Below are 72,089 nucleotides of genomic sequence, written 5' to 3'. Positions count from 1 at the left end.
CGTCTAGGTTTTTAGGTGACGCTCCACGGCTGCCTTTAGTGTGTATGGATAGGATCAGGATTGCGGTCGGTATAGTTCCCACATCCCCGGAGCTTGTCCTACTATTCAGGTTTACCTATCAGGTCAGTTTGGTGATCCTACCACCGGATCATAACACTATCCCCAAAAAACAATTCAGGAGTAGGAATTCTAGGCTCTAAAGCCGGAGTCTGAACATAATCTTGGATACTCTGTACCCTTGCAGTGAGTTGATCCACACGAGAGAACAAACCCTGAACATCCATGTCAGCACCAGAATCCTGAACCACCCAGAGATTAAGGGGGAAAAAAAAGACAAAACAGGCTGCAGAGAAAAAAAAATGGCTCAGAACTTTTTTTTCCCTCTTTTGAGATGCATTCAACACATTGCGGGCCAGCTGTACTGTTATGACCTGGTGGTTAAGGAGCAACATGGGACGAGCTCTGAGGAGGTGGTATCTGTACTGACCGCAGTTCCTAACCCTAACACCAACACTAGAAGTAGCCTTGGGATGTTCCTGTCACTCCCTAGACACCTCGTCACAGCCTGAGAACTAACTACCCCTAAAGATGGAAACAGAAAGCTATCTTGCCTCAGAGAAAACCCCCAAAGGAAAGATAGCCCCCCACAAATATTGACTGTGAGTGGAGAGGGAAATGACATACACAGAATGAAAACAAGATTCAGCAAAGGAGGCCAATTATAACTAGATAGACAGGACAGGAAAGGATACTGTGCGGTCAGTATTAACCCCTTAGTGACAGAGCCAATTTGGTACTTAATGACCGAGCCAATTTTTACAATTCTGACCAGTGTCACTTTAAGAGGTTATAACTCTGGAACGCTTTATCGGATCCCACTGATTCTGAGATTATTTTTTCGTGACATATTGTACTTCAAGTTAGTGGTAACATTTCTTCGATATTACTTGCGATTATTTATGAAAAAAATGGAAATATGGCGAAAATTTTTAAAATTTTGCAATTTTCAAACTTTGTATTTTTATGCCCTTAAATCCGAGAGATATGTCACAAAAAATAGTTAATAAATAACATTTCCCACATGTCTACTTTACATTAGCACAATTTTGGAAACAATTTTTTTTTTTGTTAGGGAGTTATAAGGGTTAAAAGTTGACCAGCAATTTCTCATTTTTACAACACCATTTTTTTTTAGGGACCACATCTCATTTGAAGTCATTTTGAGGGGTCTATATGATAGAAAATAACCAAGTGTGACACCATTCTAAAAACTGCACCCCTCAAGCTGCTCAAAACCACATTCAAGAAGTTTATTAACCCTTTACGTACTTCACAGGAACTGAAACAATGTGGAAGAAAAAAATGAACATTTAACTTTTTTTTGCAAACATTTTACTTCAGAACCATTTTTTTTAATTTTCACAAGTGTAAAAACAGAAATTTAACCACAAATTTGGTTGTGCAATTTTTCCTGAGTACGCCGATACCCCATATGTGGAGGTAAACCACTGTTTGGGCGCACCGCAGAGCTTGGAAGTGAAGGAGCACCGTTTGACTGTTTCAATGCAGAATTGGCTGGAATTGAGATCAGACGCCATGTCGCGTTTCGGGAGCCCCTAATGTGCCTAAACAGTGGAAACCCCCCACAAGTGATACCATTTTGGAAACTAGACCCCTTAAGGAACTTATCTAGATGTGTGGTGAGCACTTTGAACCCCCAAGTGCTTCACAGAAGTTTATAACGTAGAGCCGTGAAAATAAAAAATCGCATTTGTTTTCACAAAAATGATTTTTTCACCCACAAATTCTTATTTTCACAAGGGTAACAGGAGAAATTAGACCACAAAACTTGTTGTGCAATTTCTCCTGAGTACGTCAATACCCCATATGTGGGGGTAAACCACTGTTTGGGCGCACCGCAGAGCTTGGAAGTGAAGGAGCACCGTTTGACTTTTTCAATGCAGAATTGGCTGGAATTGAGATTGAAAGCCATGTCGCGTTTGGAGAGCCCCTGATGTGCCTAAACAGTGGAAACCCCCCACAAGTGATACCATTTTGGAAACTAGACCCCTTAAGGAACTTATCTAGATATTTGGTGAGCACTTTGAACCCCCAAATGCTTCACAGAAGTTTATAACGTAAAGCCGTGAAAATAAAAAATCGCATTTTTTCTACAAAAATGATCTTTTTGCCCCCAAATTTTTATTTTCACAAGGGTAACAGGAGAAATTAGACCACAAAAGTTGTTGTGCAATTTCTCCTGAGTACGTCAATACCCCATATGTGGAGGTAAACCACTGTTTGGGTGCACCGCACAGCTTGGAAGAGAAGGAGTGTCGTTTTACTTTTTCAATGTAGAATTGGCTGGAATTGAGATCGGACGCCATGTCACGTTTGGAGAGCCGCTGATGTGCCTAAACAGTAGAGACCCCCCACAAATGACACCATTTTGGAAACTAGACCCCTTAAGGAACTTATCTAGATGTGTGGTGAGCACTTTAAACCCCCAGGTGCTTCACAGAAGTTTATAACGTAGAGCCGTGAAAATAAAAAAAATCGCATTTTTTCTACAAAAATGATATTTTTGCCTCCAAATTTTTATTTTACCAAGGGTAACAGGAGAAAACGGACACCAGAAGTTGTTATACAATTTGTCTTGAATACGCCAACACCCCGTATGTGGGGGTAAACCACTGTTTGGGTGCATGGCTGAGCTCGGAAGCAAAGGAGCGCCATTTGACTTTTCAATGCAAAATTGACTGGAATTGAGATCGGACGCCATGTCGCGTTTGGAGAGCCCCTGATGTGCCTAAACAGTAGAAACCCCCCAAAAGTGACCCCATTTTGAAAACTAGACCCCCCATGGAACTTATCTAGATGTGTAGTGAGAACTTTGAATGCCCAAGTGCATCACAGAAGTTTATAATGCAGAGTCGTGAAAATAAAAAATATTTTTTTTTTAACAATAAAGATTTTTTAGCCCCCAAGTTTTTATTTTCACAAGGGTAACAAGAGAAATTGGACCACAAAAGTTGTTGTCCAATTTGTCCTGAGTATGCTGGTACCCCATATGTGGGGGTAAACCACTGCTTGGGCGCACGGCAGAGCTCGGAAGGGAAGGAGCGCCATTTTGGAATGCAGACTTTGATAGAATTGTCTGCGGGCGTTATGTTGCGTTTGCAGACCCCTAATGTATCTAAACAGTAGAAACTCCCAACAAGTGACCCCATTTTGGAAAATAGACCCCCCAAGAAACTTATCTAGATATGTGGTGAGAACTTTGAATGCCCAAGTGCTTCACAGAAGTTTATAATGCATAGTAGTGAAAATAAAAAATATTTTTTTTTCCCACAAAAAAGATTTTTTTAGCCCCCAAATTTTTATTTTCACAAGGGTAACAAGAGAAATTGGACCCCAAAAGTTGTTGTCCAATTTGTCCTGAGTATGCTGGTACCCAATATGTGGGGGTAAACCACTGTTTAAGCGCACGGCAGAGCTCGGAAGAGAAGGAGCGCCATTTTGGAATTCAGACTTTGATAGAATTGTCTGTGGGTGTTATGTTGCGTTTGCAGAGCCCCTGATGTACCTAAACAGTAGAAACCCCCCACAAGTGACCAAATTTTGGAAACTAGACCCCCTAAGGAACTTGTCTAGATATGTGGTGAGAACTTTGAATGCCCAAGTGCTTCACAGAAGTTTATAATGCATAGTAGTGAAAATAAAAAATAATTTTTTTCCCACAAAAAAGATTTTTAGCCCCCAAGTTTTTATTTTCACAAGGGTAACAGGAGAAATTGGACCCCAAAAGTTGTTGTCCAATTTATCCCGAGTACGCTGATGCCCCATATGTGGGGGTAAACCACTGTTTGGGCGCACGGCAGAGCTCAGAAGGGAGGGAGCACCATTTGACTTTTTTAGCGCAAAATTGGCTGTCGTGTTTGGAGACCCCCCTGATGTACCTAAACAGTGGAAACCCCCAAATTATAACTCCAACCCTAACTCCAACACACCCCTAACCCTAATCTTAACCCGATCCATAATCCTAATCACAACCCTAACGATAATCACAACCCTAACCCCAAAACAGCCCTAATCTCAACCCTAACCATAACCCTAATCAAAACCCTAAATCCAACACACCCCTAACCCTAATCCCAAACGTAACCCTAATCCCAACCCTAATCCAAACCCTAATCCCAACTCTAACCCTAACTTTAGCCCCAACCCTAACCCTAACTTTAGCCCCAACCCTAACCATAACTTTAGCCCCGTCGTCACAAAAAAAGTTCAATGTAACCTTTTATTTGTACGTCGCGTCCGCCATTTCTGCGCATGCGTGGCCGTAACTCTGCCCCCTCCTCCCCAGGACATAGACTGGGCAGTGGATGCGTTGAAAAACTGCATCCGCTGCCCACGTTGTGCACAATTTTCACAACGTGCGTCGGTACGTCGGGCCGACGCATTGCGACCGCCCCGTACCGACGCAAGTGTGATAGAAGCCTAAGGCTACTTTCACACTAGCGTCGTACTCGGCCCATCGCAGTGTGCCGGGCCGACGTACCGACGCTAGCGTTGTAAGCGCCGCACAACGGGTGCAGCGGATGCTGTTTTTTCAACGCATCCGCTGCCCCATTGTGAGGGGAGGCGGGGGCAGAGTTCCGGCCGCGCATGCGCGGTCGGAAATGGCGGACACGTCGCACAAAAAAGTTACATGTAGCTTTTTTTGTGCCGACGGTCCGCCAAAGCATGACGCATCCGTCGCACGACGGATGCGACATGTGGCAATCCGTCGCAATGCGTCGCTAATGCAAGCCAATGGAGAAAAAACGCATCCTGCAAGCACTTTTGCAGGATGCGTTTTTTCTCCGACGCATTGCGACGGAAGCCAAAAAACGCTAGTGTGAAAGTAGCCTAACCCTAACCCTAGCCCTAACCCTAAATTTAGCCCCAACCCTAACCCTAGCCCTAACCCTAACCCTAACTTTAGCCCTAACCCTAGCCCTAACCCTAACTCTAACCCTAACCCTAACCCTAACCCTAACTCTAACCCTAACCCTAACCCTAACCCTAGCCCTAACCCTAACCCTAACTCTAACCCTAACCCTAACCCTAACCCTAATTTTAGCCCCAACTCGTCTTCTCCTGCCGGCCAGCAGATGGCAGCAGATGGCGGGCGCACTGCGCATGCGCCCGCCATAAGGAAAAAGCCGGCTGGCAGGAGAAGACAGAAGAGGACCCAGGGACACCGGGTGAGTATGTTAGGGTCCCCGAATCCCCCTATTTCTCTGTCCTCTGATGTGTGATCACATCAGAGGACAGAGAAATACAGATCGCTTTTTTTTTTTTTTTTTTGCGGTCGCCGGTAAACTGTTAATTACCGGCGATCGCAAAACAGGGGTCGGTGCAAACCGACCCCGATCATGTTCTTTGGGGTCTCGGCTACCCCCGGCAGCCGAGACCCCAAAGATCTTCCGGGTGCCGGGCGGCGGGCGTACTGCGCGTGCGCCCGCCATTTTTTCCCGGAAAAAAGATGGCGGCGCCCATGGGGACCCACGAGGAGCACCGGGGGAGGTAGGTAAGTATCGGGGGGCTATTGGGGGCCATCGGAGACCCTATTTCTCTGTCCTCCGATGTGCGATCACATCGGAGGACAGAGAAATTAAACGGCACATTGCGTTTTTTTTTTTGTTGCGACCGCCGGTAAACGGTTAATTACCGGCGATCGCAACTCGGGGGTCGGTAAAAAACCCCCGAATCATGTTCTCTGGGGTCTCGGCTACCCTCGGCAACCGAGACCCCAGAGAAAATCCGACTCTGGGGGGCGCTATTCACTTTTTCCACAGCGCCGTTAATTAACGGCGCTGTGGTTTAAGTACCCTTAGCGGCCGCCGTTAAAAGGCGTATCGGCGGTCATTAAGGGGTTAAAAGCTAAAAATCCACACAGAGTTTACAAAAAATCTCCACACCGACTCACGGTGTGGAGGGGCAAATCTGCTTCCCCAGAGCTACCAGCTAAGCTGAATATATCATACTGACAAGCTGGACAAGAAAAAACATAACATGAGCGGAACGATTAAGTCTACAGCAAGTGGACAACCAAAAGAACAAGCAATGACTTATCTTTGCTGAAATGGACAGGCTATCAGAGAAATCCAAGGAGAGATCTGAATCCAACCAAGAAACATTGACAGCTGGCACTGGCTGAAGACTAGAGCCAGGCTAAATAGCAGTACCAGGAGAGACGATCAGTGGAAGCAGCTGCTAATGCTAAACCCAAGGAGCAGCAGTTCCACTCAAAACCACCGGAGGGAGCCCAAGGGCAGAATTCACAAACGTGCTATTTACAACCACCGGAGGGAGCCCAAGAACGGAATTCACAACAGGCCCCCCTGCTTGCTCAGGATCATAGCACTTGCAAACTTGAAATACTTACCTCTCACTGCTCCACCGCCATGACGTAGTCCACGTTTCCTGGGCCCACTAAAAACTTGAACCAGCCCTACCCCCCACAACTTTAGCCAAATGACCCCCAATTTCCAATGCCTAACTATTATTATAAAGTTAATTAAGATTGACAAGCTTCAGAAAGAAGAATGGATGTTTTTGCCATTAAAATTTCCTGGCCCCCACTCACTGCCAACTATGCTTCCCCATTGACTTGCATTGGGTTTCGTGTTTCGGTCGATCCCCGACTTTTCGCGATAATCGGCCGATTGCACTCGACTCGACTTTTGAGATAGTCGGGTTTCGCAAAACCCGACTCGACCCCAAAAAAGTAAAAGTCGCTCAACCCTACCTGATATGCCTAAACAGTGGAAACCCCCAATTCTAACTGAAACCCTAATCCAAACACACCCCTAACCCTGTTCTCAACTGTAACCCTAACCACACCCCTAACCCTGACACACCCCTAACTCTAATCCCAACCCTAATCCCAACCGTAAATGTAATCCAAACCCTAACCCTAACTTTAGCCCCAACCCTAACCCTAACTTTAGCTCCAACCCTAGCCCCAACCCTAACCCTAGCCCTAACCCTAGCCCTAACCCTAGCCCTAGCCCTAACCCTAGCCCTAACCCTATCCCTAACCCTAGCCCTAGCCCTAACCCTAGCCCTAACCCTAGCCCTAACCCTAACCCTTTCCCTAACCGAAACCCTAGCCCTAACCCTAGCCCTAACCCTAACCCTAATGGGAAAATGGAAATAAATACATTTTTTTAATTTTATTATTTTTCCCTAACTAAGGGGGTGATGAAGGGGGATTTGATTTACTTTTGTAGCATTTTTTATTGCGGATTTTTATGATTGGCAGCCGTCACACACTAAAAGACGCTTTTTATAGCAAAAAGTTTTTGCGTCTCCACATTTTGAGACCTATAATTTTTCCATATTTTGGTCCACAGAGTCATGTGAAGTCGTGTTTTTTGCAGGACGACTTGACGTTTTTATTGGTAACATTTTTGGACACGTGACAGTTTTTGATCGCTTTTTATTCCGATTTTTGTGAGGCAGAATGACAAAAAAACAGCTATTCATGAATTTCTTTTGGGGGAGGCGTTTATACCGTTCCACGTTTGGTAAAATTGATAAAGCAGTTTTATTCTTCGGGTCAGTACGATTACAGCGATACCTCATTTATATTTTTTTATGCTTTGGCGCTTTTATATGATAAAAACTATTTTATCGAATAAATAATTATTTTGGCATCGCTTTATTCTGAGGACTATAACTTTTTTCTTTTTTCTTTGATGATGCTGTATGGTGGCTCGTTTTTTGCGGGACAAGATGAGGTTTTCAGCGGTACCATGCTTATTTATATCTGTCTTTTTGATCGCGTGTTATTCCACTTTTTGTTCGGTGGTATGATAATAAAGTGTTGTTTTTTGCCTCGGTTTTTTTTTTTTCCCTACGGTGTTCACTGAAGGGGTTAACTCGTGATATAGTTTTATAGGTGGGGTCGTTACGGACGCGGTGATACTAAATATGTGTACTTTTATTGTTGTTTTTTTTTTTATTTAGATAAAGAAATGTATTTATGGGAATAATATTTTTTTTTTCTTTATTTAGGAATTTTTTTTTTTTTTTCTTTTACACATGTGGAAAATTTTTTTTTTACTTTTTTACTTTGTCCCAGGGGGGGACATCACAGATCGCTGATCTGACAGTTTGCAGAGCACTCTGTCAGATCACCGATCTGACTTACAGCACTGCAGGCTTACCAAGCGCCTGCTCTGAGCAGGCACTTGGTAAGCCACCTCCCTCCCTGCAGGACCCGGATGCCGCGGCCATCTTGGATCCGGGCACCTGCAGCGAGGAGGAGGTAAGAGACCCTTGCAGCAACGCGATTACATCGCGTTGCTCCGGGGGTCTCAGTGAAGCACGCAGGGAGCCCCCTCCCTGCGCGATGCTTCCCTGTACCGCTGGCACACCGCGATCATGTTTGATCACGGTGTGCCGGGGGTTAATGTGCCGGGGGGTGGTCCGTGACCGCTCCTGGCACATAGTGCTGGATGTCAGCTGCGATAGTCAGCTGAGACCCGGCCGCGATCGGCCGCGCTCCCCCCGTGAGCGCCGCTGATCGCGCTGGAGTACTATCCCGTCGGTGGTCATACGGGCCCACCCCACCTCGACGGGATAGTACGTCCAATGTCAGAAAGGGGTTAAACATATATACTACTTTTTGATCTTATATGTGATTATCTGCATAAAGTTTGTTCATCTTTTTAACTCTGGTTTCTAAGGTTTTTTGTTAGTGTTTATTTTCCCTTCAAATTAATTATATAGGTGTATCACTATCATGAAGTACAATATGTCACGAGAAATCATTCTCTGAATCAGTGGGATCCATTGAAGCTTCCAGATTTATAACCAAATAAAGTGACAGTGGTCAGAATTGTAAAACTTGGCCTGATCTGAAAAGTGAAAACTGGCTTCGGGTGAAGTGGTTCAAATGAACGAATGGTTGAAAATTGCAGTTGAAAATTTAGTGCTTAGTGCTTTTTTGACTCAACGTAACTGGTAACATATGTAAAACTCAATTTAACAGAAAACATTCATTTTAAGGCACATTCTTTACATGTAAAATGCCAATTTGCTTTCCTTTAATCAAGGAACAATAGCGATGGTGTCTCTGATTCCATTCATCATCCAGTGCTGATCAAGGGGCCTCTGCTGCTGGGGGCAATATTTACCAGCATAACTATGTAAGGTCAGGATATCAGAGCTGACATTTGCAAAAAAAAAAAACACCCCTTTCTGCCCAGCTCTTTAATTTAAGCTATATTTTCATTCAGTGAACTGCTTCCAAACTCTTCAATTCTTTTCCATGTGATACATTATTTTTTCAGAAATGGCCTATATATCAGGCACTTCTGTAGATGATATATATGGCATGTCTACCTTACGTAGAGTTTAACATAAGCAAAATAGTTTTAAAATCAATCTGTTGCAAATCACCAGGCAGACAGACAGCCATTAGTCGGTACACAGCATTTGACAGTTCACAGGATATGCATTCTCCCTCTGGGGTTTAACATGTATGGGCGGCTATTATGGGAGCCTCTTATTTCAATTATCATATGCAGGAAGGTGAAATTTTGCTGCTCATAGACAGCGCTGAGCTATGTTTATAGCTGAGGATTATTGGCATGCAGAGAATAGAATTTCTTACATTTTGGAACAAAGATTATTACATCTTGGTCACCTTATTGTACTTATTATCTCAGCATTGCAATGATATTGCAATTCTAAAAAAAAAAAAAAAAGTCAAGAGGCTTCCAGATGTTCATAGAAAATGTTTATAGAAAATGGAATTCCAAAAACTAGATTATTCTTTGGGATTAATGCCAGAAAGAATACTGCTTAAAATATATTGCTTAGCGCATACCCTGGAAAGAGGAAGATTGTGAGTGCATCTGTAAGCAGGTCACTAAATGCAACAGCAGACAAGGACAATGCAGAAGTCACCAACTTAACTATTTATTCTCTGAGTACAATAATAGCAAAGTTGTCATCAATGCACTGTTCAAAATACTGTTCACAGTAAGAAGGATAGCAAGGGTCTCCAGGTTCTTCCAGCTAGGCAGCAATTCCTTTTTGACAAAGTAAATCAATGCTCTCTGGGCCTCGCGCACTCTGACCAGTCCCCACCCCATCTATTGTACCTCCTCAGACTGATCCTTGAACTGTAAGTCAATGTTGGAAGTAATGGCCCGTCTCAAAAACGCGCAGAGAATTGACATGCTGTAGATTATTTACTTCATCAAATCTGCCAGTCACAAATAAGCAACGTGTGCATGACACTTCAGGTTTCTCATTCACTTTGCTGGCATATTGCTAGCAAATCTGCATTGCAAAAATGCACAAAAAATGCAGCAAATCTGCAACATATGCACAAATCCGTTAACGAAATATGTAATCAAACAATGACATAGTTCTTAAATCAGGTTTTGGGGTTAAATAATTTTTTTTACATTTCCATATCACAATCTGTATTAAAGGGTACCTATCACCAGGTTTTCCCATATAAAGTAGGACCAGCACTTGTATGCCCTCATATTCAGCATACTAGAATGCTGTATATTTGTCCCCAATGTGCTCTGCCTAACACAAAAATTAGCTGTTATTATACTCATGGTCCAGTCCAATGAAAGTCGCTGGTACTCATACAACACCTCCTTGATTGCAGCCCTCTACTTGCTTCGTGTGATTGATGCATTCTACTTCCCCCACATAGTGTTTTTCATCATGCTCCTTCACAGGCGTACATTTCTCTACCTTGCTGAGGGCAGAGCAAAGTACTGCAACACACATGCACAGGGAAAGGGCAAAGAGCACAGGCCCATGCGTACTACCATATTTTGCTCTGCCTTTAGATCAGACCTGGTCCATCAGACCAGACCATGCCATAGTAATATTTTGCTCTGTGATGTGAATGTCACTTTCGCAGGCGTAGTTTGTGGCCGCAAGGCCAATACCTTATACACTCGAGTATAAGCCAACCAAGTATAAGCCAAAGCACCTTGTTTTGCCATGGAAAACTGGGTAAGCTTATTGACTCGAGTATAAGCCAGGTATGCATTGTACCCATCATCCCTGTCGTGGTATGCGTGGCTCCCCCTGTTCTGTCCTGGTATGTGGCTCCCCCTGTCCTGGTATGTGGCTTCCCCGTCCTGTCCTGGTATGTGGCTCCCCCTGTCCTGGTATGTGGCTTCCCCGTCCTGTCCTGGTATGTGGCTCCACCGTCCTGTCCTGGTATGTGGATCCCCCTCTCCTGGTATGTGGCTACCCCTGTCCTGTCATGGTATGTGGCTCCCCCTGTCCTGGTATGTGGCCCCCCCTGTCCTGGTATGTGGCTCCCTCTGTCCTGTCCTGATATGTGGCTCCCCCTGTCCTGGTATGTGGCTCCCCCTGTCCTGTCCTGATATGTGGCTCCCCCTGTCCTGTCCTGGTATGTGGCTCTCCCTGTCCTGTCCTGGTATGTGGCCCCCCCGTCCTGTCCTGATATGTGGCTCTCCCTGTTGTATGCGCATGGTTCCCCCGGTCCGCATTTCTCAGCTCCCCCGGTCCACATTGCTCAGCTCCCGAAGTCCCGCATTGCTCAGCTTCTTAGGTCCAGCATTGCTCAGCTCCCCCAGTTCGCATGGCTTGGCTCCCCATCCCGCATGGATCAGTTCCCCCATCCCCATGGACCCTGTGGCATGGTTGTATGCATTGCTCACATTGCCCCCCGTCATACTCCACTTCCATGCACCTGCATCTCCGTTGTCCTGGCATCGGCGGCTCTCCTCTCCTCTGCTCAGCGGTCACGTGGTACCGCTCATTAAGGTAATGAATATACACTCCATGCCTATGGGAGTGGAGATGCGTCCATATTCATTTCCTTAATGAGCGGTACCACATGACCGCTCTGCACAGGAGAGGAGAGCTGCCAGCACCGGGACAATGGAGATGGAGCGACGAGGGTGAGTATGATCTCTTCTGCTAGCCGGCAACTGCAGCTGTCACTGTGCTGTGAGAAGTGTATGTCACTTGCGCAGGTGCAAGTGACACTGCCACGGTGCCTTATGGGATTTGGGGACAGCAGCCGGAAGTCCCAACTGGTGATTATGTATATATATAGAAAAATATTTAGAATTGAGAGTCCTCAGTGGTTGATACCTTTTAATGGCTAACTGAAAAGATGGTAAAAAATTGCAAGCTTTCGAGACTACATACGTCTCTTCATCAGGCAAAGACTAAAACAAATTCTGAAGAATCACATATTTATGCACAACATAGTATAGGAAAAAAAAAAAAAAAAAAAAAAGGGTGAGGGGAAAAAAAAACATGGATAAGCCAGGTGACATGAAGCAGAATTACCATGGGTGATAAACAGTTACGTCCATAAATATTGGGCCAATTCTTAGATAAGGAATGTTTTATTGTCCTGTGATTAGGGTCTGTTGTGATGACCCCCACATGGTCTGATGGGCAAGCTTGCAATTTTCAGTTAGCCATTAAAAGGTATCAACCACTGAGGACTCTCAATTCTAAATATTTTTCTATCTACTGGCTAACACGGTACCAAGATATATTTCTTTCCTGTATCAAAATGGAGGATACCAGAATGTACCGCATCTTTATGGAACTAAAACCACTTCTGAAGAAACGTGCACAAATGGACAGCAACATTTTTTTCCTATGTACATGCAAAAAGGAGAATCTAATTCCCAAAGGACTCTGGATTACAAGCCCAATTCTTCATACCTACAACACCCATTATGCACAGAACCTGTGTCACAGGACTTCTGAGAGATTAAGGAATCATCTTTTGCATGTCTGCTACAGCATAAAGAGTAAAGTCCAAGGGCAATTTGAAACCCTGAGGAAAACACTTACAGCGGACACAGAGCAAAAATTACAACAATACTACAACAAACTACGGACCCATCTAATTCATAACAAGGAAAAGAAACTGCACAGATTGCGCCTCAATTCAGGCCTCTATGCAGATACAAAACAAAGCCTAAACCTGACAACTTGGACAACCACTCCATTCCAGGCACAAATAACTGTGTCATTAATCTCTCAGATTATAAACCCAACAAAGTGGAGCTGGCCATGCTTTCCAGAGGACTCTCATTTTGTCCTACTAAGGCCCTGGATAAAACTGAACTCTGCAGTGATATGGAACATTTTTTCAGGAGACTGCGCCTGAGGGAATATTTCAATGATACAGAAGATTCAGAACCCACCTGGACTGAAGGAAAAGGGATCCTAACAACAAAGAAGAGGTCAGACTGGTCACCTCCACTGGGACGCAACCCTCATTTGGATAACTATATAGACTCCTTCAGACATTTGATAAAATCCACCATCATAGATACTAACAGGACACTAGCTTCCAACATCAGTGCCCAGGAGAGAAAGGCCATACAGTCTCTGAAAACCAACAAAGAAATCATCATCAAACCTGCTGACAAGGGAGGTGCAATAGTCATGATGAACACATCAGACTATATGAGGGAAGCAAACAGACAACTTATGGACACACGCTACTACAAAAAATTGGAGTCGGATCCTACACAGGATTATTACAAGGAACTAAACAAGTTGGTATCTTGTCTGCCCGACGTATCCATAAGAGCCAATGACCTGATACCAGAAAGTCCAAGAACAGGGATATTCTACATGCTTCCCAAAATCCACAAATCTGGAAACCCAGGAAGACCAATTATCTCCTGTGTGGGCACCCTTACTGAGCAGGTATCTGGATGGGTAGAGGGTATTCTTAAACCCCTGGTAAAAGATACACCCAGCTTCATTCAGGACACAACTGACCTATTGAATAAACTATCAGCAATAGGTCCTCTACCAGAAGGAACCATCCTGGCCACCATGGATGTGGAATCTTTGTACTCCAATATCCCACACCAGGATGGATTAAATGCCTGCAAATTCTTCCTGGAAAACACAGGGACTGATGCAAATTCTGTGGTGAAACTTATAAAATTCATCCTCACCCACAATTACTTTGAGTTTGACAAGAAGATCTATCTACAGGAGACTGGCACAGCAATGGGAAGTAAAATGGCCCCACAGTATGCAAATCTTTTCATGGCCAAGCTTGAAAGCGACTTTTTGTCCTCATGTCCCACCAGGCCTCTGGCGTACTACCGCTACATTGATGACATTTTAATCATCTGGACGGAGTCTGAGCCACAGCTAAAGACGTTCCATGAACAGTTTAATCAATTTCATCCCACCATCAACTTGACACTCAACTACTCCTGCACTGAAATTAACTTTCTGGACACCATCATTAAGCTGCAGAACAATAAAATAGAGACATCACTGTATCAGAAGTCAATCGACCGTCCAACATACCTTAAATGGGACAGTTTCCATCCAAAACACATAAAAAACTCCATTGTCTACAGCCAAGCCATCAGATACAATCGTATTTGTTCCAACCCAATGGATAGAGATGAACACCTTTGTCGCCTCAGAAAGACCTTTTTGAATCAGGGCTACCATCCAAGAACAATTGAAAATCAGATCACAAGAGCCACCAGAATATCAAGGAATCACCTGCTACATTACAAAACTAAAGAAGAAAATAACCGGGTACCTCTAGTAGTTACCTACAATCCAAATCTGGAGGCGCTAAGGGGAGCTGCACGGAAATTACAACCTTTACTGCAAAAAGATGCCAGACTACAATCCATTTTTCCAGACCCCCCACTACTGTGTTTTAGGCAGCCCCCCAAATCTAAGAAGCATCATTGTCAGAAGCTCCCTGTCCTCTCCAACAGCTGCAGGTACCTTTCCTTGCAAACAGAAAAAATGCAAAACCTGTCCACTTATAATGACCACGGACAAGATAAAGATCCCCAATTCACATCAGGACTACAAGATCCCAGGTACCTTCAGCTGCGTCACTTCTAATGTGGTGTACCTAATTATTTGTACTAAATGTCCAACTGGGGGTCTGTATGTGGGGGAGACAGGGCAGAAACTGAGAACAAGGATGAACTCTCATCGCCATACAATAAAAGAAAAAAGAATGGATATACCTGTGGCAATACATTTCTGTCTCCCAAATCATAGCATTATGGACATGAAATTACTTGTACTAAAAAGTAACTTCAATTCGCAGAAAGACAGGAGAGTCTGGGAATATAAACTGATGACGACCTTTGACACTCTAAATGCAGGAATGAATGTGTCACACGGATTTATGTCTTTTTACATCAACTAACTACAACTAAGGAACTTGCCCATCAGACCATGTGGGGGTCATCACAACAGACCCTAATCACAGGACAATAAAACATTCCTTATCTAAGAATTGGCCCAATATTTATGGACGTAACTGTTTATCACCCATGGTAATTCTGCTTCATGTCACCTGGCTTATCCATGGTTTTTTTTTCCCCTTACCCTTTTTTTTTATTTTTTATTTTTTTTTATTCCTATATAGGGTTGAGCGAAACGGATCATTCATTTTCATAAGTCGCCGACTTTTGGCAAAGTCGGCGTCTCATGAAACCGAGCCGATCCCTGTGTGGGGTCTGCCATGCGGTACGCGACTTTCACGCCAAAGTCGCGTTTCAATGACGCTAAAAGCGCCATTTCTCAGCCAATGAAGGTGGACGCAGAGTGTGGGCAGCGTGATGACATAGATCTCAGTCCCCACCATCTTAGAGAAGGGCATTGCAGTGATTGGCTTGCTTCCTGCAGCGTCACAGGGGCTATAAAGGGGCGTTCCCGCCGACCGCCATCTTACTGCTGCTGATCTGAGCATAGGGAGAGGTTGCTGCAGCTTCTTCGGAAGCAGGGATAGTGATAGGCAGGGTACATAAAGCCACAAACCGCTTGTGCTGTAGCGATTTCCACTGTCCAATACCACCTTTTGTTTGCAGGACAGTGGAAGCTACATTTTTTTTTCCTCAGCGCTATAGCTCATTGGGCTGCATTAGAAGGCTCCCTGATAGCTGCGTTGCTTTGTGTGTACGCCGCCCGTGTAAACCAACTGCTTTTTTCAAAGCACAAATCCTGTTTTTCCTTCCTTTCTGCACAGCTATCTTGTGTGTTTGTCCACACTTTTGTGTGCAGCAGTCCTTTTTACAGCTGCCTGCCATACTTTTCTGAGATATGAAGGAACAGATGAATGACCTCGGGGAGACCAAAACATCCAACACTGCGGAGACACCATCACGTGTTTCTCAACGCAGTGATCCAGAACACTGCCCCCATCCCTTATGGGAAATATGCAAACGCATGTAAAGTAAGCTGCGGAGACACCATCACATGTTTCTCAACGCAAGCAATGAATAGCCAGGCCTTTCTCCGGGAAGGAACAACCACGGGAAGGGCAGCATCCAATAAAGGAGAATATCCAATAAAGGAAGACCACCTATGCCAAGCATGGTATCCATCCACAAACAGCTGTTTCGGGGTTTTTGCCCCTCATCAGTGTGGAGTAGGAAACTGGCTATTAGGAGCAGTGCCTGGTGAAAGGCTATGAAGGAACAGATGAATGACCTCGGGGAGACCAAAACATCCAACACTGCGGAGACACCATCACGTGTTTCTCAACGCAGTGATCCAGAACACTGCCCCCATCCCTTATGGGAAATATGCAAACGCATGTAAAGTAAGCTGCGGAGACACCATCACATGTTTCTCAACGCAAGCAATGAATAGCCAGGCCTTTCTCCGGGAAGGAACAACCACGGGAAGGGCAGCATCCAATAAAGGAGAATATCCAATAAAGGAAGACCACCTATGCCAAGCATGGTATCCATCCACAAACAGCTGTTTCGGGGTTTTTGCCCCTCATCAGTGTGGAGTAGGAAACTGGCTATTAGGAGCAGTGCCTGGTGAAAGGCTATGAAGGAACAGATGAATGACCTCGGGGAGACCAAAACATCCAACACTGCGGAGACACCATCACGTGTTTCTCAACGCAGTGATCCAGAACACTGCCCCCATCCCTTATGGGAAATATGCAAACGCATGTAAAGTAAGCTGCGGAGACACCATCACATGTTTCTCAACGCAAGCAATGAATAGCCAGGCCTTTCTCCGGGAAGGAACAACCACGGGAAGGGCAGCATCCAAAAAGGAGAATATCCAATAAAGGAAGACCACCTATGCCAAGCATGGTATCCATCCACAAACAGCTGTTTCGGGGTTTTTGCCCCTCATCAGTGTGGAGTAGGAAACTGGCTATTAGGAGCAGTGCCTGGTGAAAGGCTATGAAGGAACAGATGAATGACCTCGGGGAGACCAAAACATCCAACACTGCGGAGACACCATCACGTGTTTCTCAACGCAGTGATCCAGAACACTGCCCCCATCCCTTATGGGAAATATGCAAACGCATGTAAAGTAAGCTGCGGAGACACCATCACATGTTTCTCAACGCAAGCAATGAATAGCCAGGCCTTTCTCCGGGAAGGAACAACCACGGGAAGGGCAGCATCCAATAAAGGAGAATATCCAATAAAGGAAGACCACCTATGCCAAGCATGGTATCCATCCACAAACAGCTGTTTCGGGGTTTTTGCCCCTCATCAGTGTGGAGTAGGAAACTGGCTATTAGGAGCAGTGCCTGGTGAAAGGCTATGAAGGAACAGATGAATGACCTCGGGGAGACCAAAACATCCAACACTGCGGAGACACCATCACGTGTTTCTCAACGCAGTGATCCAGAACACTGCCCCCATCCCTTATGGGAAATATGCAAACGCATGTAAAGTAAGCTGCGGAGACACCATCACATGTTTCTCAACGCAAGCAATGAATAGCCAGGCCTTTCTCCGGGAAGGAACAACCACGGGAAGGGCAGCATCCAAAAAGGAGAATATCCAATAAAGGAAGACCACCTATGCCAAGCATGGTATCCATCCACAAACAGCTGTTTCGGGGTTTTTGCCCCTCATCAGTGTGGAGTAGGAAACTGGCTATTAGGAGCAGTGCCTGGTGAAAGGCTATGAAGGAACAGATGAATGACCTCGGGGAGACCAAAACATCCAACACTGCGGAGACACCATCACGTGTTTCTCAACGCAGTGATCCAGAACACTGCCCCCATCCCTTATGGGAAATATGCAAACGCATGTAAAGTAAGCTGCGGAGACACCATCACATGTTTCTCAACGCAAGCAATGAATAGCCAGGCCTTTCTCCGGGAAGGAACAACCACGGGAAGGGCAGCATCCAATAAAGGAGAATATCCAATAAAGGAAGACCACCTATGCCAAGCATGGTATCCATCCACAAACAGCTGTTTCGGGGTTTTTGCCCCTCATCAGTGTGGAGTAGGAAACTGGCTATTAGGAGCAGTGCCTGGTGAAAGGCTATGAAGGAACAGATGAATGACCTCGGGGAGACCAAAACATCCAACACTGCGGAGACACCATCATGTGTTTCTCAACGCAGTGATCCAGAACACTGCCCCCATCCCTTATGGGAAATATGCAAACGCATGTAAAGTAAGCTGCGGAGACACCATCACATGTTTCTCAACGCAAGCAATGAATAGCCAGGCCTTTCTCCGGGAAGGAACAACCACGGGAAGGGCAGCATCCAATAAAGGAGAATATCCAATAAAGGAAGACCACCTATGCCAAGCATGGTATCCATCCACAAACAGCTGTTTCGGGGTTTTTGCCCCTCATCAGTGTGGAGTAGGAAACTGGCTATTAGGAGCAGTGCCTGGTGAAAGGCTATGAAGGAACAAATGAATGACCTCGGGGAGACCAAAACATCCAACACTGCGGAGACACCATCACGTGTTTCTCAACGCAGTGATCCAGAACACTGCCCCCATCCCTTATGGGAAATATGCAAACGCATGTAAAGTAAGCTGCGGAGACACCATCACATGTTTCTCAACGCAAGCAATGAATAGCCAGGCCTTTCTCCGGGAAGGAACAACCACGGGAAGGGCAGCATCCAAAAAGGAGAATATCCAATAAAGGAAGACCACCTATGTCAAGCATGGTATCCATCCACAAACAGCTGTTTCGGGGTTTTTGCCCCTCATCAGTGTGGAGTAGGAAACTGGCTATTAGGAGCAGTGCCTGGTGAAAGGCTATGAAGGAACAGATGAATGACCTCGGGGAGACCAAAACATCCAACACTGCGGAGACACCATCACGTGTTTCTCAACGCAGTGATCCACAACACTGCCCCCATCCCTTATGGGAAATATGCAAACGCATGTAAAGTAAGCTGCGGAGACACCATCACATGTTTCTCAACGCAAGCAATGAATAGCCAGGCCTTTCTCCGGGAAGGAACTTTTCTGAGATAACTGCAGGGAGATAAATATTGGCAAGTCTGCCTCCGTGCCATTGCTGTGTGTGGCATCTCTCTCTCATTGTGTGGCACCGAAAACACTGTGTAATACTTGGCCTTTTTTTTTTTTTTCTAAATTCTCCCTTTTCCCCCCCAAAAAATAGTGGGAGATAAATATTGTCAAGTCTGCCTCCGTGCCATTGCTGTGTGTGGCATCTCTCTCTCATTGTGTGGCACCGAAAACACTGTGTAATACTTGGCCTTTTTTTTTTTTTTTTCTAAATTCTCCCTTTTCCAAAAAAAAAAATTAGTGGGAGATAAATATTGTCAATTCTGCCTCCGTGCCATTGCTGTGTGTGGCATCTCTCTCTCATTGTGTGGCACTGAAAACACTGTGTAATAGTTGGCCATTTTTTTTGGGGGGGTACATTCTCCCTTTTAAAAAAAAAAAAAATTATTGGGAGATAAATATTGTCAAGTCTGCCTCTGTGCCATTGCTGTGTGTGGCATCTCTCTCTCATTGTGTGGCACCGAAAACACTGTGTAATACTTGGCCTTTTTTTTTTTTTCTAAATTCTCCCTTTAAAAAAAAAAAAAATTAGTGGGAGATAAATATTGTCAAGTCTGCCTCCGTGCCATTGCTGTGTGTGGCATCTCTCTCTCATTGTGTGGCACTGAAAACACTGTGTAATAGTTGGCCATTTTTTTGGGGGGGGTACATTCTCCCTTTTAAAAAAAAAAATTATTGGGAGATAAATATTGGCAAGTCTGCCTCCGTGCCATTGCTGTGTGTGGCATCTCTCTCTCATTGTGTGGCACCGAAAACACTGTGTAATACTTGGCCTTTTTTTTTTTTTTCTAAATTCTCCCTTTTAAAAAAAAAAATTATTGGGAGATAAATATTGTCAAGTCTGCCTCCGTGCCATTGCTGTGTGTGGCATCTCTCTCTCATTGTGTGGCACTGAAAACACTGTGTAATAGTTGGCCATTTTTTTTTGGGGGGGGGTACATTCTCCCTTTTAAAAAAAAAAAAAATTATTGGGAGATAAATATTGGCAAGTCTGCCTGCGTGCCATTGCTGTGTGTGGCATCTCTCTCTCATTGTGTGCCACTGAAAACACTGTGTAATACTGGGCCTTTTTTTTTTTCTTTTTAGGGTAAATTCTCCCAGAAAAAAAAAAAAATAGTGGGAGATTAAGATTGGCATTTCTGCTTGAGTGCTGGGCCTGTGTGTGCCATCTGTCTCAAATTATTGGGCCACAGAAAACCTAGTGTGTAACATTGGGCCTGATTTTCCTTTCAGTGTCAGGCACCTATAAAGGTATATATAAATCCTACAGAAGTTTGAGTTCACCTTATAAGTTGTTTTACAGTAACAAATAGTGTTACTTTGGTTACGTTTTGCAAGCAATGAGGAAGTCTAGTGGAAGAGGTCGTGGCCGTGGGCGGTCATTGTCAGCTGGTAATGATGGTAGTGGTGGTGGAGCATCAGGTGGTCGTGGTAAAAGCAGTACAGCACCTAAGTCTCGAGTTGTTGAGCCAAGTTCGTTGTCTGGCTACACAAGGCCTCGAACGCTCTCTTTTCTGGGAGTAGGAAAACCACTTTTGAAGCCGGAGCAGCAGGAACAAGTATTGGCTTTCATTGCTGACTCTGCCTCAAGCTCTTTCGCCTCCTCCTCGCAAAGTGCCAAATGTCAGAGCAGTGCATCGTCAGTGGATGCTCCCGGTCAGGGACAAGTCGCTTCCTTGTCTTCTTCACCCAGAACAAGAGAGAAGGATGCGTCAGGAGACACAACGGGTTACTCCATGGAGCTCTTTACACATACCGTTCCTGGGTTAGACAGTGAAACAGTTAACAGGCCATGTCCATTAGAAGTTGAATCGGAAATGGAGTTCACAGATGCACAGCCACAGCCAGATTACTATGCTGTTCCTTTGACTCAGACCAGAACATTGCTCTCGCAGTGTACTGAGGCAGAACCAAACCCAGCGGAGACTATGGTGCCCCGTCACGGACGCTATACCACCGGCTTACACGGTGACACAGACGGAATCGCACACGACATAGAAGAGGAGGTCATAGATGACCCAGTTGTGGACCCCGATTGGCAGCCATTTGGGGAACAGGGTGCAGGCGGCAGTAGTTCTGAAGCGGAGGAGGAGGAGCCGCAGCAGGCATCAACATCACAACAGGTTCCATCTACCGGGCCCATATCTGGCCAAAAACGCGTGGCAAAACCAAAACCAGTTGGAGGACAGCGTGGCCATCCGGTTAAAGAAGCTCAGTCTGCAATGCCTGAAAAGGTATCCGTTAGTAGAAACAGTGCAGTCTGGCATTTTTTTAAACAACATCCAAATGATCAGCGCAAAGTCATCTGTCAAAAATGTTCAACAACCTTAAGCAGAGGTCAGAATCTTAACCCTGCTGTTCTGTTCGCATTTACTATACACTAGTTCTGTTCGGGTCACTATGACCCGGCTTATTAAACCTTGATTTTAGACACTCTAACTCATTTTTTTTTATAACTTTTTGCTTACTAGACTGTTTGTGAACATGTTTGGTAGTAAAAAAAAGAAAAATGAAACAGAAATCTTTTTTTTTTGTTTTTATTCTGAAAAAAACAGATCAATGAGCAAAACGAAAATAGAAAAATACACATTTTTGTAAAAAAAAAAAAAATCAAAACAATCAAATCAAACATTTTGAAAACTTCTGAAAACAAGCAGATAAGCCAGGAAGACAGACTTACTTAGCCAAAAAAATTATTTGCAAGACTTTACAGCTCAGATTTACAAACAAAAACCGTCTTAGACAGCGCGTTCTGAGCAGTCCGTTCTGCGCAAAATATACACATGTAGTGCACACCTAGTGATCTCTCCGGATGCACTCTACATTTTAGAATAGACTGCGCACCAAAAATAATCAATATAAAGCCATTTTTATGGTGCGCAGATCTCAATGCAGACCCCCGGTAGAGCGCGCGTACGACCCCATTGAAATAATTTAGGAAAAAAATCAATTGATATACAATAGTAGATGCAATAAATAGACCCAACTGAGGTTATAAGTCCTTTATTTCACTGAAAATATGGCCTCACAGCTGTAAAAAACGATGCCGGGTCACTATGACCCGAACAGAACTAGTATAACTTTTTTCGTGTAGCAAAAAGTAAACGAAAAAAAAAATATATATATATACTCATATGTAGGTCCCCCCAAATGAGGAAAAGTCAAGGAGTCTCAAGTTTTAGAGACTTACAGAAAAAAATCTACAGGGCCGCAAAAAGTCTGTTCGGGTCACTATGACCCGAACAGAACAGCAGGGTTAAAAGTCTAAATACAAGTTGCATGCATAGACATTTATCCACCATGCATTTGCAAGCCTGGACTAACTACCAAACGTCCCTAAAGGTTGCAGCACCCTCGGCCAATGAAGCTAGTCAGCAACGCTACATCCCTTCCCTCCCTGTAAGCCGACCATTTCCCACACCACCTGTAGTATCTGTGCAGCTTTCGTCGCCAGGCCAAAGCAGTCAGGGAATCACCAGGTTAGTAGTAGGAAACACTGCATGTAGGGCACCGGCAAGAATACCATCTCCAACCCTCTCTCAGTCACCCATGTCCACCGGCACCACCGGTAGTTCCACGATCTCCAGCTCTCCAGTCCAGCTCACCCTACATGAGACTCTTGTTAGGAAAAGGAAGTACTCATCCTCGCATCCGCGTACACAGGGTTTGAACGCCCACATTGCTAGACTAATCTCATTAGAGATGATGCCCTACCGGTTAGTTGAAAGCGAAGCTTTCAAAGCGCTGATGGACTACGCTGTACCACGCTATGAACTACCCAGTCGGCACTTCTTTTCTAGAAAAGCCATCCCAGCCCTCCAACAGCATGTTAAAGACCGCATCGTCCATGCACTCAGGCAGTCTGTGACTACAAAGGTGCACCTGACAACAGATGCCTGGACCAGTAGGCATGGCCAGGGACGTTACGTGTCCATTACAGCACACTGGGTGAATGTGGTGGATGCAGGGTCCACAGGGGACAGCAATATTGGGACAGTTTTGCCTAGTCCACGGTCAAGGAAAGAGTTGGCTGTAGGCGTTCGCCCCCCCTCCTCCTCTTCCTCCTCCTCATGCAAAAGCGAGAGCTCGTCCACACACCGCAGTCGCACATCCACTCCATCCGCAGCTGCCACTGTTGCACACCAGGTGTGCCATTATGGGACAGCTAGTGGCAAGCGTCAGCAGGCTGTATTGGCAATGAAGTGTTTGGGCGACAACAGACACACCGCGGAAGTTCTGTCAGAGTTCTTGCAGAATGAAACTCAGTCATGGCTAGGCACTGTACATCTTGAGGCAGGCAAGGTTGTGAGTGATAACGGAAGGAATTTCATGGCTGCCATAGCCCTTTCCCAACTGAAACACATTCCTTGCCTGGCTCACACCTTAAACCTGGTGGTGCAGTGCTTCCTGAAAAGTTACCCGGGGTTACCCGACCTGCTCCTCAAAGTGCGCAGACTTTGCTCGCATATCCGTACACTCCAGCCGTATGCAGAACTATCAGCGGTCTTTGAACCTTCCCCAGCATCGCCTAATCATCGACATTTCAACAAGGTGGAACTCCACACTGCACATGCTTCAGAGACTGTGTGAACAGAGGCGTGCTGTTATGTTTTTGTGGGAGGATACACATACACGGGCAGGCAGTTGGATGGCAGACATGGAGTTGTCAGGTGTGCAGTGGTCGAAGCTACAAGACCTGTGTCAAGTCCTTCAGTGTTTTGAGGAATGCACACGGCTGGTTAGTGCAGACAAAGCCATAATAAGCATGAACATCCCCCTAGTGCATCTGCTGATGCAAAGTTTGACGCACATAAAGGAGCAGGCGTCTGCAGCAGAGGAAAGCCTTGATGACAGTCAGCCATTGTCTGGTCAGGGCCGTGTAGAGGACGCGGTAGCGGGCGAAGAGGAGGACGAGGAGGATGATGGGGTTGAGTACCTTTTTAATGAGGAAGCTTCTCCTGGGCCAACAGAAATTAGTGGCGTTGCAAGGCCGGGTTCTGTTTTTTTAAGGGAGACAAGTGACGTAGATTTGCCTGTAACTGCCCCTCAAACCAGCACAACCGCAGATTTGCCAACAGGAACTTTGGCCCACATGGCGGATTATGCCTTACGTATCCTCAAAAAGGACCCACGCATTACTAAAATGATGAGCGATGACGATTACTGGTTGGCCTGCATCCTTGACCCTCGCTATAAAGGCAAATTGCAAAATATTATGCCACATGAGAACCTCGAACAAATCTTAGCAACCAAACAAGCTACTCTTGTAGACCGTTTGATTCAGGCATTCCCAGCACACAGCGCCGGTGATGGTTCTCACACAAGCTGCAGGGGGCTACATGGCAGAGGTGTTAGAGGTGCACAGATCAGAAGTGGCGTTGGACAGAGGGGTTTTCTGACCAGGTTGTGGAGTGATTTCGCAATGACCGCAGACAGGACAGGTACTGCAGCATCTATTCAAAGTGACAGGAGACAACATTTGTCCAGTATGGTTACTAACTATTTTTCTTCCCTTATTGATGTTCTCCCTCAACCGTCATTCCCATTTGATTACTGGGCATCAAAATTAGACACCTGGCCTGAATTGGCAGAATATGCATTGCAGGAGCTTGCTTGCCCAGCAGCTAGTGTGCTATCAGAAAGAGTATTCAGTGCTGCTGGTTCAATATTAACCGAAAAAAGGACTCGTCTGGCTACCCAAAATGTGGATGATCTCACCTTCATTAAAATGAACCACTCCTGGATTTCAAATTATTTTGCCCCACCTTTCCCGGCTGACACCTAGCTTTCCTATAAAAAGGTCTTGCTTGTGGACTGGTCTTACTGAGTGTTCAAATCTGTTAATTTGCAACAGCTGTTTGTCCAGCATACGACATGTTTACACCTCCCCCAATGGGAAAAATCCCCCCACGGGGCCGTTGTCTCGCCACTTGGCGCAAGCACCCTTTACAGTGCTGATTGTCTGAGGAGGCGGGTGTGCCCGCTTTTGGTTGACGGCATTGCCACTGGGTCCCTCATAGTACAATGTAGTGTCTCTGGCGGTGGTGGTGCGCACCCAACGTCAGACACACCGTTGTAACATGAGGGGCCCTGGGGCGGTACCGCCGGCCACAAGAGAGTTCCCCCCCCAGCTCAAACTGGGCTCTACCACGTGCAAAATTATCTCGCACAGCTCCACCAATGTTTAGTCTATGCACTGACATCATTCAATGCCTGGCACTGACAAACAATACCAATTTGTTTGCATCTATGATGCTAGTTAAAGTAGTCTGGGTCAGTGTCCTATATTGACACCAGTAAATACTAATTTACTGCCAAATTACTTTGTCATAAACTCTGCAGATGAGCCCACCCCTGTACCTAAGCATGCCACCCTTTTTTTACTTATAGTTGTTTTGCGAGACATTAACATCTATTTATTTTTTTGGAGTACTAACTGTGTCAGACACTTCTTGCAATACTCCTCCACTGACCACAATGCTGCCTGCCTGTGTATCCATGTAACCGATGAAAAACTGCCAAGACTGCCTACTGTTTGTTATTTTAGGCCTTTGTGAGCCTGTCTGCGGCCCCTACTTGCAATACTCCTCCACTGACCACAATGCTGCCTGCCTGTGTATCCATGTAACCGATGTAAAACTGCCATGACTGCCTACTGTTTGTTATTTTAGGCCTTTGTGAGCCTGTCTGCGGCCCCTACTTGCAATACTCCTCCACTGACCACAATGCTGCCTGCCTGTGTGTCCATGTAACCGATGTAAAACTGCCATGACTGCCTACTGTTTGTTATTTTAGGCCTTTGTGAGCCTGTCTGCGGCCCCTACTTGCAATACTCCTCCACTGACCACAATGCTGCCTGGAGTGCCTGCCTGTGTATCCATGTAACCGATGTAAAACTGCCATGACTGCCTACTGTTTGTTATTTTAGGCCTTTGTGAGCCTGTCTGCGGCCCCTACTTGCAATACTCCTAAACTGACCACAATGCTGCCTGCCTGTGTATCCATGTAACCGATGTAAAACTGCCATGACTGCCTACTGTTTGTTATTTTAGGCCTTTGTGAGCCTGTCTGCGGCCCCTACTTGCAATACTCCTCCACTGACCACAATGCTGCCTGTCTGTGTATCCATGTAACCGATGTAAAACTGCCATGACTGCCTACTGTTTGTTATTTTAGGCCTTTGTGAGCCTGTCTGCGGCCCCTACTTGCAATACTCCTCCACTGACCACAATGCTGCCTGCCTGTGTATCCATGTAACCGATGTAAAACTGCTATGACTGCCTACTGTTTGTTATTTTAGGCCTTTGTGATCCTGTCTGCGGCCCCTACTTGCAATACTCCTCCACTGACCACAATGCTGCCTGGAGTGCCTACCTGTGTATCCATGTAACCGATGTAAAACTGCCATGACTGCCTACTGTTTGTTATTTTAGGCCTTTGTGAGCCTGTCTCCGGCCCCTACTTGCAATACTCCTCCACTGACCACAATGCTGCCTGCCTGGGTATCCATGTAACCGATGTAAAACTGCCATGACTGCCTACTGTTTGTTATTTTAGGCCTTTGTGAGCCTGTCTGCGGCCCCTACTTGCAATACTCCTCCACTGACCACAATGCTGCCTGCCTGTGTATCCATGTAACCGATGTAAAACTGCCATGACTGCCTACTGTTTGTTATTTTAGGCCTTTGTGAGCCTGTCTGCGGCCCCTACTTGCAATACTCCTCCACTGACCACAATGCTGCCTGCCTGTGTATCCATGTAACCGATGTAAAACTGCCATGACTGCCTACTGTTTGTTATTTTAGGCCTTTGTGAGCCTGTCTGCGGCCCCTACTTGCAATACTCCTCCACTGACCACAATGCTGCCTGGAGTGCCTGCCTGTGTATCCATGTAACCGATGTAAAACTGCCATGACTGCCTACTGTTTGTTATTTTAGGCCTTTGTGATCCTGTCTGCGGCCCCTACTTGCAATACTCCTCCACTGACCACACCAATGCTGCCCGTGTACCCCTGGAACCTATTTAAAAGTTCATAGAGCCTAGTTATATATTTTATTTACTATTAATAAGGCCATGATGGACTACGCTGTACCACGCTACAAGCTAACCAGTCGACACTTCTTTTGCGAGAAAAGCCATCCCAATCCTCCACCAGCATGTAAAAGACTGCATTGTCCATACACTCTGGCAATCTGTGAGTACAAAGGTGCACCTGACAACAGACGCATGGACCTGTAGGCATGGCCACGGAAGATTACGTGTCCATTACGGCGCAATGGGTTAATGTGTTGGATGCATGGTCCACAGGGGAAAGCCTACTAAGTCTGTCTGCAGTCCCTAATTCAAATTGTCCTCCACTGTCTAAATCGGAGCTTCCACCTTCTGGCTTTCGGCCTATAGTATCAGAAATTAAACTGCATTTGGCCTTCAACTTTGGTTACGGCCTACTAACGGTGTCTGCCCCTGCCTGGTGTTTTTCCTCAACTGAATAAAGCTGAGCTTCAACCTTCTGGCTCTCATTAAGTGCTGTTATTTTAAAAATTGGTGGTTAGGGCCTACTAACGGTGTCTGCCCCTCCCTGGTGTTTGCCCTCAACTGAATAAAGCTGAGCTTCATCCTTCTGGCTCTCATTAAGTGCTGTGTTTTCAAAAACTGGTGGTTAGGGCCTACTAACGGTGTCTGCCCCTCCCTGGTGTTTTTCCTCAACTGAATAAAGCTGAGCTTCAACCTTCTGGCTCTCATTAAGTGCTGTTATTTTAAAAATTGGTGGTTAGGGCCTACTAACGGTGTCTGCCCCTCCCTGGTGTTTTTCCTCAACTGAATAAAGCTGAGCTTCAACCTTCTGGCTCTCATTAAGTGCTGTTATTTTAAAAATTGGTGGTTAGGGCCTACTAACGGTGTCTGCCCCTCCCTGGTGTTTTTCCTCAACTGAATAAAGCTGAGCTTCAACCTTCTGGCTCTCATTAAGTGCTGTTATTTTAAAAATTGGTGGTTAGGGCCTACTAACGGTGTCTGCCCCTCCCTGGTGTTTGCCCTCAACTGAATAAAGCTGAGCTTCATCCTTCTGGCTCTCATTAAGTGCTGTGTTTTCAAAAATTGGTGGTTAGGGCCTACTAACGGTTTCTGCCCCTCCCTGGTGTTTTTCCTCAACTGAATAAAGCTGAGCTTCAACCTTCTGGCTCTCATTAAGTGCTGTTATTTTAAAAATTGGTGGTTAGGGCCTACTAACGGTGTCTGCCCCTCCCTGGTGTTTTTCCTCAACTGAATAAAGCTGAGCTTCAACCTTCTGGCTCTCATTAAGTGCTGTTATTTTAAAAATTGGTGGTTAGGGCCTACTAACGGTGTCTGCCCCTCCCTGGTGTTTTTCCTCAACTGAATAAAGCTGAGCTTCAACCTTCTGGCTCTCATTAAGTGCTGTTATTTTAAAAATTGGTGGTTAGGGCCTACTAACGGTGTCTGCCCCTCCCTGGTGTTTGCCCTCAACTAAATAAAGCTGAGCTTCATCCTTCTGGCTCTCATTAAGTGCTGTGTTTTCAAAAATTGGTGGTTAGGGCCTACTAACGGTGTCTGCCCCTCCCTGGTGTTTTTCCTCAACTGAATAAAGCTGAGCTTCAACCTTCTGGCTCTCATTAAGTGCTGTTATTTTAAAAATTGGTGGTTAGGGCCTACTAACGGTGTCTGCCCCTCCCTGGTGTTTGCCCTCAACTGAATAAAGCTGAGCTTCAACCTTCTGGCTCTCATTAAGTGCTGTTATTTTAAAAATTGGTGGTTAGGGCTTACTAACGGTGTCTGCCCCTCCCTGGTGTTTGCCCTCAACTGAATAAAGCTGAGCTTTATCCTTCTGGCTCTCATTAAGTGCTGTGTTTTCAAAAATTGGTGGTTAGGGCCTACTAACGGTGTCTGCCCCTCCCTGGTGTTTTTCCTCAACTGAATAAAGCTGAGCTTCAACCTTCTGGCTCTCATTAAGTGCTGTTATTTTAAAAATTGGTGGTTAGGGCCTACTAACGGTGTCTGCCCCTCCCTGGTGTTTGCCCTCAACTGAATAAAGCTGAGCTTCAACCTTCTGGCTTTGGGCCTATAGTATCAGATATTAAACTGCATTTGGCCTTCAACTTTGGTTACGGCCTAATAACGGTGTCTGCCCCTGCCTGGTGTTTGTCCTCAACTGAATAAAGCTGAGCTTCATCCTTCTGACTCTCATTAAGTGCTGTTATTTTAAAAATTGGTGGTTAGGGCCTACTAACGGTGTCTGCCCCTGCCTGGTGTTTTTCCTCAACTGAATAAAGCTGAGCTTCATCCTTCTGACTCTCATTAAGTGCTGTTATTTTAAAAATTGGTGGTTAGGGCCTACTAACGGTGTCTGCCCCTGCCTGTTGTTTTTCCTCAACTGAATAAAGCTGAGCTTCAACCTTCTGACTCTCATTAAGTGCTGTTATTTTAAAAATTGGTGGTTAGGGCCTACTAACGGTGTCTGCCCCTGCCTGGTGTTTTTCCTCAACTGAATAAAGCTGAGCTTCAACCTTCTGGCTCTCATTAAGTGCTGTGTTTTCAAAAATTGGTGGTTAGGGCCTACTAACGGTGTCTGCCCCTCCCTGGTGTTTTTCCTCAACTGAATAAAGCTGAGCTTCAACCTTCTGGCTTTGGGCCTATAGTATCAGATATTAAACTGCATTTGGCCTTCAACATTGGTTACGGCCTACTAACGGTGTCTGCCCCTGCCTGGTGTTTTTCCTCAACTGAATAAAGCTGAGCTTCATCCTTCTGGCTCTCATTAAGTGCTGTTATTTTAAAAATTGGTGGTTAGGGCCTAATAACGGTGTCTGCCCCTGCCTGGTGTTTTTCCTCAACTGAATAAAGCTGAGCTTCAACCTTCTGGCTCTCATTAAGTGCTGTTATTTTAAAAATTGGTGGTTAGGGCCTACTAACGGTGTCTGCCCCTGCCTGGTGTTTTTCCTCAACTGAATAAAGCTGAGCTTCAACCTTCTGGCTCTCATTAAGTGCTGTTATTTTAAAAATTGGTGGTTAGGGCCTAATAACGGTGTCTTCCCCTGCCTGGTGTTTGTCCTCAACTGAATAAAGCTGAACTTCATCCTTCTGGCTCTCATTAAGTGCTGTGTTTTCAAAAATTGGTGGTTAGGGCCTACTAACGGTGTCTGCCCCTCCCTGGTGTTTTTCCTCAACTGAATAAAGCTGAGCTTCAACCTTCTGGCTTTGGGCCTATAGTATCAGATATTAAACTGCATTTGGCCTTCAACATTGGTTACGGCCTACTAACGGTGTCTGCCCCTGCCTGGTGTTTTTCCTCGACTGAATAAAGCTGAGCTTCATCCTTCTGGCTCTCATTAAGTGCTGTTATTTTAAAAATTGGTGGTTAGGGTCTACTAACGGTGTCTGCCCCTCCCTGGTGTTTTTCCTCAACTGAATAAAGCTGAGCTTCAACCTTCTGGCTCTCATTAAGTGCTGTTATTTTAAAAATTGGTGGTTAGGGCCTACTAACGGTGTCTGCCCCTGCCTGGTGTTTTTCCTCAACTGAATAAAGCTGAGCTTCAACCTTCTGGCTCTCATTAAGTGCTGTTATTTTAAAAATTGGTGGTTAGGGCCTACTAACGGTGTCTGCCCCTCCCTGGTGTTTTTCCTCAACTGAATAAAGCTGAGCTTCAACCTTCTGGCTCTCATTAAGTGCTGTTATTTTAAAAATTGGTGGTTAGGGCCTACTAACGGTGTCTGCCCCTCCCTGGTGTTTGCCCTCAACTAAATAAAGCTGAGCTTCATCCTTCTGGCTCTCATTAAGTGCTGTGTTTTCAAAAATTGGTGGTTAGGGCCTACTAACGGTGTCTGCCCCTCCCTGGTGTTTTTCCTCAACTGAATAAAGCTGAGCTTCAACCTTCTGGCTCTGATTAAGTGCTGTTATTTTTAAAATTGGTGGTTAGGGCCTACTAACGGTGTCTGCCCCTCCCTGGTGTTTGCCCTCAACTGAATAAAGCTGAGCTTCAACCTTCTGGCTCTCATTAAGTGCTGTTATTTTAAAAATTGGTGGTTAGGGCCTACTAACGGTGTCTGCCCCTCCCTGGTGTTTGCCCTCAACTGAATAAAGCTGAGCTTCAACCTTCTGGCTTTGGGCCTATAGTATCAGATATTAAACTGCATTTGGCCTTCAACTTTGGTTACGGCCTACTAACGGTGTCTGCCCCTGCCTGGTGTTTGCCCTCAACTGAATAAAGCTGAGCTTCAACCTTCTGGCTCTCATTAAGTGCTGTTATTTTAAAAATTGGTGGTTAGGGCCTACTAACGGTGTCTGCCCCTCCCTGGTGTTTGCCCTCAACTGAATAAAGCTGAGCTTCAACCTTCTGGCTTTGGGCCTATAGTATCAGATATTAAACTGCATTTGGCCTACTAGTGTGGTTGGGCCCTTAAAACAGTGTCTGCTGCTCCTGGGTTTGCTACTCCACTGAACAAAGCAATGCCGCCTGTTTAGTCCTGTCCTGTTACCAATTTTGAACTGCATTTAGCCTACTTTATTCTTTGGCCCTATATCTGTTTCCTCCTCATCCTGCCCATTGCCCAGCCACTGCTAGATGAGTCTGCTGGTACATTGACCTAGACCACTACATTCCCCTTGCACTCTACACAGCCAGAATCTGACCCTGCTGAAAGTAAGGTTCCCCTTCCCGCATGTTATACCACCTTACACAGGGACAAAGAGGAAGGTGCAGATGAAAGTGCAGGTTCCTTCATCAGGTGGGGGGGCATACTCGTTGGCGATGTCACTGGCACAGGGCCCCTCAGAGTACGCAAAAGTGTCGCTGCTGGTGGGAGGCGCCCCCGCCGTGCAAACACACCGCTGTACTTTGAGGGGCCCTGTGCCAGTGCCAATGCGAACAAGTGTGCCCCCCTGCTTGCTCAGGATCACAGCACTTGCAACGTTGAAATACTTTCCTCTCCCTGCTCCACCGCCGTGACATAGTCCACGATTCCTGGGCCCACTAAAACCTTGAACCAGCCCTACCCCCCACAAATTTGCCAAATGACCCCCAAGTTCCATTGAACAACTATTATTATAAAGTTAATTAAGATTGACAAGCTTCAGAAACAAGAATGGATGTTTTTGGCATTAAAATGGGCACTGTAGGTGTTTTCCTGGCCTCCACTCACTGCCGACTATGCTTCCCCATTGACTTGCATTGGGTTTCGTGTTTCGGTCGATCCCCGACTTTTAGCGATAATCGGCCGACTGCACTCGACTCGACTCTGGACAAAGTCGGGTTTCACAAAACCCGACTCGACCTTAAAAAAATGAAAGTCGCTGAACCCTATTCCTATACTATGTTGTGCATAAATATGTGATTCTTCAGAATTTGTTTTAGTCTTTGCCTGATGAAGAGACGTATGTAGTCTCGAAAGCTTGCAATTTGTTACCATCTTTTCAGTTAGCCATTAAAAGGTATCAACCACTGAGGACTCTCAATTCTAAATATTTTTCTATCTACTGGCTAACACGGTACCAAGATATATTTCTTTCCTGTAAATATATAGATGTATTTACTGTTGTTTCATCAAATCTACTTGCACATAACTACTAGAGAAGAGCGGTGTTCGAGTCGAACTGTTCGCCAATTTCAAATTCGAGCTGTTTTGGGCAGTGTTCAAGTCGTTCGTCGAACTCGAACAGTTTGCTTAAAATTTGGCTGTTCGAGTTTCTGTTCGATAACTGTTTGTTCACCAAAAGCCTAACTTGATTTTCACATTTAAACTGTTTTTCATTGTTAATGGACTGTTTCAGTGTATAGTGGGCGGGGGGAGGGCGGGGGATAGATCTGTGCTGAAATAATGCCGATCTCCATTTTTTTTCTTTCCCGCATTTACAGTGGGGCGGTGCAGTCTCTCAGCCTATCAGCAATGCACACACACACAAAATGTGCATGTGATGCACACAAGCAAGGCCATGTGTCATTGGCTGTGTATGTCACATGTCCTTGCTCAATAAGAACCAGCCATTTTCCCCGTCGCCACCATTTCCTCACTGCTGCAGCTTAGTGTTAGATGGCATCGCTGCTGCTGTTGGCACTATACAGACGAAGAGTGGTTTTTGTGAGCAAATTTTTGGTTAGACAGAGAGAGATAGGCTTAGGGAGTCGGGACTAGTTGTAATATCAGCCCTTTTCAGGGTAGGTTACAGCAGTTCATAGCACTTTTTGCCAGGCAGGTCTGTGCCAGTGCTGTGCAAGTGTTTGTCACAGCATTTGGTGTAATCCAGCTCAGCCAATCCTTTTGGGCTAGTAGTATTGTCTGGTAGTCATCTGAGTAGCCCGCCTGTGAAGCTAGCTACACAGCCTGTGTATCTAAATTTTTACTGCATCTAACCCAGTATATCGTTTTGGGCTTAGTAGCAGTGTCTGCATGTCAGCGGAGTAGCCCGCCTGTGAAGCTACACCACCTGTGTGTGTATCTAAATTTTTTTCTGCATCTAACCCAGTAAATCGTTTTGGGCCTAGGAGCGGTGTCTGCACGTTAGCGGAGTAGCCCGCCTGAGAAGCTAACTACACCACTTGTGTATCTAAATTTTCACTGCATTTAACCCAGTAAATCGTTTTGGGCCTAGTACCAAAGTTTGGCCACTCAGCTCTGCTCGGTTTCCATCCATCGTTTTTTGTGCCAACAACTACAGAGTTGCCAATTAGTAAAGCACCAAAATGTGTCAAAAGGCCTGCTGCTAGTGGAAAGGAGAATAGGCGTGTTGGAAAGGGAAAAAAAGGTTGTGTCCATGGGGTAGGTTGTGCCGAAGAAAGACCATCTTCCAGCCATAGTAAGATGTCTAGTTCTTGTCATAGACAATCTGATATGATCCCTTTCTTACGACCATCGCTACGAGCATCACTACAAATTCCAGATGAGGCACAAAAACAGCAGGTGCTTGAATGGATATCAAGTGCTCGTTCAAGTGGGCTCTCCTCCTCCTCAACTTCAACATCACAAATACTCCAGTCCTCAGAGGTGTCACACTAATCACACTTGCTTCCTCACAGCTCCCAAGTCTCCAGCCGCCCTTCTGAGCATGGGGTAACACAGATGGTTGAGTCTGCAGAGCTGTTTACTCATACTATGGCCTGGGATTCAGAGGTCTGCTCCAAAGCTTCAGTGTCTGCTAGTCAGCAGAGTAGCGCACCCATGAAGCAAGCTACACCGCCTGTTTATCTAATTACTAATTTTTAACTGCATCTAACCCAGGAAATCCTTTTGGGCCTAGTTGCCTTTTGTGTGCTACTCAGCAGAGTACCCCACCCATGAAGCAAGCTACACCGCCTGTTTATCTAATTACTAATTTTTAACTGCATCTAGCTGAGGAAATCCTGTTGGGCCTAGTAGCAGTTTCTGCTACTCAGCAGAGTACCCCAGCCATGAAGCAAGCTACACCGCCTTCTTCCTTTCTCAATCTAACCCCTCGGCTCTGGGGTGTCCGCTCTCCCTCCAGCTTTCTCCTTCTCATAGGTGGACTACCGCATGTATTCACACTGTGGTGAATCTTTTGGGCCCAGGCATAAGAAGTCGTCGAGGTAATGGATAATATGTGCCCTCTTAGAAACGTCCATGACGACCCATTCGAGGACGCAACTGAATGCCTGAAATAGTGAGCAGGATATGGAGCACCCCATGGGCAAACAGCGATCTATGTAGTATGCTCCTTCACAGAAGCAGCCCAATAGGCGGACACTATTCGGAGGCACAGGTAGTAACCGGAACACCCCCTCAATGTCTGTTTTGGCCATTAGGGTTCCCCTTCCCAACTTCTTGACCCACCTGATTGCCTCATCAAAGGAGGTACAGTATATAGTACTGAACTTGGTTCCGCGTCGATGTTGTCGTTTACTGACCTGCCCCTTGGATATGACAAGTGGTGGATTAGTCTGAATGTATTGGGTTCCTTTTTTGGCATGACTCCCAACGGGGATACCACTACGTCTTCTAAAGAAAGTGTTCTGAATGGACCCGCTGTCATTCACCCTAAACATATTTCTTTTTTAAATTTTTTTGTCACGACATCAGGGTGTTGGTATGCTGATTTTAGATTTTTACTCCAGCCTTTCTTTATTTTAGAAGGGCATTACATGCCTATATCTGTGTCTCCTCCTCCTTTTACTCCTCCACCTCTTTTATTTTCGCATGACTATATGTACTTGTGACTTTTCCATGTGTTTGCTGTGTCTTCTGAGCAGTTTGTCAGCTTTTGGACACCTTTTAAGGTGTTTTCTATGTGTTTTCTATGTGTTTGTATTTGTTTGTGTTTGCCTGCCATTGGTTTCAATGGGGTTTGACAGTGTTCGTCGAACGTTCGATGAACATTCGTCGAACACGCCACAATTTGACGAACTGAACCGAACTCAAACACTAGGGGGGTGGCTCAACACTAATATCTACCCAGAGACTCAGTCTGGCCCTATATTTTGTATTGAACCAACTAATCTGCCTGTGCAAAGGTCATTGTGAAAGGAGGGTGAGGGAGGTCAGCTGTGACATCATCTAATGTTATTGATAACACAGCTGTGAGTATCAGCTTTGTGTTAGAGTCATTGTAATACTGCCGTTGATGATAAAGGAGCCTGCAGGAGCCTGCTGAAAATTCTTCTCCAAAGAATAAGAAGTTTGAGTCTAAAGGTACCTTCACACTAAGCGACGCTGCAGCGATACAGACAACGATGCCGATCGCTGCAGCGTCGCTGTTTGGTCGCTGGAGAGCTGTCACACAGACAGCTCTCCAGCGACCAACGATGCCGAAGTCCCCGGGTAACCAGGGTAAACATCGGGTTGCTAAGCGCAGGGCCGCGCTTAGTAACCCGATGTTTACCCTCGTTACCAGTGTTAAATGTAAAAAACAAACACTACATACTTACATTCGCGTCCCCCGGCGTCCGCTTCCCTGCACTGTGTGAGCGCCGGCCCTAACAGCAGAGCGGTGACGTCACCGCTGTGCTTTGCTTTCCGGCCGGCACTGACACACTCAGTGCAGGAAGCTCTGAGCAGCAGCGCGGACACCGGGGGACGTGACAGACATCAGAGGGTGAGTTTGCAGTGGTTTTTTTTTTACTTTTACAATGGTAACCAGGGTAAATATCGGGTTACTAAGCGCGGCCCTGTTACCATTGTAAAACATCGCTGGCATCGTTGCTTTTGCTGTCAAACACGACGATACACGCCGATCTGACGACCAAATAAAGTTCTGAACTTTCAGCAACGACCAGTGATATCACAGCGGGATCCAGATCGCTGCTGTGTGTCAAACACAATGATATCGCTATCCAGGACGCTGCAACGTCACGGATCGCTATCGTTATCGTTGTAAAGTCGCCTAGTGTGAAGGTACCTTAAAAGTATAAAATACCCCCACTGGCCAACATAAAAAAATACAGGATTACTAATTCTGTTTTTTAATACAAATTATGACATAAAAAAGTCCCCCAAAACATATGCTTTCAAAATACAGTGGAGAAAATAAGTATTTGATACACTGACAATTTTTTCAAGTTTTCCCACCTACAAAGAATGGAGAGGTCTGCAATTTTTATCGTACACACACTTCAATTGTGAGAGACAGAATCTAAAAATAAAATCCCAGAAAATCACATTGTATGATATTTACATAATTAAATTCAATTTATTGCATGAAATAAGTATTTGATCACCTACCAACCAGCAAGAATTCTGGCTCTCACAGACCTGTTAGTTTTTGTTTAAGGCTGTTGTCACTTTTGCACCTGCAATGCGAGAAACTTGCGAGAGTCTCTCGCCTCAATACCAGGCACTTAGTTCATACATCACTATATAGAAAAGATATTTTCGGTAATAACATTCTTTTAGCATCTAGCTGATATCCCAGCTATATTACGAAGTCAATTCCATACCGTGAACTGGTAGGCACTAGATGTATTTGCTCCAATGATTATATCTTTGTTGCGGAGAAGGACACAGTATGTAACGGACTGAGAGCAGAGGAAACAAAACGTCTACTATTTATTCAGCACTCAAAAATGTTAACAAAAAATCCAGAAAGAACATTTGTATCACAGTAAATCTAGCCCTAACAAGTCGAATCCATGTTCTGTTACATTTTCCACTCAACGTAGCTTACAAAATGAGAGCTAATGTAGCAAAATATCTACCGGTTATAAACCAAGACGATGCTTTTGAGGCATATGTTAAATAACGGTTGCCGTTTTGTTGGAAGGTGAGGACATTCTTTGGGAGATTCTCTGTTACAAAAGGGCTCCTTCAAGTGTTCAGGAAAGCTCTGACGTGTTTGTGAATTGGTTGACGACAAAAGAACATAATTTTTGTTACCTACAGGTGCTTGTCGCGATATTCATGCTTTCATTAGTTGTGACACGCACCTGCTGTGTACTGTATTGGGTATACTGCCTGTCAAAAACGTTATATTGGATGGACTGTAAGGAAATTAAAAAAGATGGATAGCAGAACATCTAATTACGGTAACACAAGAAACAAAATAAGCTTGTACTCAGGGGCAGTTAAACATTTTGTGAATACTCATAATGGTGATATTTCCTATTTCAAATTTTATGGGATTGATAAAGTTGTCTGCCCAAGAAGCGGAGGTAACTGGCAAAGAGAATTGACAAAAGGGGAAGCAGTTTAGATACCTACCCTGGATACAAAATTCTTAAATGGGGTGTGTGAAAGAAATATATAGTCATTAAGGGAAATGATAACTGCAGTAGAATTACCTTTAATTTACAAAAGGGTGAAACTAGATATACCAATATGGTAAACACAAAGGATATAACATCTGCCTGCCCTTGTGCAGGACTTAGGACCACAGGGGGATCTCCAGGGTGCATATAGAGGTGTCAAACGGGGTTAGCAAATTGTCTGTACTAGCCAGAATATCTGCTACTGTCTGTATATATAGAGAAGGGAGGGCGGCACAGGATATTTGAAATGGCACAGTAGCCATTCACACACAGCATCTTTTAACCCCTTAGTGACAGAGCCAATTTGGTACTTAATGACCGAGCCAATTTTTACAATTCTGACCACTGTCACTTTAAGAGGTTATAACTCTGGAATGCTATATCGGATGCCGCTGATTCTGAGATTGTTTTTTCGTGACACATTGTACTTCAAGTTAGTGGTAACATTTCTTCGATATTACTTGCGATTATTTATGAAAAAAATGGAAATATGGCGAAAATTTTTAAAATTTTGCAATTTTCAAATTTGTATTTTTATGCCCTTAAATCAGAGAGATATGTCACGAAAAATAGTTAATAAATAATATTTCCCACATGTCTACTTTACATCAGCACAATTTTGGAAACAAATTTTTTTTTCGTTAGGGAGTTATAAGGGTTAAAAATTGACCAGCAATTTCTCATTTTTACAACACCATGTTTTTTTTAGGGACCACATCACCTTTGAAGTCATTTTGAGGTGTCTATATGATAGAAAATAACCAAGTGTGACACCATTCTAAAAACTGCACCCCTCAAGCTGCTCAAAACCACATTCAAGAAGTTTATTAACCCTTTACGTACTTCACAGGAACTGAAACTGAACATTTAACTTTTTTTTGCAAACATTTTACTTCAGAACCATTTTTTTTAATTTTCACAAGTGTAAAAACAGAAATTTAACCACAAATTTTGTTGTGCAATTTCTCCTGAGTACGCCGATACCCTATATGTGGAGGTAAACCACTGTTTGGGCGCACCGCAGAGCTTGGAAGAGAAGGAGTGCCGTTTGACTGTTTCAATGCAGAATTGGCTGGAATTGAGATCGGACGCCATGTCGCGTTTGGAGAGCCCCTAATGTGCCTAAACAGTGGAAACCCCCCACAAGTGACACCATTTTGGAAACTAGACCCCTTAAGGAACTTATCTAGATGTGTGGTGAGCACTTTGAACCCCCAAGTGCTTCACAGAAGTTTATAACGTAGAACCGTGAAAATAAAAAATTGCATTTGTTTTCACAAAAATGATTTTTTCGCCCACAAATTCTTATTTTCGCAAGGGTAAAAGGAGAAATTAGACCACAAAAGTTGTTGTGCAATTTCTCCTGAGTACGTTGATACCCCATATGTGGGGGTAAACCACTGTTTGGGAGCACCGCACAGCTTGGAAGAGAAGGAGTGTCGTTTTACTTTTTCAATGTAGAATTGGCTGGAATTGAGATCGGACGCCATGTCACGTTTGGAGAGCCCCTGATGTGCCTAAACAGTGGAAACCCCCCACAAATGACACCATTTTGGAAACTAGACCCCTTAAGGAACTTATCTAGATGTGTGGTGAGCACTTTAAACCCCCAGGTGCTTCACAGAAGTTTATAACGTAGAGCCATGAAAATAAAAAAAAAATCGCATTTTTTCTACAAAAATGATCTTTTTGCCTCCAAATTTTTATTTTACCAAGGGTAACAGGAGAAAATGGACCACAGAAGTTGTTGTACAATTTGTCCTGAGTACGCCGACACCCCATATGTGGGGGTAAACCACTGTTTGGGCGCATGGCTGAGCTCGGAAGCAAAGGAGCGCCATTTGACTTTTCAATGCAAAATTGACTGGAATTGAAATCGGACGCCATGTCGCGTTTGGAGAGCCCCTGATGTGCCTAAACAGTAGAAACCCCCCAAAAGTGACCCCATTTTGGAAACTAGACCCCCCATGGAACTTATCTAGATGTGTAGTGAGAACTTTGAATGCCCAAGTGCATCACAGAAGTTTATAATGAGTCGTGAAAATAAAAAATATTTTTTTTTTTAACAAAAAAGATTTTTTAGCCCCCAAATTTTTATTTTCACAAGGGTAACAAGAGAAATTGGACCCCAAAAGTTGTTGTCCAATTTGTCCTGAGTATGCTGGTACCCAATATGTGGGGGTAAACCACTGTTTGGGCGCACGGCAGAGCTCGGAAGAGAAGGAGCGCCATTTTGGAATTCAGACTTTGATAGAATTGTCTGTGGGTGTTATGTTGCGTTTGCAGAGCCCCTGATGTACCTAAACAGTAGAAACCCCCCACATGTGACCAAATTTTGGAAACTAGACCCCCTAAGGAACTTATCTAAATATGTGGTGAGAACTTTGAATGCCCAAGTGCTTCACAGAAGTTTATAATGCATAGTAGTGAAAATAAAAAATAATTTTTTTTCCCACAAAAAAGATTTTTAGCCCCCAAGTTTTTATTTTCACAAGGGTAACAGGAGAAATTGGACCCCAAAAGTTGTTGTCCAATTTATCCCGAGTACGCTGATGCCCCATATGTGGGGGTAAACCACTGTTTGGGCGCACGGCAGAGCTCAGAAGGGAGGGAGCACCATTTGACTTTTTTAGCGCAAAATTGGCTGTCGTGTTTGGAGACCCCCCTGATGTACCTAAACAGTGGAAACCCCCCAATTCTAACTCCAACCCTAACTCCAACACACCCCTAACCCTAATCTCAACCCAATCCATAATCCTAATCACAACCCTAACGATAATCACAACCCTAACCCCAAAACAGCCCTAATCTCAACCCTAACCATAACCCTAATCAAAACCCTAAATCCAACACACCCCTAACCCTAATCTCAACCCTAACCTCAAACCTAACCCTAATCCCAATACACCCCTAACCCTAATCCCAACCCTAATCCTAATCCCAACCCTAATCCCAAACGTAACCCTAATCCCAACCCTAATCCAAACCCTAACCCTAATCCCAACTCTAACCCTAACTTTAGCCCCAACCCTAACCAGAACTTTAGCCCCAACCCTAACCCTAATTTTAGCCCCAACCCTAGCCCTAACCCTAACTTTAGCCCCAACCCTAACCCTAAATTTAACCCTAACCCTAGCCCTAACTTTAGCCCCAACCCTAACCCTAAGGCTAATTTCACACTGGCATCCGTCGCAATCCGTAGTTTTGGACAAAAAACGGATCCTGCAAATGTGCCCACAGGATGCCTTTTTTGCCCATAGACTTGTATTACCGACGGATGGCCACACGTCGCGTCCATCGTGCACTGGATCCGTTGTGTTTTGGCGAACCGTCGTCACAAAAAAAGTTCAATGTAACCTTTTTTTTGTACGTCGCGTCCGCCATTTCCGCGCATGCATGGCCGTAACTCTGCCCCCTCCTCCCCAGGACATAGACTGGGCAGCGGATGCGTTGAAAAACTGCATCCGCTGCCCACGTTGTGCACAATTTTCACAACGTGCGTTGGTACGTCGGGCCGGCGCATTGCAACCTCCCCGTACCGACGCAAATGTGAAAGAAGCCTAAGGTTACTTTCACACTAGCGTCATACTCGGCCCATCGCAGTGTGTCGGGCCGACGTACCGACGCTAGCGTTGTAAGCGCCGCACAATGGGTGCAGTGGATGCTGTTTTTTCAATGCATCCGCTGCCCCATTGTGAGGTGCGGAGAGGCGGGGGCGGAGTTCCGGCCACGCATGCGCGGTCGGAAATGGCGGACTCATCGCACAAAAAAAGTTACATGCAGCATTTTTTTGTGCCGATGGTCCGCCAAAGCACGACGCATCCGTCGCACGACGGATGCGACGTGTGGCAATCAGTCGCAATGTGTCGCTAATGCAAGTCAATGGAGAAAAAACGCATCCTGCAAGCACTTTTGCAGGATGCGTTTTTTCTCCAACTACGCATTGCAACGGAAGGCAAAAAACGCTAGTGTGAAAGTAGCCTAACCCTAACCCTAGCCCTAACCCTAAATTTAGCCCCAACCCTAAATTTAGCCCCAACCCTAGCCCTAACCCTAACCCTAACCCTAGCCCTAACCCTAACCCTAACCCTAGCCCTAACCCTAACCCTAGCCCTAACCCCAACCCTAACCCTAATTCTAACCCTAATTTTTGCCCCAACTCATCTCTCCTGCCGGCCGGCAGATGGCAGCAGATGGCGGGCGCACTGCGCATGCGCCCGCCATTTTCTTTCCCGAGGAAGAAGCCGGCCGGCAAGAGGAGACACAGGAGGACCCAGGGACACCGGGTGAGTATGATAGGGTCCCCGAATCCCCCTATTTCTCTGTCCTCTGATGTGCAATCACATCAGAGGACAGAGAATTACAGATCGCTTTTTTTTTTTTTTTGCGGTCGCCGGTAAACAGTTAATTACCGGCGATCGCAAAACATCATCCGATCATGTTCTTTGGGGTCTCGGCTAAAAAAAAAGCCACGAGGAGCACCGGGGGAGATAGGTGAGTATTGGGGGGCTATTAGGGGCCATCGGGGACCCTATTTCTCTGTCCTCCGATGTGCGATCACATCGGAGGACAGAGAAATAAAATGGCAAATCGTGTTTTTTTGTTGTTGTTGCGACCGCCGGTAAACGGTTAATTACCGGCGATCGCAACTCGGGGTCGGTAAAAACCCCCCGAATCATGTTCTCTGGGGTCTCGGCTACCCTCGGCAACCGAGATCCCAGAGAAATTTCGACTCTGGGGGGCGCTATTCACTTTTTCCACAGCGCCGTTAATTAACGGCGCTGTGGTTTAAGTACCCTTAGCGGCCGCCGTTAAAAGGCGTATCGGCGGTTGTTAAGGGGTTAAATGTGCCAATCCTGATTATCCTGGAAGTATGAGCCTATGGTCCGGACTAAAAAAACTGTGTTACACAAAAAGAAGAGGGGGCAGATTAAAGGCTGATGAGCTCCATGATTTACTCCCCTTCCCTCAGGGAAAACAGACGATAACTGTAGATGGAAACGTTAAATGTATTTCTGTTGTTTCTCCCCTTTTTATTTTATAACTGTTTTGCATATTCATGTCTCATTGTACTTTTACCTTTTTAAACATTTATTGCAACCACTGTATATTTTTATATTAAAGTCTAAAATCTTTAACCCCTTCCCGACCCATGACGCCACGTAGGCGTCATGAAAGTCGGTGCCAATCCGACCCATGACGCCTATGTGGCGTCATGGAATGATCGCGTCCCTGCAGATCGGTTGAAAGGGTTAACTCCAGTTTCACCCGATCTGCAGGGACAGAGGGAGTGGTACTTTAGCACAGGGGGGGTGGCTTTGCCCCCATGTGGCTACGATCGCTCTGATTGGCTGTTGAAAGTGCAACAGCCAATCAGAGCAATTTGCAATATTTCACCTATGAAAATGGTGAAATATTGCAATCCAGCCATGGCCGATGCTGCAATATCATCGGCCATGGCTGGAAAACCAGATCTGCCCCCCCCCCCACCGCCCCCGATCTCTTCCCCGGTCCTCCGTTCTGTCCCGTACTCCCCTCCGTCCGCCTGTCCGCTCCCCCGCCCTCCTGTCCGCTCCCCCCGTGCTCCGATCCACCCCCCTGTGCTCCGATCCATCCCCCCCACCACCCCCTCATACTTACCAATCCTCCCGGGGTCCGTCCGTCTTCTCCCTGGCCGCCGCCATCTTCCAAAATGGCGGGCGCATGCGCAGTGCGCCCGCCTAATCTGCCGGCCGGCAGATTCGTTCCATGTACGTTTTGATCACTGTGATAAAACCTTTCACAGTGATCAAAATAAAAAATATAGTAAATGAACCCCCCCCTTTATCACCCCCATAGGTAGGGACAATAATAAAATAAAGAAAATATTTTTTTTTCCACTAGGGTTAGAACTAGGGTTAGAACTAGGGGTAGGGTTAGGGTTAGGGTTAGGGGTGGGGGTAGAGTTAGGGTTAGGGTTAGAACTAGGGTTAGCATTAGAATTAGGCTATGTGCACACGGTGCGGATTTGGCTGAGGATCCGCAGCGGATTGGCCGCTGCGGATTCGTAGCAGTGTTCCATCAGGTTTACAGTACCATGTAAACCTATGGAAAACCAAATCTGCTGTGCCCATGGTGCGGAAAATACCACGCGGAAATGCTGCGTTGTAATTTCTGCAGCATGTCAATTCTTTGTACGGATTCCGCAGCGTTTTACACCTGTTCCTCAATAGGAATCCGCAGGTGAAATCCGCATAAAAAACACTGGAAATCCGCAGTAGATCCGCAGGTAAAATGCAGTGCCTTTTACCTGCGGATTTTTCAAAAATGGTGCGGAAAAATCTCACACGAATCCGCAACATGGGCACATAGCCTTAGGGTTGGAATTAGAGTTAGGGTTGGAATTAAGGCTAGGGTTCGAAATAGGGTTAAGACTAGGCTTGTTAGGGTTATGGTTAGGGTTAGGGGTGTGTTGGGGTTAAAGTTGTGGTTAGGGTTGGGGTTAGGGCTAGGGTTGGGATTAGGGTTAGGGTTGGGATTAGGGTTAGGGTTGGGATTAGGGTTAGGGATGTGGTTAGGGGTGTGTTGGGGTTAGGGTTGTGATTAGGGTTATGGCTAGAGTTGGGATTAGGGTTAGGGGTGTGTTGGGGTTAGTGTTGGAGTTAGAATTGAGGGGTTTCCACTGTTTAGGCACATCAGGGGTCTCCAAATGCAACATGGCGCCACCATTGATTCCAGCCAATCTTGCGTTCAAAAAGTCAAATGGTGCTCCCTCCCTTCTGAGCCCCGACGTGCGCCCAAACAGTGGTTTACCCCCACATATGGGGTACCAGCATACTCAGGACAAACTGTTTAACAATTATTGGGGTCCAATTTCTCCTGTTACCCTTGCGAAAATAAAAAATTGCTTTATAAAACATCATTTTAGAGGAAAGAACTATTATTTATTATTTTCACGGCTCTGCGTTATAAACTTCTGTGAAGCACTTGGGGGTTGAACGTTCTCACCACACATCTAGATAAGTTCCTTGGGGGGTCTGATTTCCAAAATGGGGTCACTTGTGGGGGGTTTCTACTGTTTAGGCACATCAGGGGCTCTGCAAATGGAATGTGACGCCCGCAGACCACTCCATCAAAGCCTGCATTTCAAAACATCACTACTTCCCTTCCGAGCCCTGACGTGCGCCCAAACAGTGGTTTACCCCCACATATGGGGTATCAGTGTACTCAGGACAAACTGGGCAACAACTATTGGGGTCCAATTTTGCCTGTTACCCTTGTGAAAATAAAAAATTGCTTGCTGAAACATCATTTTTGAGGAAAGAAAAATGATTTTTTATTTTCACGGCTCTGCGTTGTAAACTTCTGTGAAGCACTTGGGGGTTCAAAGTGCTCACCACATATCTAGGTAAGTTCCTTGGGGGTCTAGTTTCCAAAATTGGGTCACTTGTGGGGGGTTTCTACTGTCTAGGCACATCAGGGGCTCTGCAAACATAACATGATGCCCGCAGACCATTCCATCAGAGTCTGCATTCCAAAACGTCGCTACTTCCCTTCCGAGCCCCGGCATGTGCCCAAATAGTGGTTTTCCCCCACATATGGGGTATCAGCGTACTCAGGAGAAACTGGACAACAACTTTTTGTGTCCAATTTCTCCTGTTACCCTTGGGAAAATAAAAAATTGTGGGCTAAAAAATCATTTTTGAGAAAAGAAAAATTATTTTTTATTTTCATGGCTTTGCGTTATACACTTCTGTGAAGCACTTGGGGGTTCAAAGTGCTCACCACACATCTAGATTAGTTCCTTGTGATGTCTAGTTTCCAAAATGGGGTCACTTGTGGGGGAGCTCTAATGTTTAGGCGCACAGGGGCCCTCCAAACGTGACATGGTGTCCGCTAATGATTGGAGCTAATTTTCCATTCAAAAAGCCAAATGGCGTGCCTTCCCTTCCGAGCTCTGCCGTGCGCCCAAACAGTGGTTTACCCCCACATATGGGGTATCATCGTATTCAGGACAAACTGTACAACAAAATTTGGGGTCCAATTTCTCCTGTTACCCTTGGGAAAATAAAAAATTCCGGGCTAAAAATCATTTTTGAGGAAAGGAAAATTATTTTTTATTTTCACGGCTCTGCGGTATAAACTTCTGTGAAGCACCTGGGGGTTTAAAGTGCTCACTATGCATCTAGATAAGTTCCTTGGGGGGTCTAGTTTCCAAAATGGGGTCACTTGAAGGGGAGCTCCAATGTTTAGGCACACAGGGGCTCTCCAAACACGACATGGTGTCCGCTAACGATTGGAGCTAATTTTCCATTCAAAAAGTCAAATGGCGCGCCTTCCCTTCCGTGCCTTGCCGTGCACCCAAACAGTGGTTTACCCCCACATATGAGGTATCAGCGTACTCAGGAGAAATTGCCCAACAAATTTTAGGATCCATTTTATCCTGTTGCCCATGTGAAAATGAAAAAATTGAGGCTAAAATAAATTTTGTGTGAAAAAAAAGTACTTTTTCATTTTTACGGATCAATTTGTGAAGCACCTGAGGGTTTAAAGTGCTCACTATTAGTGTTGAGCAATACTGTCCGATACTTGAAAGTATTGGTATCGGAAAGTATCGGCCGATACCGGCAAAGTATCGGATCTAATCCGATACCGATACCCGATACCCATACAAGTCAATGGGACACCAAGTATCGGAAGGTATCCTGATGGTTCCCAGGGTCTGAAGGAGAGGAAACTCTCCTTCAGGCCCTGAGATCCATATCAATGTGTAAAAGAAAGAATTAAAATAAAAAATAGGGATATACTCACCTCTCCGGCGGCCCCTGGACTTTACCGCCGTAACCGGGAGCCGTTGTACCTAAGAATGCACGCTTGAAGGGCCTTAGATGACGTCACGGCGCTCTGATTGGTCGCGTAGCGGTCACGTGACCGCTACGCGACCAATCACAAAGCCGTGACATCACCTAAGGTCTTTCAAGAGCTTGAAAGACCTTAGGTGACGTCACGGCTTTGTGATTGGTCGCGTAGCGGTCACGTGACTGCTACGCGACCAATCAGAAGCCGTGATGTCATTGAAGGTACTGAACGCGCTCATTTTAAACAAAGCAGGCTGCTGGTTACCAGCGGTGATGTCCAGGCTGCGTCGGAGAGGTGAGTATATCAATATTTTTTATTTTAATTCTTTATTTTACACATTAATATGGTCCCGATACCGATTCCCGATACAACAAAAGTATCGGATCTCGGTATCGGAATTCCGATACGGCAAGTATCGGCCGATACCCGATACTTGCGGTATCGGAATGCTCAACACTACTCACTATGCTTCTAGATAATTTCCTTGGGGGGTCTAGTTTCCAAAATGGGCTTACTTGTGGGGGAGCTCCAATGTTTAGGCACACAGGGGCTTTCCAAAGGCGACATGGTGTCTGCTAACGATGGAGATAATTTTTCATTCAAAAAGTCAAATGGCGCTCCTTCCCTTCCGAGCCTTACCATGTGCCCAAACAGTGGTTTACCCCCACATGTGAGGTATCGGTGTACTCAGGAGAAATTTCCCAACAAATTTTAGGATCCATTTTATCCTGTTGCCCATGTGAAAATGAAAAAATTGAGGCTAAAATAATTTTTTTGTTAAAAAAAAGTACTTTTTCATTTTTACGGATCAATTTGTGAAGCACCTGGGGGTTTAAAGTGCTGCTCACTATACTTCTAGATAAGTTCCTTGGGGGGTCTAGTTTCCAAAATGGGGTCACTTGTGGGGGAGCTCCATTGTTTAGGCACACGGGGGCTCTCCAAACGTGACATGGTGTCCGCTAAAGATTGGAGCCAATTTTTAATTCAAAAAGTCAAATGGCGCTTTTTCCCTTCCGAGCCCTGCCGTGCGCCCAAACAGTGGTTTACCCCCACATATGAGGTATCAGCGTACTCAGGAAAAATTGGACAACAACGTTCGTGTCCAGTTTCTCCTTTTACCCTTGGGAAAGTAAAAAAATTGTTGCTAAAAATCATTTTTGTGACTAAAAAGTTAAATGTTCATTTTTTCCTTCCATGTTTCTTCTGCTGCTGTGAAACACCTGAAGGGTTAATAAACTTCTTGAATATGGTTTTGAGCACCTTGAGGGGTGCAGTTTTTAGAATGGTGTCACTCACTTTTGGGTATTTTCAGCCATATAGACCCCTCAAACTGACTTCAAATGTGAGGTGGTCCGTAAAAAAAATGGTTTTGTAAATTTTGTTGTAAAAATGAGAAATCACTGGTCAAATTTTAACCCTTATAACTTCCTAGCAAAAAAAAATTTTGTTTCCAAAATTGTGCTGATGTAAAGTAGACATGTGGGAAATGTTATTTATTAACTATTTTGTGTCACATAACCCTCTGGTTTAACAGAATAAAAATTCAAAATGTGAAAATTGCAAAATTTTCAAAATGTATGCCAAATTTCTGTTTTTTTAACAAATAAACTCAGAAATTATTGACCTAAATTTACCACTACCATGAAGCCCAATATGTTACGAAAAAACAATCTCAGAACCGCTAGGATCCGTTGAAGCGTTCCTGAGTTATTACCTCATAAAGGGACACTGGTCAGAATTGCAAAAAACGGCAAGGTCATTAAGGTCAAAATAGGCTGGGTCATGAAGGGGTTAATTAATTGATCCTTGCTCTCTCTAAAGAATCCAATAGCCTTTCAGAGAGTGTGTGACCTCTAGATTGTCTGACAGTAACATTTTAGGGACCCATCATCCCTTGTGTTTGATGAGTGGTGGCAGCCAGTATCATAACTACTGGGAGGCATAGGGTGCTCCAGGCCCCGTGCTCTTAGGGGGCCCATTCGGAGCTACACTAGTGTAACTGTATCACTGTGCACAGTGCATAAATACAGTTATACTCTGGCAGAGCAGGGAGAATCGATCTATGCTATGGGGCCCCTGAACCCATCATCACAAGCTTAACTGTGTGGCCTGGATGCCGATACAGTTGATCGCCATTGATGAGAGTGGGAGCGTTATGCTCCCTCTCCCATCAACTCACTCATCGTCTCAGTGTCTGACATCCCTGACGCAGACACTGATGGGTCACGATAATGTCATTACTTGGCACCCACTGTCCGGGGGCATGTGGGCGCTCGGAGCAGCAAAGTAACGAGGAGGAGAGATGAGTAGTGTATTTATTTATTTTTTATGGATCTGCTTTATATAGGGGTGCATTATACAATACAGAGTGTGCCTATGTAAAGTGCATTATACTATTTGGAGTTTGCCTATGAGGGGTACAATATACAATATAGAGTGTGCCTATGGGGGTACATTATACTATAGAGAGTGTGCCTATAGGGGTGCATTATACAATTTAGAGTCTCCCTATGGGGAGTGCATTATACAATATAGAGTCTGCCTATGGGGTTGCATTATACAATGTAGAGTCTGTCTATGGGGAGTGCATTATACTATAGAGTCTGCCTATGGGTAGTGCATTATACAATATAGAGTGTGCGCATGGGGGTGCATTATACAATATAGAGTCTGCCTAAGGGGAGTGCATTATAAAATATAGAGTCTACCTATGGGGGTGCATTATACTATATAGAGTCTGCCTATGTGGAGTGCATTATACTATCTAGAGTTGGACTATGGGGGGTACATTATACAATATAGAGTCTGCCTATGGGAGTGCTTTATACTATATAGAGTCTGCCTATGGGGGAAAGCATTATATTATATAGAGTATGCCTATGGGGCATGCATTATACTATATAGAGTCTGCTAATGGTAATTGCATTATACTATATGGAGTCCTATGTGGAGTGCATTATACTTTATGGAGGCCTATGGGGACTACATTATACTATATGGAGGCCTATGGGGAGTGCATTTTACTATATTGAGGACTATCTGGTACATTGTCCTATATGGAGGCTATCTAGGTGGCCATCAGACAGTGTGGAGATTACAGTGAGGGGGCCATCATACAGTGTTGGAGCCATCAAACAGTTTGGGGGATACTAAGGGGTCAGTATACTCTGTAGGTGGTACTATACAGTGAGGCGGCATTATACTGTGTAAAAGAGAGCATCATACTGTGTATAGGGATGTTCACATAGAAAAAAAACTGTTATCCAGCTCACCCTTAAACTGAAGTCCTCCGATAGTGCAGGGATATGGTGGTCTGTGTCGGCAGCAGGAAATGAGAACAACTTGGTAGGGAATATGTCCAGCAACAGATCCGAAAAGGTAAGTGTTAAAAAAAAACAACTATTTATTTCAAATAATGATTTTTTTTTATCATATTGGTAAAAGTTGCATATCCCGGGGGAAAAAAAACATTTTTTTAAATAAATAGTTGTTTTTAACACTTACCGTATATACTCGAGTATAAGCCGACCCGAGTATAAGCCGACCCCCCTAATTTTGCCACAAAAAACTGAAAAACTGGGAAAACTTATTGACTCGAGTATAAGCCTAGGGTGGAAAATGCAGCAGCTACCGGTGAATTTCAAAAATAAAAATAGATGCTCCATACCATTCATTATTGCCCCATAGATGCTCCATATAAAGCTGTGCCATATATAATGCTCCATACCATTGATTATTGCCCCATATATTATCCATATATAGCTGTGCCATATAGAATGCTCTGCACCGTTCATTATGGCCCCATAGATGCTCCATATAAAGCTGTGCCCCATATACAATGCTCTGCACCGTTCATTATGGCCCTATAGATGCTCCATATAAAGCTGTGCCATATATGCTCTGCACCGTTCAGTTTGGCCCCATAGATGCTCATTATAAAGCTGTGCCCTATATGCTCTGCACCGTTCAGTTTGGCCCCATAGATGCTCATTATAAATCTGTTCCCTATATGCTCTGCACTGTTCAGTTTGGCCCCATAGATGCTCCTTATATAGCTGTGCCCTATATGCTCTGCACCGTTCAGTTTGGCCCCATAGATGCTCCTTATAAAGCTGTGCCCTATATGCTCTGCACCGTTCAATATGGCCCCATAGATTCTCCTTATAAAGCTGTGCCCCATATACAATGCTCTGCACCATTCATTATGGCCCCATAGATGCTCCTTATAAAGCTGTGCCATATATGCTCTGCACCGTTCAGGTTGGCCCCATAGATGCTCATTATAAAGCTGCCCCATATGGAATGCTCTGCAGCGTTCAGTTTGGCCCCATAGATGCTCCACATAAATCTGTGCCCTATATGCTCTGCACCGTTCAGTTTGGCCCCATAGATGCTCATTATAAAGCTGTGCCCTATATGCTCTGCACCATTCAGTTTGGCCCCATAGATGCTCCTTATATAGCTGTGCCCTATATGCTCTGCACCGTTCAGTTTGGCCCCATAGATGCTTATTATAAATCTGTTCCCTATATGCTCTGCACCGTTCAGTTTGGCCCCATAGATGCTCATTATAAAGCTGCCCCATATGGAATGCTCTGCAGCGTTCAGTTTGGCCCCATAGATGCTCCACATAAATCTGTGCCATATATAACGCTGGTGCTGCTGCTGCAATAAAAAAAAAAACACATACTCCCCTCTCTTGCTTACAGCTCCTCAGCGTCCCATCCCGGCGTCTCTCTGCACTGACTGATCAGGCAGAGGGCGGTGCGCACACTATATGCGTCATCGCGCCCTCTGACCTGAACAGTCAGAGCGGAGAGACGCCGGGAAGATAGAGCGGCGCCCGGCGTGTGGATCATGGACAGGTAAATATGCGATACTTACCTGCTCCCGGCGTCCCGCTCCTTCCCCCGGACAGCTGGTCTCCGGGTGCCGCAGCCTCTTCCTCTATCAGCGGTCACTGGCACCGCTGATTAGAGAAATGAATATTCATTTCTCTAATGAGCGGTCCCACGTGACCGCTGTACAGGGGAAGAGCTGCGGCACCCGGAGACCGTGTGACGGGCAGGGTGAGCGTCAGGATCGCCGGGACTAGGTAAGTATGCCTCAGCGCTCTCTCCCCCTCACCCGCCGACCCTGATACAGACCGTGACTCGAGTATAAGCCGAGAGGGGCACTTTCAGCCCAAAAATTTGGGCTGAAAATCTCGGCTTATACTCGAGTATATACGGTACTTCTTCAGGCTCCTAACCTGGCATCCTTGTCAGCTATAGGTTTACTATGTTTTTACAGTGTTTTTACTGTGGAGCCTCTGGATATAGGAAAAGGAACTGTCCATCCTGTCCTTCTTCTGTGAAACCATCTGAGAAATGACTGAGTCTGGGCAACAATCGAGGAGGTTCTCCAGATTCCCAGGTACATTATTTCTCACTTACAAAAATAGTGCTCCAGGTGGAATCGGAACTTGCTGTGGTGACCACCGCTTTTGTTGACTGCGATTCTTCCATTAATTTGATTGATGCCCAAGTTGTGACTCGTAATAAGATAGGGACAGACAGGTTGAAAGACCCTGTTTAAATCGTGGTATTGATTCGTCCCCTCTTACCTGTGATGGAATTTGTTTCAAAACTGATGTTTTTTCTCTGAAAGTGGGTTCCTCTCACGTGGAGCAATTAAGTTGTCTTGTTTTGAATAATCTGCCTGCAGGACTGGTACTGGGAATGCCCTGGCTGCAACGCCACAATCCTGCCATTAATTGGGTGGCAGGGGAGATCACTCAATGGAGATGTAAGGGTAATGGTCCGTGTTGTAACCTGGGATCTTTTGTTAACCCGATAAAGTCTGTATCTATGTTGTCTGTCTGTCTGGAGGGTATTCCGGAGTACCTGAAAGACTTCGAAGATGTGTTTTACGAAAGTGAGGCTGAGGCGCTTCCACCACATCGATCTGTTGATTGTGCTATTAATTTAACCCCAGGAGCCAAATTACCCAAGGCTCATTTATACAATTTGTCTGGGCCCGAGCGCCAAGCCATGAAAGAATACATCACTGAGAGTCTCCGCAAGAGGCATATTCGGCCTTCTGTTTCACCCATCGCAGCGGGGTTTTTCTTTGTGAAGAAAAAAGATGGTGGCTTTCGACTGTGCTTCGACTTTCGGGAACAGAATAAGATTACTGTAAAAACACGTATCCTCTTCTTCTGATTCCTGATTTATGTAATCAACTCACTGGGGCCAAATGGTTTTCTAAGCTTGACTTACGAGGGGCTTATATAACCCGATAAGGATTCGAGAGGGAGATGAATGGAAAACAGAGTTTTTGACTTCCGAGGGCTTGTTTGAAAATTTGGTTATGCCCTTTTGTCTCACTAACTCCCCTGCTGTATTCCAGAGTTTCATTAATGTTGTTTTTTCTGACCTGATTGGGCGCTATGTTTTCATTCACCTGGCTGACATCTTGATATACTCAGAGGACAGTCAGTCTCACTTACACGATCTTCATACAGTTCTTGTGAGACTCAGGGAGAACCACTTATACGCAAAACTGGAGAAGTGCTCTTTCTTTATGCAAAAACTGTCTTTTCTGGGATTAATTGTATCTGAGGAGGGGTTCCACATGGATCCGGGGAAGGTTCAGGTCATTTCTGATTGGGTGCAACCTCATGACCTGAAGGGGTTGCAGCGATTTTTGGGCTTCGCTAACTATTATAGGAAGTTCATTAAAGGGTTTTTGCAGGTGGTGAAACCCTTAACGGACCTTACACTCAAAGGAGCGGAAGTAAAAAATTGGTCCGTGGCCGCATAAAATTCATTCCAGACACTGAAGAAAAGTTTTACTTCAGACTCCGTGTTGATACAAGACCTTTTATCGTGGAGGTTGACGCTTTGGAGGTGGGGGTGGGGGCAGTGTTGTCTCAGGGCCCGTCCACCCTTGCTAACCTTAAACCATGTGCCTTTTTCTTTAAAAAATTCTCTTCGGCTGAGAAAAATTATGATGTCGGCAATAGAGAATTGTTGGCAATTAAATTGGCCTTCGAAGAATGGAGGCATTTTTTGGAGGGGGCTGTTCATCCTGTTACGGTCATCACTGATCATAAAAATTTGGCCTATATCGAGTCCGCTAAGAGATTGACCCACAGAGAGGCTCGGTGGGCACTTTTTTTTTCTCGGTTTCATTTTACCATTACGTTCCCACTAGGGTCTAAAAATGTAAAGGCGGATGCCTTATCCCAAAGTTTTGATTCTGTGTCCCCTCCAGGGCCTCCTTCATCCATTCTTCAAACCTGGAGTGGTTGTGGCTAGTGTTGAGCGATACCGTCCGATACTTGAAAGTATCGGTATCGGAAAGTATCGGCCGATACCGGCAAAGTATCGGATCCAATCCGATACCGATACCCGATACCAATACAAGTCAATGGGACTCAGGTATCGGACGGTATTCCTGATGGTTCCCAGGGTCTGAAGGAGAGGAAACTCTCCTTCAGGCCCTGGGAACCATATTAATGTGTAAAAGAAAGAATTAAAATAAAAAATATCGCTATACTCACCTGTCCGACGCAGCCGGGACCTCAGCGAGGGAACCGGCAGCGTTGTTTGTTTAAAATTCGCGCTTTTACTTGGTTACGTGAGGTCCCGGCTTGTGATTGGTCAGGGCGGCCATGTTGCCGGGACGCGGACCAATCACAGCAAGCCGTGACGAAATTAAGTCATGGCTTGCTGTGATTGGTCCGCGTCCCGGCAACATGGCCGCCATTAACCAATCACAAGCCGTGACGTCACGGGAGGCTGGACATGCGCGTATTTTGAAAAGCGCGCGTGTCCAGCCTCCAGTGACGTCCCGGCAACATGGCCGCCATTAACCAATCACAAGCTGTGACGTCACGGGAGGCTGGACATGCGCGTATTTTGAAAAGCGCGCGTGTCCAGCCTCCAGTGACGTCCCGGCTTATGATTGGTCAGGGCGGCCATGTTGCCGGGACGCGGACCAATCACAGCAAGCCGTGACGAAATTACGTCACGGCTTGCTGTGATTGGTCCGCGTCCCGGCAACATGGCCGCCATTAACCAATCACAAGCCGTGACGTCACGGGAGGCTGGACACGCGCGCTTTTCAAAATACGCGCATGTCCAGCCTCCCGTGACGTCACGGCTTGTGATTGGTTAATGGCGGCCATGTTGCCGGGACGTCACTGGAGGCTGGACACGCGCGCTTTTCAAAATACGCGCATGTCCATCCTCCCGTGACGTCACGGCTTGTGATTGGTTAATGGCGGCCATGTTGCCGGGACGCGGACCAATCACAGCAAGCCGTGACGTAATTTCGTCATGGCTTGCTGTGATTGGTCCGCGTCCCGGCAACATGGCCGCCCTGACCAATCACAAGCCGGGACTTCACGTAACCAAGTAAAAGCGCGAAATTTAAACAAACAACGCTGCCGGTTCCCTCGCTGAGATCCCGGCTGTGTCGGACAGGTGAGTATAGCGATATTTTTTATTTTAATTCTCTTTTTTACACATTATTACATTAATGTTGTTGCGATACCCGATACTCGATACCACAAAAGTATCGGATCTCGGTATCGGAAATTCCGATACAGCAAGTATCGGCCGATACCCGATACTTGCAGTATCGGAATGCTCAACACTAGTTGTGGCTGAAATCTCATCTGAGTTACAGAGGGAGATTTTGGAAGCACTGGCACAAGTTCCCAGGAATAAACCCTCAGGCAAATTGTTTATACCCGATCATTTTCGTCTCTTACTTCTGCAAGAATTTCATGAATCTGTGTTGAGTGCACACCCTGGGATTGCAGCTACCCGGGGGGCAGTAGCTAGGACTTTTTGGTGGCCCTTTATGGGTACTGATATTAAAAAGTTTGTGAATACTTGTGGGGTGTGTGCTCGCTCTAAGAGCTCCCTGGTCCAGCCGGCCGCAGAATTAGCCAATTCTGGATAAACCTTGGACACACCTGTCCATGGATTTTATCACTAATCTTCCTCCTTCCAAGGGCAACTCTGTAGTCTGGGTAGTGGTTGATAGGTTTTCTAAGCAAGCCCACTTTGTGCCGTTACCTGTGTTACCTTCTGCTGAAACCTTAGCTCGTTTGTTCATTCAAAATATAGTTCGGTTGCATGGGGTCCCTGTGAATGTGGTGTCTGATAGGGGTGTGCAATTTGTTGCTAGATTTTGGAGGGCTTTTTGTAAGAAGTTGGGGATTATATTGTCTTTCTCCTCTGCTTATCACCCAGAATCTAACGGTCAAACTGAACGCACCAACCAGTCGTTGGAACAACTTTTGAGATGCCTGGCCTCTTCCAGACAGGAGGACTGGTGTGAGGTATTACCTATGGCAGAATTTACATTCTACTGTCGTAGGTCAGGTCAATTATGGGTTTGTTCCACAATTTGGAGAATTTTCCCGCATGGATTCTGGTTGCACTGGTGCTGAGGGTCTGGTGCAACAGTTAAGAACCCTTTGGAGGGAGGTTCAGGGTAATATCTCCAAAGCTCAAAGGAGGTACAAACATTTTGCGGACAGGAGGAGGGGGGGTCGGCTCCTACACTTACTCTGAGGGAGATGGTGTGGTTGTCTACCTGTAACATCAAACTTAAAGTACCCTCTATGAAGTTGGGCCCCAGGTTTATAGGTCCATACAGGATTATGGAGGTGATCAACCCGGTGGCCTATAGATTACAGTTGCCCGCCTCCTTCAAAATATCTAATGTCTTACACAGGTCCTTATTAAAACCTGTGGGGACAGTTAGAGAAGATTCCTCATCCAATGTTCCGCCAGCATTGGTAGAGGGCCAGCCGGAATATGAGGGCGCATCATCACGGTGGATGCATTGAAGGCTTCAGTACTTAATACATTGGAAGGGATATTCTATTGGGGATCGGTCATGGATTCCGGCCAGCCCTGTGCATGCAGATCGACTGGTGCTGGTTTTTCATGCCAGGTACCCTGAGAAGCCTGGGGGTCCAGTGGCCCCCCGCTAAGGGGGGTTACTGTCATTTCAAAGTTAATGTTCTTAGCCTCTCTTTCAAGATGGGAGGGCTATTTATACTCGCTTCTAACCTGGTAACCTTGTCAGCTATAGGTTTACTTCTGTCTGTATGCTTGACCTCTGGAGTGTGTGCCGGCCTGCATAGTGTTCTTGCTTTCTGTGCTTTACTCAATTCGTTTTTCTGGATTACTGACCCCTGGCTTGGCTTCTAACTATTCCCTGACTCTCCCTGCTGGTATCTCCTTATCTCCTGGCTTTGACCACTTCTTGTTTGACTATTCTTTTATGTTTGTCCCTTCTCTGTTTCCCGGTGTCTGGCTCCGCCCCCTGACCTACTCTCACTCTGTCACATGTCTAAGGTCCTGTTGTTTTACCTGATCACTCTGTCACATGTGTAAGGGGACCTTACACATGTGAGAGATGTTGGTGATGTTGGTGATCAGGTTAGTACTCGGCGTCTAGTCCCGCTCCGTTGCTGCTGGGTGCAGCTTTCCCTGTAGCAGCAATACCCGGGCGTCATGACATTATGGCTGTACTTGCTCAAAAGGGTGCTTCTACTCAATACTGAGCAAAGGTTCTGAATACATATTACCATGTGATATTTCAGTTTTTCTTTTTCAATAAATTTGAAAAAATGTCTACATTTCTGTTTTTTTCAGTCAAGATGGGGTGCAGAGTGTACATTAATGAGAAAAAAAATGAACTTTTTTGAATTTACCAAATGGCTGCAATGAAAAAAGTGAATTATTTTAAAGGGAATACTTTCTGTACCCACTGTATATGCTGTTTACCCACACATCCCTTTATAAAGGGAAATTCGACATAATACCTCTGTTAGCATATGCCATATGCTGCTCACATACGCAGCACCCCAGTAGGTGGGCGGAATGCCTGGATACAAAATCTATGTCTGAGGGTGAAACCACTGGCCATTCCCCTGTGTTACATCCTTCCCAATCTGCTGTCCAGGAAGAAGGCGCTGATAACTCTTGCCCATAAGCTGCAGTTGCACAGACACAACAGTCAGCAACCACATCCAGTTCATTGTCCCAGCGCAGCGTTCAGTTGTCCCTTGTCTGCATATATGTCTCATAGAATGAAGAGAAGAAAAAGCGGAATGCACTCACCAATCTCAAAAAACAGCTTTATTGAATCTGTCTACAGACCCTTTGAAGCGCAAGCACTGCGCGAAACGGCCGTCGTCTCCTCCTGCTCGCCCAAGCTCCACTCCTCCTCCCCCGGCCATGAAATTTTATCCATGAAGATTCAATAAAACTGTTTTTTGAGATTGGTGAGTGCATTCCGCTTTTTCTTCTCTTCATTCTATGGAACACATCTGTTTTTCTATGGAGTTACACCCGGAATCTTATTGTCACTGGGTTTACACTGAAGGTGTGCATGTCTGGGCCTCCAGGCCTGACCCTGAGTCCTGTTTCAGTAATAAGCTGAAACCTCCACCCACCACCCAGTGATAAGACCTCTCACCAACCCCTACAGAAAGCACAGACAGGGAAAACTAAAAAACGCACCACGCCGCAGACACACTATAATGTGCACAGGGCAAAACAATACAAATATAGGAAGGAGAAATATAGCGAAGGATAATACACCACCAGATACGATATTTCCTCTCCTAGACCACCACTCCAGACCGAGATCACCAGGCACAAGACACAAGCTATAATCGGCGACTCCCAAAGCCCAGCAAAACTATTTAAAGGCAATGGGCGTGAATGAGCCTCCAACCCGAGTACCAGCCAGATTAACCCCAGACAATCTGGATCAATCTAGCCAGCGCCACTGAGCATATAGTGGATGAATGAGGAATTACCGCTGTCTGTCGGACGCCCTAGTGTGAACAGTGTCTGACATGACAGTACCCCGCCTTCTACGAGGGACCCCAGGGCCCTCACGACTTATGGGACCCGGCTTGTCCGGATGGCTGTGAAACATACTGACCAGCCGGTCCGCATGTATATCCGAGGCTGGTACCCAAGACCTCTCCTCAGGCCCATAACCACGCCAGTGTACCAGGTACTGTAACGTGCGGCACACCTCTCGAGAGTCAACCACTTTGGAGACTTCAAACTCTAAACTGCCATCCACCAAGACTGGAGGAGGCTGTTGTGAATTCTGCTCTTGGGCTCCCTCCAGTGGTTATAAGTGGTAGCTCTGCTGTCTGTCTTTCACAGCAGTCATCAGGTGTGTCCACTTCGGACTGGGCTATTTAGTCTGGCTTCACCCTTTAGTCAGTGCCAGTTGTTCATTGTTTCTGGAGGATTCACATCCCTTCCTGGTCTCTCCTGCTTGCTGTTCATTTCAACAAAGATAAGTTCTGCTTGTTTTTGCAACCCACATGTTGTGGGCCTTATTGTTCAGTGCATTTCATGTTTTTTCTTGCCCAGCTTAATCTGTGTAAGGATTTATGCAGCCAAGCTGGAATCTCTGGAGAGGCAGATATACCCTCCATGTCTTTAGTTAGGTGTGGAGTTTTTGTATTTTCTGTGGTGGATATTTTCTAGTTTTTTAATACTGACCGCATAGTTCTCTGTCCTATCCTTCCTATTTATCAAGATTGGCCTCCTTTGCTAAATCCTGTTTTCAGTCTGTGTATGTTTTTTCCTCTCCTCTCACATTCAATATTTGTGGGGGGCTGTCTATCCTTTGGGGATTTTCTCTGAGGCAAGATAGTTTTCCCTTTTCTATCTATAGGGTTAATTAGTCCTCCGGCTGTGTCGAGGTGTCTAGGATTGGTAGGTACATCCCACGGCTATTTCTAGTTGCGGTGTTAAGTTCAGGGTCTGCAGTCAGTACAGATACCACCTTCTCCAGAGTGTTATGACCCCAATGGCAGAGGGTCTCAAAGGTTATTACCAAGTCTGCACACACAAAAAACCAGCTCATAGGGCAGTGGTAACTAGGCTGACCGTATAACTGATCCTAGCACAACAAATAGCAGTAGCCGGGGAACGTACCTACGTTGGTTCTAGACGTCTCGCGCCAGCCGGAGGACTAACTAACCCTAGAAGGGAAACAATAGACCTTTCTTGCCTCCAGAGAAAAGACCCCAAAAGTTGGATACAAGCCCCCAACAAATAATAACGGTGAGGTGAGGTAAGAAGAAAAGACAAACGTAAGAATGAACTAGGTTTTAGCAAAGAGAGGCCCACTGACTAATAGCAGAATATAGGAAGATGACTTATACGGTCAGCAAAAACCCTATCAAAATTTCCACGCTGAATATTCAAGAACCCCCGAACCGTCTAACGGCACGGGGGGAGAATATCAGCCCCCTAGAGCTTCCAGCAATATCAGGAATCACATTTAGTACAAGCTGGACAAAAATAAGAGCAATGCAAATAACCAAAAAATAAGGAAGCAGGACTTAGCTTATTTTGCAAAGAACCAGGACCAGCAGACAGGAGCAAACAGAAAGGAACTGATTACAAAGATGCCAGGCACCAGACTGAGAATCCAGGGAGTTTAAATAGCAACACCCCTGGACTAACGAACCAGGTGGGTACCAAACTGGGGAAAGAAAATCAAAGTGTCATGTCGCTCATGACCACAAGAGGGAGCCAAAAAGTTCAATTCACAACACCAGAGTACGTCTCATGCTGCTCCTAGGCCACCAGATCATAACAGGAGGCATCGGCGCAGCGTCCACAGAACCCACCACCTTTTTTAATAACGATCTGTGGAATACGTTGTGAATCTTTTATACCGTAGGGAGCTCCAATCGGTAGGCAACTGGGTTAATGATGGCGGCGACCCTAAACGGACCAATAAACCTTGGACCCAATTTAAGGGATGGTATTTTGAGTCTTATGTTTTTTGTGGACAACCACACTCAGTCACCCACACCCAGGTCCAGACCTGGCACACGTCTACTGTCAGCCACACGTTTGTACCTTGCACTTACGCTCAACAGGCAATGTTTCACTTTCCTCCAGATGGGAGACAGTTGTGCTCCTAACAGGTCCTCCTCTGGGACGCCGGAAGAGCCCCCCTGACTCAAAGTACAAAATTGAGGATGGTGCCCGTAAACACAAAAGAACGGAGACTCATCAGAAGATTCCTGGTGGTGATTATTTATGGCAAACTCAGCCAAAGGAAGGAACGTCGACCACTCCTCCTGGTTGTCAGAAACAAAACAGCGTAAGTACTGCTCCAAATTTTGGTTCATACGCTTGGTCTGACCATTTGACTGAGGATGAAATGCCGAAGAATGCGACAACTTGATCCCCAGCCGTGAGCAAAATGCTTTCCAAAATGTTGCCACAAACTGAGTACCCCTATCAGACACGATGTCAGACAGGACCCTGTGAAGTCTGACCACCTCCTGCACAAACACCTGAGCCAGAGTCTTAGTGTTAGGCAACGAAGGCAAAGACACAAAGTGCGACATTTTTGAGAACCGATCAACAATCACCAAGATGACCTTGTTCCCAGCTGAGGAGGGCAAGTCCGTGATAAAATCCATGGAGATCTCCATCCATGGCCTACTGGGTACCTCGAGAGGAAGTAGTGTGCCAGCAGGATGGGAGCGGGGCGTCTTAGCTGACACGTATGAGACCACGTCCTGTCAGATTTTGGGCCACCAAAACTGACGCGACACCAACTCCAAAGTACCCGTAACCCCTGGGTGACCAGCCAGGACAGCATCATGATGCTCTGCCAATATCTTTAGGTGAAGATGGAGTGGTACAAACGATTTGTTAACGGGAAGTTCTGGTGGTACTTCCTCCTGAGCCTCGGCAATCTCAGCCTCAACCTCTGTCGTGAGAGCGGAGACCACTACACCTTTTTGGAGGATGGGTACTGGTTCTTCCCGAGGTTCTCCCCCTGGAAAACACCTGGACAAAACATCCGCCTTAGTGTTCTTAGACCCAGGTCGGTAAGTAACAAAAAAGTTGTACCGCGTGAAATACAATGCCCAGCGAGCCTGCCTGGGGGACAGACGCTTGGCTGACTCCAAATAAAGCAAATTCTTATGGTGGGTAATAACAGTAACCTGGTAAACCGACCCCTCCAAAAAGTTTCGCCATTCCTCAAAAGCCAACTTGATAGCCAACAACTCCCTGTTGCCGATATCGTAGTTACGTTCGGCGGGCGACAGTTTCTTGGAGAAATAGGCGCATGGATGCAACTCGCTCAAGGATGAGCATTGAGACAGCACCACCCCCACTCCAACCTCAGACACATCGACTTCCACGGTAAATGGTTTCGATACATCTGGTTGCACCAGAATGGGAGCTGAAGCAAAACTGTTCTTCAGAAACTCGAATGCGCGCACAGCAGCCTCAGACCAGGTGGAGAAATCGGTACCTTTTTTTAGTCATGTCAGTGAGCGGTTTAGCAATGGTAGAAAAGTTTTTGATAAACTTTCTATAATAGTTAGAAAACCAATGAACCGCTGGAGCGCTCTTAGGTTATCAGGCCGTTCCCAATGCAGCACCGCTTGCACCTTAGCGGCATCCATTTTAAACCCAGAAGCGGACACAATATAACCCAAGAAAGGCAACTCCTGAACCGAAAATACACATTTCTCCAATTTAGCATAGAGCTTATTCTCTCTGAGTAGCTGTAACACCTGCCTAACATGCTCTAAATGAGTATCACGGTCGCATGAATAGATGAGAATGTCATCAAGGTACACAATAACGAAATTTCCCAGGACATGAGAGAACACATAGTTTATGAAATGTTGAAATACAGCAGGCGCGTTTGTCAAACCAAATGGCATCACCGGATTTTCAAAATGACCCTCAGGAGTATTAAAAGCCATTTTCCACTCATCCCCTTGACAGACTCTTATGAGGTTGTATGCCCCCCTGAGGTCAAGCTTAGAGAACCACCTAGCACCAGCCACCTGATTGAACAGATCGGGTATCAGCGGCATAGGGTATGGGTCACGAACCGTAATCTGGTTTAACTCCCTGAAATCCAGACACGGGCGTAAACCGCCATCTTTCTTCTTAACGAAGAAGAACCCTGCTGCCACAGGATGAAGGCCTGATGTGCCCTTTGCTCAGACTCTCAGCGATGAAGTCTTTTAAGGCTTGTCTCTCAGGACCAGAGATGTTAAACATCCTAGCTTTCGGCAATTTGGCCCCTGGTTTTAACCTAATAGTGCAGTCATAGGGACGATGTGGTGGCAATTCTGAACAACCCTTCTCAGAAAACACATCTGCGAAATCCAGCAGAGACTCAGGAATACTAGGAGTCACAGTGGACACACACGTGGCCAGGCAATTCTCCTGGCAGAATCCACTCCTCTGGATGATGTCCTGGGTTTTCCAGTCAATCACCGGGTTGTGCATAGCCAACCATGGAAAACCCAGAACCATTTGTGCAGGCAGATTACTGAGCACCCTACATGTAACTTGCTCCGAATGTAGGACCCCAATATGGAGTTTAACCTCAGCCACAAACTCAGTAATCTCCCCCTGTGGGAGAGGAGCGGCATTGATGGTGACCACCCGGATAGGATGAGGCAGTTATTCGATCCTGAAACCGGCTGTGCGCGCAAACTCCTCATCAATAAGATTAGTGGCAGAACCACTATCCACAAACACAGTGATTGGCAGCTCTGCCAGTGACCATAACTTTGGCAGGGAGCATGCATTGAGAAACCACAATGGAGGATATGCATAAGTTCAGATTGGCCTCCTCCACACCCTCTGAGCCTAGCAGTTTTTCCGCCGTTGCGCCTTTCTTAGGCAGCAGAGGACAAGTATTAACATAATGACCAGTTTTACCACAGCAAAAACAGGCTCTCTGCTTCCTGAGCGAAGGGGTATGATGCTTCACATGTGACACCCCTGCGATTTGCATAGGCTCCGTGGGCTAACCTGCAGCAACCTCACGTGTACCTACGCTCTCTCCCATAGGCGGTGTCTCTTGCACCCCCTGACGCAGACGGCGATCAATGCGGATAACAAGACTCATAGCGGATTCTAGAGAAGCAGGAGTCTCGTACATCAGAACGGCTTTTTTAACCTTTCCTGAAACCCCATGAACAAACTGACTCCGCAGCGCGGGATCATTCCACTGTGTATCTACCGCCCAGCGGCGAAATTCAGAACAGTAATCCTCCGCCATACGCTCCCTCTGGCGGATAGCGCAAATTTTAGATTCTGCTAGACCCATTCTGTCAGGATCCCCATAAATGAGTCCAAGAGCAGAATCAGATGGTAAAGAAAATGCCCATGCTTGAGGATCCCCGTTCAGTAATGACAACACCAGGCCCACACGCTGAGCCTCATTACCTGAGGAGATCGGGCGCATACGAAAATATAGTTTACAAGATTCACGAAAAGTAACAAATTTACTACGTTCCCCAGCAAACCTTTCAGGTAAAGGAAACTTTGGCTCAGCAACTCTGCCTGCAGATTCAGCTTGCACATTACATACTACTAGACCCTGTTGCTGAACTGTCCCCTTCAGCTCAGTGACCTGCAGGGACAGCGCCTCCAACTGGCGGGTTATGGAAGTCATGGGATCCATGGAATACAAAAAATATGGCCGATTATAATGTCACGGGGGTACTGGGTAGACTACAGCTGATTACCCAGACCCCTGCAATATCTCTCAAACTAGGGAAACCCTGTCTGTCCCTCTCCCAGAGTTTACACTGAAGGTGTGCATGTCTGGGCCACCAGGCCTGACCCTGAGTTCTGTTTCAGTACTAAGCTGAAACCTCCACCCGCCACCCAGTGATAAGACCTCTCACCAACCCCTACAGAAAGCACAGACAGGGAAAACTAAAAAACGCACCAAGCCGCAGACACACAGGAAAACACTATATTGTGCACAGGGCAAAACAATACAAATATAGGAAGGAGAAATATAACGAAGGATAATACACCACCAGATACGATATTTCCTCTCCTAGACCACCACTCCAGACCGAGATCACCAGGCACAAGACACAAGCTATAATCGGCGACACCCAAAGCCCAGCAAAACTATTTAAAGGCAATGGGTGTGACTAAGCCTCCAACCCGAGTACCAGCCAGATTAACCCCAGACAATCTGGATCAATCTAGCCGGCACCACTGAGCATATAGTGGACGAATATGGAATTACCGCTGTCTGTCGGACGCCCTAGTGTGAACAGCGTCTGACATGACACTTATGGTGTGGCTGTTTTGGACAAAGATGACTTATAAATAGTGTTGAGCGATACCGTCCGATATTAGAAAGTATCGGTATCGGATTGGATCGGCCGATATCCAAAAAATATCGGATATCGCCGATACCGATACCCGATACCAATACAAGTCAATGGGACACAAATATCGGAAGGTATCCTGGATGGTTCCCAGGGTCTGAAGGAGAGGAAACTCTCCTTCAGGCCCTGGGATCCATATTCATGTAAAAGATAAAGAATAAAAAAAATATATATATAAATAATAAAATAATAAAATATAATAAAATACTCACCCCTCCGGCGGACCCTGGACCTTAGCGGTGTAACCGGCAGCCTCCGTTCCTAAGAATGCAGTGAGTGAAGGACCTTCGATGATGTCGCGGTCACGTGAGCGGTCACAAGAGCAGTCACGCGACCAATCACAATACGGCGACGTCATTGCAGGTCCTGTACACTCACTGCATTCTTAGGAACGGAGGCTGCCGGTTACACCGCTAAGGTCCAGGGTCCGCCGGAGGGGTGAGTATATCCATATTTTTTATTTTTATTCTTTGTTTCTTACATGAATATGGATCCCAGGGCCTGAAGGAGAGTCTCCTCTCCTCCAGACCCTGGGAACCATACACTGGGAACTTCCGATTTCCGATTCCGATTTCCGATATCACAAAAATATCAGAACTCGGTATCGGAATTCCGATACAGCGAATATCGGCCGATACCCGATATTTGCAGTATCGGAATGCTCAACACTACTTATAAATACCGGCTTTAATTCAATTGATAAGTTTTGGGCAGTGCCGTTCACTTTTGTCTTCGTTTCTGCTGGCAGCATATATGTCTGTTCACAAATTGTTAGTTAGAAAGGGCATACATATTTGTTAGCACTTTACATTTTCAAGTGCTTGACAAAGACCATTGCTGGATTTTCCAGGCTCCTAAATGAGACTTGTGTCTCTATATTAAACTGTCACTTCCCTTACATTTTCTAAATTTGCTTAAAAAAAATGGTATTGTTTTATTGCCCAGTTTCTGTACATTTTATACACGTCTAAGAGAATGGGTTAATACGCTCCACAGACCTATTCAAGGCAGCAGCCTTACACACATTGGAACATGGTCATTGGCACACTAAAACCTTTACCTGAGCTCTGTAGCACTGCCTGTCACCTGAGTAATGCACTCCATAGACCTCATCACTCTCTGTGACATATCCTGTAATTACTCCATTATTGCTCAAAACCGTGTAAAAGAGAAATTCTGTCTGGTTGGGTAGTTTCCAGAAGAAGTGCATAGGCTTGTGCAGATTGGTCAATGGCACTCCTGTCTCTTTCCCTTGAGGAGGCTGCTTCCAAGTAAAATGAGACTTGTTTTCCTGACAAAAACCGGACATTTCTGCCAGAAATCCGCATGCGTTTTTTCGCGGGTTTTTTTTGCATTTTTGATGCGTTTTTGTGCGTTTTTTTGTGCGTTTTTTTCCAAATGCATAGAATAGTGGGAAAATCTGCAAAATTAATGAACATGCTGCTTTTTTACCACGAGAAAAAAACGCACCATATGCACAAAACATGCAGAATGCATTCTAAATGATAGGATGCATAATGTATGCACTTTTAATGAGTTATTATAGCGTTTTTATAGTGAAAAAAATGCGAAAAAACCTGAACGTGTGCACATAGCCTTATGCTTTTGGTGTTGTTTAGAATTCAATGTACTGCCATTGAGCATTCAGTTCCCGTAACTCCTGTATTGTATTCACCTTACAGTGGCTTCACCTGCAATGACAAAGGCTCCATTGGGATCTGGTGGACAAAATTAACTGTAGAGCTCACAAAACTCAGATTTCATGGCGTTGGACATGGTGGTGGTGGCGGGCGAAGCCTAAATTTCAAATGGATATGTATTAGCTAGCATTGTAAAGTGATGGGGAATATGTGTTCCACTAGCTAGCTAACAATTTGGAATGAGGGTGTCAGGACTCTGTATATTTTTTATTACCTTTTGTGCATTACTGCCCTTTTCCAAGATGACATCTTTGGTCTCATGTGCACTGTGTCTTCCTGCTATAAAACTCCACCCCAGCCTTCAGTCTGTGCTAGAGTATTCTGCCTTGCATCCAGCTCCTGACCTCTGATTACTCCCTGGCTATATACCTGCTCCTGTGAACCTGTGTGGTGATCCTGCTACTCTGCTCTGAGTTCCTACTGCATACACCAGTTTCCAGTAACCCTCTTTCATCTGCTGCTTGTGTTTACTTCCATCTGCATTTGCTGGACATGTAAGCTGTTGCTGCTCTGCAAAAACCTGAGACTATTACCCAGGCCTCCCTGGTTGAGCTAAGATATTATTTGAACTGCCTTATAAGCATATCTATCTGAGTTTGGACTGAAACAAGGACTTATTCGTGTCAAGAATCCTCAAGAATAATTGTGCTTCATAGACTTTCTGCGTGATTGCATTTTCCTCTGAAGTTCCCTATAGACTGCTAAACTGCGTTTAATATTTACACCAAGTGTTGTGAACTTGAGTTTCTCTCTGCACCTGTTTGAATCACCGTGTGATAATATAGACTATCCTGAGTTATCCCCTATAATTATTACAGAGGGATGGACCTCCCATATATAGAAGTGATAGCTATCCCAAATGTATGATGCAGGGCCAATTGAGGGCCCTTCCCAAACTCAGGTTTCACTGCACCTGCTGTCCCTCTGAAAACGTGAAGTGAGGGCTGCATAATGAAATGGCGGTGGACGTGGTGGTAGGTGAAGCCCAAAATTAAAATGGGCATGTTTTTGCTGGCATTGTAAAGTGATGAGGAATATATATTCCACTACCTAGCTAAAAAATGAGGGAGGGACCTCTCAAATGTAGGAATGAGAGCCCTCACAATTTTTAACCCCTTAACGACTGCCGATACGGCTTTAACGGCGGTAGTTAAGGGTACTTAAACCACAGCGCCATTAACGCCACTGAGGTAAAAATGTATAGTGTCCCCCTGAGTCAGATTTTCTCTGGGCTCTCGGCTGCAACGGCTGCAACTCCAGGTTTGTGATCGTTGTTATGAACCGTAGCTATAGCAACTGCAAAAAAAAGTCAGATTTGTCATTTAATTTTTCTATCCGTTGATGTGATCGCACATCAGAGGAGAGAGAAATAGGGTCCCTGTTGTGAGCTCTGTTTTCAGGCTCCCTCTTGTGGTCACTGGTGGTATGGTGTGACTTTTGTTTTGGGCTCCCTCTGGTGGCTTTGTCTGTTATCCTGCTGGTCTCTGGCTATCAGCTGGTTCTTTATCCTCTGGGAGGCTCCTATATAGCTCTGTTTTACTTCCACTTGTTGCCGGCTGTCGATGTAATCAGTGCTACTCAGATTCCTTCTGATTACCTTGCTCCCAGTCCATCCAGGATAAGCTAAGTTTTGTTTGCTTTTTTTTTTGATCAGCAGTGTTTATCATGTTTTCTTGTCCAGCTTGCTAAAATGTAATTCCCTCGCTTGCTGGTTGCTCTAGTGGGCTGAGTTTCTCCCCACACACCGTTAGTTTTTGTGTGGGTTCTTGAAATCTCAGGATGGATATTTTGTAAGGGTTTTTTATTGATCGCATAGACCCCTGCTCTATTTTCTGCTTTCTAGTACTAGTGGGCCTCTTTTGCTGAATCTGATTTCATCCCTATGTATGTGCCTTCTTCTTACTTCACCGTTAATATTTGTTGGGGGCTTCTATATCTTTGGGGATTATTTCTCTGGAGGCAAACGAGGTCTTTCTTTCTCTTTAGGGGTAGCTAGTTCCTCAGGCTGGCTCGAGACGTCTAGGAATTTTTTAGGCACGTTCACCGGCTACCTCAGTTGTGTTGGATAGGTTCAGATTTGCGATCAGTCCAGTTACCATCTCCCTAGAGCTCGTCCTTAGTTTATTCACTTGCTGGTCTATTTGTGATCCTCAGCCACTAAGGATCATAACAGTACAGCCGGCCCACAAAGTGTTAATTGCATGGCAGAAGCAGGAGAAAAGATGCCTTGAGAATTTTTTTTTTTTCTTGTTGTTGCCGTGTGTCTAGCTGCTGTGCTAGCTTCTCTCCTCCTCTTAATCATGGTGTGGCTCTGAGTTCAGCTGCTGACATGGATGTCCAGAGCTTGGCTTCCAGTCTGGATCATCTTGCTGCTAGGGTTCAAAGTATTCAGGATTTTGTTGTTCACAGTCCTATGTCTGAGCCTAGAATACCTATTCCGGAGTTGTTTTCTGGAGATAGATCTAGGTTCCTGAATTTTAAGAACAATTGTAAGTTGTTTCTTTCTTTGAAACCTTGTTCCTCTGGTGATGCCGTTCAGCAAGTTAAGATTATCATTTTCTTTTTGCGTGGTGACCCTCAAGATTGGGCCTTCGCATTGGCGCCAGGGGATCCTGCATTGCTTAGTGTAGATGCGTTTTTTCTGGCCCTTGGATTGCTCTATGAGGAACCTAATCTTGAGAACCAGGCTGAAAAAGCGTTATTGGCCCTCTCACAGGGGCAAGATGAAGCAGAGGTGTACTGCCAGAAATTTCGGAAATGGTCGGTGCTTACTCAGTGGAATGAGTGTTCCCTGGCTGCAAATTTCAGAGAGGGTCTTTCTGAAGCCATTAAGAATGTCATGGTGGGGTTCCCTACGCCTGCAGGTCTGAATGAGTCAATGACTCTGGCCATTCAGATTGATCGGCGGTTGCGGGAGCACAAATCTGTGCAGCATTTGGCGGTGTCTTCTGAACAGACACCTGAATCTATGCAATGTGACAGAATTCTGACGAGAAGTGAACGGCAAAATTATAGACGGCAAAATGGGTTGTGCTTTTACTGTGGTGACTAAGCTCATGTTATCTCAGCATGCTCTAAGCGCAAAAAAAAGGTTGATAAATCTGTCACCATTGGTACTTTACAGCCTAAGTTCATTTTGTCTGTTACCCTGATTTGTTCCCTGTCATCTTACCCGGTTAATGCCTTTGTAGATTCAGGTGCTGCTCTGAGTCTGATGGATTGGTCATTTGCCAGGCGCTGTGGTTTTGATTTGGAGCCTTTAAAATTCCCTATTCCACTAAGGGGAATTGACTCTACACCATTGGCTATGAATAGACCTCAGTACTGGACACAAGTGACCATGTGCATGACTCCTGTGCATCAGGAGGTGATTCGCTTTCTTGTATTGCATAATTTGCATGATGTCGTCGTGTTGGGTCTACCATGGTTTCAGACTCATAATCCAGTCCTGGATTGGAAAGCTATGTCTGTGTCAAGTTGGGGTTGTCAGGGAATTCATGGTGACGCTCCTGTGGTGTCAATTGCTTCGTCCACTCCTTCTGAAGTCCCTACGTTTTTGTCAGACTACCAGGATGTATTTGAGGAGCCCAAACTCAGTTCTCTACCTCCTCATAGGGACTGTGATTGTGTTATAAATTTGATTCCTGGTAGTAAGTTTCCTAAGGGACGACTTTTCAATTTATCTGTGCCGGAGCATGCTGCCATGCGGAGTTATATAAAGGAGTCTTTGGAGAAGGGACATATTCGCCCATCCTCTTCCCCTCTTGGTGCAGGATTCTTTTTTGTGGCTAAGAAGGATGGTTCCCTGAGACCTTGTATTGATTATCGCCTTTTGAATAAAATCACGGTCAAATTTCAGTATCCTTTGCCATTGTTAACTGATTTGTTTGCTCGCATTAGGGGGTCTAGTTGGTTCACCAAGATAGATCTTCGTGGTGCGTATAACCTTGTGCGTATAAAACAGGGTGATGAATGGAAAACTGCATTTAATACGCCTGAAGGCCATTTTGAGTACCTGGTGATGCCTTTTGGACTTTCTAATGCTCCTTCAGTCTTTCAGTCCTTTATGCACGACATCTTCCGTGAATATCTGGATAAGTTTATGATTGTGTATCTGGATGATATTCTGTTTTTTTTCGGATGATTGGGACTCTCATGTTAAGCAGGTCAGGATGGTCTTTCAGGTCCTGCGTGACAATGCTTTATTTGTGAAGGGCTCAAAATGTCTTTTTGGAGTCCAGAAGATTTCTTTTTTGGGTTTCATTTTTTCTCCTTCTACTATTGAGATGGACCCAGTCAAGGTTCAGGCTATTCATGACTGGACGCAGCCTACATCTGTTAAGAGTCTTCAGAAGTTCTTGGGTTTTGCTAATTTTTCCCGTCGCTTCATAGCTAATTTTTCTGGTGTTGTTAAGCCTTTGACGGATTTGACCAAGAAAGGTTCTGATGTGACTAATTGGTCCTCTGCGGCTGTGGAGGCCTTTCGGGAGTTGAAGCGCCGGTTTTCTTCGGCTCCGGTCTTATGTCAGCCAGATGTCTCACTTCCCTTCCAGGTGGAGGTTGATGCTTCCGAGATTGGAGCGGGGGCTGTTTTGTCGCAGAGAAGCTCCGATGACTCTGTGATGAAGCCATGTGCTTTCTTTTCAAGAAAGTTTTCGCCTGCCAAGCGGAATTATGATGTCGGTAATCGGGAGTTGTTGGCTATGAAGTGGGCATTTGAGGAGTGGCGACATTGGCTCGAGGGAGCTAAGCATCATGTGGTGGTCTTGACTGATCACAAGAATTTGATTTACCTCGAGTCGGCCAAGCGACTGAATCCCAGACAGGCTCGTTGGTCATTGTTTTTCTCTCGTTTTGATTTCGTGGTTTCGTGCCTGCCTGGTTCGAAGAATGTGAAGGCTGATGCTCTTTCTAGGAGTTTTGTGCCTGACTCTCCTGGAGATTCTGAGCTGGCTGGTATCCTTAGAGAAGGGGTGATTTTGTCTGCCATCTCCCCAGATTTGCGACGTGTGCTGCAAGAGTTTCAGGCGGATAGACCTGATCGCTGTCCACCGGAGAGACTGTTTGTCCCAGATAGATGGACCAACAGAGTCATCTCCGAGGTTCATTCTTCGGTGTTGGCGGGCCATCCTGGAATATTTGGTACCAGAGACTTGGTGGCCAGGTCTTTTTGGTGGCCTTCCTTGTCGCGGGATGTGCGTTCCTTTGTGCAGTCTTGTGGAATTTGTGCTCGGGCTAAGCCTTGCTG

The sequence above is a fragment of the Ranitomeya variabilis genome, chromosome 4, assembly GCF_051348905.1.
Source record: "Ranitomeya variabilis isolate aRanVar5 chromosome 4, aRanVar5.hap1, whole genome shotgun sequence".
Taxonomy (NCBI): Eukaryota; Metazoa; Chordata; class Amphibia; order Anura; family Dendrobatidae; genus Ranitomeya; species Ranitomeya variabilis.
This window is presented reverse-complemented; position numbering follows the sequence as displayed.